This window comes from Macaca fascicularis, chromosome 5, assembly GCF_037993035.2.
Source record: "Macaca fascicularis isolate 582-1 chromosome 5, T2T-MFA8v1.1".
In the NCBI taxonomy this organism is placed as follows: Eukaryota; Metazoa; Chordata; class Mammalia; order Primates; family Cercopithecidae; genus Macaca; species Macaca fascicularis.
Window position 1 is genome coordinate 97,731,868 of NC_088379.1, and position 72,089 is coordinate 97,803,956.

The window sequence follows — 72,089 nt, forward strand, 5'->3', positions numbered from 1 at the left end:
CAGAGCACTTCTGTGAGACACTGCATGTGACAACCTTCCCCAAGGCACATAGTCATTAGACTATCCTAAGTCAATATGAAAGAAAAAATCTTAAAGAAAAAATAGAGAAAAAGGCAAAATTACCTATAAAGGGAATTCCATAAGACTAACAGCAGAATTCTCAGCAGATACCATACAAGCCAAAAAAGACTGGGGACTTACTTTTAGCCTTAATTATGAAACAAAATGCCAAACAAGAATTTAATATCCTTTTAAACTGAGCTTCAGACATAAAGTGTTCCTCAGACAAGTAAATGTTAAGGGAATTTGTCACCACCAGGTTAAACCTACACAAAAATGTCAGAATTCTAAACAATGAAACAAAATGATGATACTTGCTACCACAAAAGCACACATAAGTACAAAGTCCACAGACCCTATAAAGCAAATATACTACTGAGATTACAAAGCAACTAGCTATCAACAATATGAGAGAAAGGAAACTTCACATATCAATATTAACCTTTGCCATAAATGGTGTAAATGCTCCACTTAAAAGCCAGTATGGCAAATTGGCTAAAATAAATGATCTTCTGCTTTCTTCAAGAGACCCATCTCACATGTAATGGCAATCATAGGCTCAAACTACAGAGATGGAGAAAGATCTATCATGCAAATTGAAAACAAACAAAAGCCAGGGTTGTTATTTTTATATTACATAAAACTTACTTAAAACTAACAATAGTGAAAACGTACAAAAAAACGGCATTATGAAATTCAACAAGTAGACATAACCATCATTCATATATATATATATATATATATATATATATATATATATATATGCGCACCCAATATCAAAGCATCCTAATTTATAAACCAATTACCATTAGTCCTAAGAAAAGAGATAGAAAGTCACATAATAATCATGGGGATTTTAACACCACAGTGATAATGTTAGAGAGACCATTGATGTAGAAAACTGACCCAGAAATTGTAGACTGAAGTGGAACACCTGACCAAATGAATTTAATGGACAGCTACAGCATACTCCACCCAATAACTATAGAATATACTTTATTCTCATCCACATATGAAACATTCTCTAGGACTGACTACATGCTTGGCCATAAAGCAAGTCTCAATAAATTCAGAAAAATCAAAATTATACCAACCATCTTCTTTGAATACAGTGGGGTAAAATTAGAACTCAATACCAAGAGGAATTCTCAAAACCACAGAAATACATGGAACCTAAACAACTTGTTCCTGAATGACTTTTGAATAAACAAAGACATTAAGGCAGAAATTTTTAAAAAAAGTTATTTGAAACAAATGAAAATAGAGAAACCACATGCCCAAATCTCCGAGATTCAGCAAGAGTAATGGTTAAGGGGAAAGTTTAGAGCACCATATGCCTACATCAAGAAAATAGAAAGATTTCAAATTAACAACCTAAAGTCACACTGAAGGGAGATATGAAAACAAGAACAAAGTAGACCCAAAGCTAGTAAAAGAAAATAAATAACTAAAATTAAAGCAGAACTAAATAAAATTGACACCAAAGAAAGAACTTATACAATGGATCAACAAAATAAGAAGTTGGCTATTGAAAGGGTAAACAGGACTGATAGACTACTAGTTAGATTAACAAAGAAAATAAAGAGAAGACCCAAATAAACACCATCAAAAATGACAAAGGTGATGTAACAACTGATCTCAGAGAAATACAAAAATCCTCAGAGATTACTATATAGATCTCTAAGTGAACACACAAAAAAACCCTGTTGGATATGGATAAATTCTTGGAAACACACAACCTCTCTTCATTGAACAAAAAAGAAGCTGAAACCCTGAACAGACCAATAGTAAATTATAAAATTAAATTGCAATAAAAAAGTTACCAACCAAAAACACTCCTGGACCAGTTAGATTTACAGCTGAATTCTACCAGATGTACAAAGAAGAACTGGTATCAATCTTACTGAAATTATTAACCCAAAATTGAGGAGATGTGTTTCTTCCTAATTCATTCTATAAAACTTGAATCATCTTGTACCAAAATTTGGCAAAAACACAAGAAAAAAAGAAAACCACAGGCCGTTATCCCTGGTAAACATAGACACCAAAATCCTCAACAAAAGGATTAGCAAAATGAATACAGTAGCACATCAAAGAGATATTTTACCATGACCAAGTGGGCTTTAGTCCTGGGATGCAAGGATGGTTCAATATCAGCATATCAATAAGCATGATCCACCACACAAACAGAATTAAAAGCAAAAACCATGTGATAATCTCAATCGAAGCAAAAAGGCATTAAATACAATCCAATATCTCTTCATGATAAAAACCTTCAACAAACTAGGCATCAAGGGAGCATACTTCAAAATAATAACAGCCATTTATGACAAACTCACAGCAAACATCATATTGAACGGAAAAAAATTGAAAACATTTTCTCAAAGAACTGGACAAAAACAAGGACATCTACTCTCACCACTTCTATTCAATATAGCATGTTAGTTACTTGCCAGAGCAATCAGACAAGAGAAAGAAATAAAAGGCATCCAAATAGGAAAGAGGACATTAAATTATCTCTATTTGCTTACAGTATGATTCTATACCTAGAAAACTCTAAACCTCCCTCCAAAAGACTCCTAGATCTGATAAACTACTCTAGTGAAGTTTCAGGATACAAAATCAGCATACAGAAATAACTAGCATTTGTATACATCAATACAGTTCAAGCTGAGAACCAAATAAAGGGTGCAATCCTACTTACAATAGCCAGAAAAAAAAAAAAATACCTAGGAATACATCTAACCAAGGAGGTGAAAGAGCTCTACAAGGAGAATTACAAAACACTGCTGAAATAAATTGATAGATGACACAAACAAATGGAAAAACATTCCATGCTCATGGACTGGAAGAAGCGATATTGTTAAAATGCCCACACTGCCCAAAGCAAACTGCAGATTCAATACAATTCCCATAAAATTACCAACATAATTTTTCACAGAATTAGTCAAATTTATTGTAAAATCCATATGGAACCAAAAAGGTGTCCAATAGTCAAGGCAAAGCAAAGGGAGCAAAGGAACAGGCTTCACATTACTTCATTTCAAACTATACTTCTAGTTTCTAATAACCAAAACCGCATGGTACTATACAAAAATAAGCACATAGATCAATAGAATAGGATAGAGAACTCAGAAATAAAACCACACACCTACAACCAACAGATCTTTGACAGAGTCAACAAAAAGAAACAATGAGGAAAGGACACCTTTTTAATAAATTGTACTGGGAAAATTGGCCAGTCATATACAGAAGAACAAAACTGGATCCCCACCTGTCACTATATAAAAAAATTAACTCAAGATGTAGTAAAGATTTAAATGTAAGACTTCAATCTATAAAAATCTTAGAAGAAAACCCAGGAAAAATTATTCTGGACATTTGCCTAGGCAAATAATTCACTACTAAGACCACAAAGGCAAATGCAACAAAAACAAAAATTGACAAATGGTACTTAATTACACTAAAAAGCTCTCTATAAAACAAAAGAAACAATCAACAGAGTAAACAGAAAACCTACTAAAAAGGAAGAAAATAATTTGCAAACTAGGCATCTGACAATGGATTCGTATCCAGAATCTGTAAGCAACTTAAACAAATAAAAATCAAATAACCCCATTAAAAAGTGGTCAAATAACATTAACACTGCTTTTTCAAAAGAAGACACACAAGCAGCCAAAATATTTATGAAAAAATCCTCAACATCACTAATCTTCAGAGAAATGATATTAAACCACAATGAGATACCATCTCACATCAGTCAGAATGGCTATTAATAAATAGTCAAAAAATAACAGAGATTGGCAAGAATGCAGAGAAGAGGGAATGCTTGCACACTGGTGGTGGGAATATAAATTAGTTCAGCCTCTGTGGAAAGTAGATTGGAGAATCCTCAAACAATCAAAAATAGAACTACCTGTTACTGATATCTAAGTAATGGAAGAGATGTTATTCTACCAAAAGACACCTGAACTCATCTTTACTGCAGAACTACACACAACAGCAAAGTCATGGAATCCACCTATGTACCCAACCATGGTGGACTGGATAAATAAAATTGGTACATACACAACATGGAATACTACACAGTCATAAGAAAGAATGAGATCATGTCCTTTGCAGGAACATGGAGGCAACTGGAGGTCATTATCACAATTGAATTAATGAAGAAACAGAAAATCAAATACTGCATGTTCTCCCTTACAAGTGAGAGCTACAAAATGGGTACTCACAGACACAAAGACAGAAACAATACACACTGTGGTCTCCAAAAGTGGGAAAAGAGAGAGGGAGGGGACCGAGGGTTGAAAAACTACCTATTAACTACTATATTCACTATTTGGGTGATGAGTTCAATAGCAACCCAAATCCTAGTACTATGCAATATATCCACGTAACAAAACTGCACATGTCCCCTCTTGAAACTAAAATTTAAAAATTAGAATAAATTATCTGATTTTCACATTGATGTCATCTACAATAGGCACATTAAATGGGTTTACCTTATGTTATTTTAAAATTCTTCACATAACATGTTGATCAATACACTGGTATTTACAACCATGGTTCCCTTCGTTACATGTCAGTCATCAACATATCAGTTTGGGTTATCTTTCAGCAAATATGATGTAATATTTTTGCTGATTAATAAAACAATAATTCTGAAGTCTCCTGCACTGTCTTCTAATTGCCACTAGGAAAATATATGCAATCTCTTTTTCTTTACATATTCTTTATTTCTATATCAATTTTCAGATTCTTCTTGTCTAGGTCATGTTCAGCTTTTCACTTCCTAAGATGCATGCAGTCCATTGTCTTGTGCCTACTTCATGATTACATCTTACTGTTCATTATCAGATATGTTTCAATCAGATAAGCAGAGTTACTGTTAATAATATGAGTAGAGTGTGCTTTTATAGGATTTTGAACTTGCTCAATTGTGAGGGCAAGTTAAGCAGCCTATTTAAAGCTGTTGATTCTGCTTTCGGTGCTGGATTTCGTCATCAGGTCGAATGGCAAGAAAAAAATTGGATGTGAAGTATGGAGAGCAAGGACAAACTAGCAGATCTAATGATGTGGTGGAACCTCTGGGACAAATTAAAATCATCATCTGTTTCTCAACGCTTCCAGCCACCAAATTCACATGAGAAAAACATTAGCAACTTTCCCATGAAACCACACAGCTACGAGGCACAGGTATTAGAGAAAATGAAAGAGGAAAATTTGTATATGCTACATACACAAGCTGCAGGCACAGCTGTTGGCCCACACCAACAAAGTGACCCAGCAGACCGGAGACAATGTGGATGAATTGCAGCAGCACTGTATCCAACATTCACTAGCTAAGCCTACCGATGGCTGTTGCTTCACTTCCGCCTTCCAAATATTGCAGAGAATTCTCCTGTGGAAAATCATAACCTGGAGTCTCATACGGAACAGACTTCTAGGGAACATAGTTCCACTTTAGTTTTGTTGACATAGTAAAAATTCATTACATTATTCCAATGTATGTACATATTTCTGGTTCTCATACTTATAATCTACTGAGTTAAAAAAAAACACATCCATTTTAATCTTAAGAGCTATGCAATATATAAAGATAACTGAACAGGCTAAATAAAAATAGGGAGGCTATAATTTATTATATTTTCTTAATTGCTTTAGGAAAATATAGTACATATAGAATGGCTTCAACATTATAATTAGTATTAGTAAGAATAAAATCTGCAGAGTCATCAATTACTCTGCATTGAATGTTAAATAAGATTGTTAAAAAATTATAGAGTATACTGCTTTCTATATAATTATGATGAAACTCATTGTTTTCAGTAAGGACATATAATAAATCATTCTCAATTATATAGCATTTCAAAGTTTATGTGCTGAGCTTCATGTGTTAGATTAATATGCTTTAGGTCCTTATGTTTTATGTTAATTTAACTCAGGGTTATTACATACTTGTTCAAGGTCAACCATCTGGTATATGGCTGTAAAGAAACTTAAATTCAGATTTATATATCGTTTGACTCTAACTACAGTGCTCTTTCAGCTGTAACACACACACACTAACACAAACACTCTTATGTTTAAATATATATCTATATGCCTTGTGATTCAAGGTTACAAATTAAGTCTATGCATTGATCTACTTTATGCACAGATACTAATAAGATAATAATGAAAGATTTTTAAAGGTATAAACCCATGACAATGAAGATCATGGGAAACAGATAATCATAAAATGAAATATTTCAAATATTTTCTGGAAGGTGAATATAAATGGAAGTGACTAAAGAAGGAAATTAAATTTTCACAAATGAGAATGTGTGCAGGAAGGTTTTAACCAAAGAGGGAATTCCCCCCCTTGGAAGAATTCTAGCCAAGTTCAAGGATGCAGGACAGGAGGGATGCAAGCATAAGATATAGGACTAAAAATTAGGGATTCAGTTGCAACAGTATTTAAGAATCCCTTGTTTACATGCTCTATATCCAGACATGCAGCCAACATTCAATGTCAACTGTAGCAGAAAAGTCAGTCTCTAGGCATTAATCTTGGACAAACACAAAAACAAAATTATTTTCAAAATAAATTCAATATACTATTTTAGGAGAAACAGAGCAACTCATGTAAGTGAAGCTTTCTTAATTGTGTTCTTTAAAGAAACACCAGCATAATGGCTTGTTAGCTGTTCAGCTGCCCTAGACCAATGTTGCAGGTAAGCAAGCTTTTGCCTTGCATTGAGTGAAATACTGTTCTTCTCAATGATTCGTTTTAGATAGAAATAGAAACAATGAATCAACACATATCTGATATATCTTCTGAAAACAGGAATTATAAGGATAAACAAATTTTAAAAACCAAGAAAAAAAGAAAATCCTAAGATGATCTGATAATTTAAATATCTTAAAATTTCACTTTGAAAAGATCAAGAAAAATGTATATCTATAAAAAATTAATATGAGAAAGAAAAAGAAAGCATTTAAAAAAACATTGGAAATTTATGCAATATTTTCATGAAATATACATAAAAATGTGCTTAAATCAATTCACATAGCTGTATGATTTTAACAAAGTGAATATATCCTTGTAATGAGATAAAGATCAAAACATAGTATAATATCAACACCACAGATGCTTTTGTCATCATAATTTCCAGCCTCTTTCCCTCTTGTCAGCAAATAACATTACTACACTGTTCAGTTTCGCTTATCAAAAAAAAAAAAGTTACATGTATTTATACAGTAGGAAGTCTTTTGTGATTGGTTTCTTTTGCTCAACACTTTGTTTTTGTGATTATGTTGCTCAGTGATAATTTTGTTCACTTTCACTCTGAGTAATAGGTATATTTATTAATTCTACTCATGTCTGCATTGCTTCCAGTTTGGGACTATTATGAATAGTGTTGTTATAAACATCATTGAACTTGTCTTTCAGTGTACATGGGTCCACATTTCTGTTACATTTATACCTGGGAGGAGATTTGCTGCTTCAAACAGTATGCAGATGCTAAACAGTATATAGATGCTAAACATTAGCAGATACTGCCAAATTATTTTCCAAAATGATTCCAATCATTTATACTCCCACCATTAGTTGCTCCACACCCTTGACAATGCTTGGTGTCAGTCTTTTTCATTTTTGCAATATGAATGGGTGTTGAGTAGTATTACACTGGGATTTAAATTTGCACCTTCTTAGTGATTAATTAAATTTAGCATAAGTTGATATGTTTATTGTACATTTAAATGTTGTATATTGTAACATATCTAAGTCAGTATTTTTGTCATATTTCTTTGGAGCTTTCTCTTTTTATAGTAACTCATAGGAGTCTTATCAGTAAGTATACAGGATATGAGTTCTATGTCAGATAGAAGTATTGTAAATATCTTCTCCCAATGTGTGGCTTGAATTTCTATTCTTTCAATGTTGTCTTTGCAGGAACAGAAGCACTTGGTGTTTCATGTTGATAAATCTCAACTCCTATTTGTATTTTTTGTGTGCTTGTAAATAAATCATTATGTAATCTAATGCCATTAAGATATTTTTCTTGGTTTTCTAATAAAAACTGTAAGAATTAAAGAAACAGGAGAGAAACATGAAGGTTGGCTTTACAGTTAACAGGGACAGGTTTATTTTAAACAAACCTGAGAGGGGTTGCTGGCCGAGTTAGGTTAGAGCCATACTTTTTTACAGGCTAAGGGTTTTTAAGCATTTAGTGTGGGAGAGTTTATTAGAGGATTAGACTGCTTTTGTGTCTCTTTGTTGTGTTTATCTGAGAGGGAGAGTTGGGTGTTTGTTCCCATACATCTTTCTGCAGCTGCAGGCATATCCCCCGGAGTTTGCTTTTAGCTTCCCTACCTTAGTGCACCTGACGAGAAAGGAGTGTTCTTATTAAGGCCCACTGTTTTACTGGGCCCCATTGTATGAGGGTGAAGTTCGGCAATAACCCAAGAGACTTTCCCCCTACTTTTCTCTGTGCCTGAGCTGTCTTATCTGTGTTTCACTGTCTGCTCTTTCTGTCTGCTTATAGTTAGAAGTGATTTCCTTGAAATGCATGAAACTAGAAAGGGAGCCGGAACTTAGGTGTTTGTCCAAGATGACAGTGCTCCTGCTCTCTCATTAAACATTAGAGTTTACTTGTTATATTTGATTTGCAATATTTTTGTAACTGTTTTTGCATGTGGTATTAAGTAAGGTCAATACTGTTTTTCACATAAATAGCTAATATTTTCAGCAATAATTATTGGCAAAACTGTTATTTTTCCATCACACTTCAGTGTTACCTTTGTCATAAGTCAAGAGACAGATATGTATGGGGGTCTTTTTTTGACTCTCAGTTATTATTGGTCTTTTCTATGTTGGTACATAGACTATATTCATTACTGTGTCTTTATACTAGGTTTTAATCTCTAACACTATGAATGCACTGGGTTTGCTATTCTACAAGATTGAATTGACTATTCAGATTTTACAAGTTTAAAATATAACTTCCATAATAATTTTTTAAATCAGTAGAAGCCTTGGAAGATAAAATCAAAGGAATATGGTAGAATGGATAACTTAAAAATAAAACCTAAAAAATGAAAAGAAATATATCAAATAAGCTGGCACAAATTCCCTAAAATATAAATTTATGGAAAAATAAGAGATGGGGAAGGCAGTTGGCAATCATAGAATAATTTTTTAGAAAAATTAATGGTATCTTAATGGAAATTCCAGGGAGCTCTACTTCCAAATCAAACTCTATTCCCATCTTTAGTACTTGAATTAAGACCAGCTCAACCACCACTCATCTTGCTATTCTAAATATCGGAGATTAAAAACATTTTTTAAAGCTAAAGGAATAGCTCATTCTCCAATGGATTAAGTGAGGACATACATGGCAAAAAAAAAAAAAAAAAAAAGTGTTTGATTTAGGATAAAGATATATCTTTATTCAAAAACTTAAGTATCTCAACACTTTAAAAATCAGGGTTTTAAGGTTTTGCAGTATTTTAACACATACGATTTCACTTGACTTAAAAACTGTGCTTCTTATCATGTACTAAATTGCTTTCCTGAAATATAGATGTAATATGAAGAAACAAGTTGCTAAACTATGTATTCAAAATGTGCAGAAAATTAAATGAGTTTTATGAGTGAATACTTTGCCAAAATTCTTAATGTACAATTTTATATAATTTAAAGTAAGTCAGCTTCACAGTAGCACGGAAGCAAAGGTAATATTTTTGAAATCTTTATTGTTTTTGTGGTTTGTATGTTTATTATATTTCTCTTAATAATAAGCCTCATGTGACACAGACAATGCTTTAATAAAATCTGTTTGAAAGTTCACGTTATCTTCCACATACTTATGTTAGCAAATTAATGAATCTATGAAAACTTTTAAGGTTCGTTGCAGTGCCTCTTGATGTCGTGGGGCTTCACATTTGAAGTATGCCCTGGTCAAGGGGTCTGGAGTATTTGATTTGGGGTGTGATTACAATATAGTTTTTAAATTAATGTATACTAGTTTCATGGCGTAACTCTCTCTTCCAATGTTAGTTAACACTTTAAACTCATTAAGAAATAATGATACATAAGTAACTATTGTCAGCCCTAATATTAATTCTCTGTTCTCAAGTAATTGAACCTAATAGTAGTGGCACAGGAAGAATTACTGATTTAATTTAGGTGATTTCTTAGTGAACATTTTATGCTAAGTACAATATAAACTACCTTGAATTGACCTAAGATGAATACAATTAAATATGATATTAAAATAAATCATTTATTTGGAAAATGTTGATATTATAATTGTTCAAATTATAGGGGTGGTGCTAATGTGCTTTTTCGCAATTACTACCACTACACTCTATATTGAGACTGCTTTAAGTATGAAACCTTTGCGGTCAGCATTTGTACTTCATCCTATTGCAGAACTTTCTCCTTAGTTCAGCTAAAACTGGGTTCTTGTCACATGACCAAAAAAGATTAGGTTCGTGGACACATAGAAGGGTGGGGAACAAAATTTATTGGATGAAAAGAAAAAAGGAAAATAAAAAACTCAGCAAAGTGAGATGAAGTCCTGTTAACAGGCCCTCCACCTCACAGGTTGAATCCCAGGTCATCACACAGGAACTGAAGAGGCCAGGCTCCTCCCGGTTGCAAATGGCATGAAATGCCTAAGGCTCCACTCTATCCTCCCAGGCTATAGGTGGGCATTAGTCAGAGAGAAACAGTCGGGAAAGGGTGGGCTTCATCCGGGAGCAGCAGTTTGATTTTTCAGCCTTCATGCTTTTTTTAGGCTAGAAGGCAGGGTTTTGCCATGGACCCTTGGCTGTCTCCTCTCTGTATCAGTCCTACTTGCTCTAGACTGCAGAGATTATGAAGGAGTATGGAGAACAGAAGTCTAAAAAGGAGAAATTCTAACAGATTTATCCAAATTTTAAAAGATTCTTATGTTTTGGATAAAATATAACTATACTGTGCATTTGATATTGATTAAGAGAGCAAGGAGTCAGAGGAGGTACAGATGAAAAGAAAACAGTATTATTTGTTGATAACTTATTATATATGTAATTATGCCAAAGTTATGTAGATTGCCTATCTCATTTAATGGTCATGAAAACCCTGGAAGATAGATATTATTATTCCTGCTTCATAGTTAGAGAAACTGGCAGCCACATTGTTAAGTAACTTGTCCCAGGGCACACAGATAGCAATTGGGCTGTGTGCGCAAACATCTGTTGTTTTTGCCAGTCTTGCATCTTTTCCTTTTATTTTTTTGGTAACTATTAACTAGTTTTCTTCTAGTGACCATGGCATCCTGGCTTCAATTCAGAGGATCTCAGTGAACTTCAGGGAGACCTGACACCTATCCCTGATAGTTTTGGAGGTGTATATATGAATTGGATTTGGCCAATTTCAAACCCTGGCCAAAGTAATTGGTTCAGATACAGGGCCATGACCTAAGACAAAAGAATTCATCTTCAGTTTGATATATCAAAAAATATGTTCTTTCTAACTCTAGTGAACTTGAAAATTAACTGGGACCTGTTAGCTCTTATCTAATGTAGCTTGTCAGAGAATTGTACCTAAATGGATGAAAGTCAGTTATCATAAGGAGAGAAACAATATTTAAATGTAGCACTTGATTTCCTAGGTTGATGTGTCTAAAGTTTGACCACTAATGAAGTTCCCTGTCATTTTGTTTTTTATATTTCTGCTTAAGCCAATTTGGGTTAGATTTTCTGTAAATGACAAGCGAAAGAGTCCTCATAAGTAGACAAAGTTAGGATTCAAACCCAACTCTGTGTACTATTTGTGTGTACTTGCTACAATTGTCCATGTTAAATAACTTTAATTCCCACACACTAAGTAGATCTCATTATTATAAGCTGAATTAAAAGCAGGTGAACATTTTCAGTAAAAAAGTTATAATGTTCTAATTCAGCAAATATCCAAAAAATGTGCAGAGAGACCTTTCACAGTAAATAGAAAGCATGGTTCATATTTTAGAGCTTTGAGTTTACCATTTACTTAAAAGGACAGAAAATTTCCTAGGTTCATGGATCAGTGTAAAGAGATCTCTAGCTCTCCTGAAATTATATGCCAAAAATTATGTGTGTGTGTGTGTGTGTGTGTGTGTGTGTGTGTGTGCATTTCCTGGGCTGAAACTAGTAGCTATTGTTTAAGCAATTCTTAAAAGTGTTCATGCTCCTCAACAAATTTCAAGACTATTAAATCAAAGCCTAGCTCATAATGTTGATAATCAAGGAAGAGCTACTGACTACCTGAACCGCTGATGTTTGCCTAGTTCCAGAGAAAGAATGGAATAGCTTTTATACTTACTACTGCTTACTGAGACATTACCGAAATCCACATTAGCAAAAGTCCAACAAAAGAAAACAAAAAGTTACAGAAATATTTTAATAGATAGCAATAATTTTAAATACTATATCTAGATATTATACATGGAAATAAAAACTTTTATTGTATAAAATATATGTTTATCCGTGTTATTCATGGGGCTGAGGGTACAGACACCTTCCTCTATTGAACTGCCAAAGCCTCAGCCACGTGCAGTTACACAGAAGCAATATCAGACTCTAACTCTGCCAGGTTTCCAGCCATGGTGTTTGTTCCCTGGCCTTACTGGGGCCCATGAGTGTAAATTCTACAGCTTGCCAATAGCACATGCTTAGTCGGGGAATGGGGAAATCATTTTAATTTTCATTCCTGAGTCTTAACCATTTAATCCCATCATTTTTCATTACATTTGCTATAGAAAACAAAATCACATCTACCTCTCTCCCAACCTCTCATTCTTCCGTCTCCATTATTGCTACTATTGAAAGACGTATCACAATCTTTTTCCTGGAGAAACTGAGCACAAAATTCGGCATTATTAACTAGTTTTATTTGGCATCATTGACTGGTCTAGCTTCCTGATTCATTTAATTAAAGACCACAATAGGCACATGGAAATCCTAGCAATGAACATGCATTGAATAAATATTTACGAGGTGAAAGCGTTTGAAATCCTAGCAATGAACATGCATTGAATAAATATTTACGAAGTGAAAGGGTTATAATAATGGAATGCCATGAAAGTGTTTCATTTTCATTCACTATATATTACTTCATTTAGTTTTTACAAATATTTATGTATTCATTCATTCATTAAAGAAAATTTATATTGAGTGTTTACTATGTGTTAAACAGTGCTCTAGGCATGAGACATAAAACATTAAAGTTAAACAGACTTCTAGCCCTCATGCTGCTTATATTCTAGGAAACACAAAAGGAAATTAGACATATAAAACACATACAATGCGAATTCTGGTAACAAACAGGTAAAATAAAATTAGAAGAAAAACGTGTGGATGAAATTCTAACTAAAAAGAAAGGCTAAAGCCAAAGATCTGAGGCAGGAAGAATCTCAGCCTATTCAGGAATTATCTACTATTCTAGTAGTTATGCATATTTTTCACCAAGGAAGAAAGTGAGACTCATATAAATTTTATGACCTTACTCAAAACCACACATTTTGTTGGTAAGACACATAGAACCAGAGCTAAGATTGGTGACTAGTAACTTACAGCTCATGCAATGAAGATGGTTCTTTCTAATAAAAAGGTTACCCAGTGAGGCTCTGTGAAGGAAACTTTGGCCTTGACATAGTGGATAAATACAGTTTAGGGACATACACTGTCTCTCCAATATCTCCTTAAGACAAAAGGTTTAATTTTGTGCATTTTGTATACATATGCATTAGTGTAATGTCTACTAAAAGATAATTAATATAAATCAAGATAGCATTTAATTCTGAGATTTGGAGTTTGGCATCCTGTGTTCAGGGATATATCACTTAATAACAAAATACTCTTGGTAAATCACATTGTTATCCTAAGTCTTTATTTCCTTACTTTTAAAAAAATACAAATCTTATACTTGTAATAAATAATAGTGTGCATATGAAAAGTTTTTATTAAATATCATATTCAGTATATATATCATAACTATTAAACTATTATATTTTCACAGATGATGTTTCCTGAAAGCATAGGAAAAACACCCATATTGTCAATGCAATAGTATAATCCCAACTGGGCATGGTGAGTGTAGTCCCTAAGTAGCCAATATTTTAAAGCACTTGAGGATAATGCAGGCTGTGCCTTTGAGAATATTAAGGAATTCTCCTGTTAAATATATGTGGTAACATCAGGGTAAAGAATGTCAGAGAAGACAATAAAAGCCAAAAGTAGAAAATTCACAAGTTCCTACATACATACAACATACCAAGACTAGATGAGAAGAAACCCAAAACCTGGACAGACCAATAACATGTAATGAGCTTGAAGCCATAATAAAAAATCTCCCAGTAAAGAGAAGCCCAGTGTCCGGAGCTGCACGCCCCGGCCATAGCGAATGATAATTAAAGATTAAACGCCTGAGCTATATTCATTCCCACTCCACACCTTCTCCCTGGATCTACCTTCTTCCCTGTATTAATACCGCCATTAAAAGATGGAGCTCTTCCTGCTTCTTCTTCATTCATTTTTCCCGCGCCCGCGAAAAGACTACCTGACAGCGCAGGCGCAACATGACGTCTGACCGGAGAAAGCGAAACCTATCTGGCCACGCCTTCCGCAATGAGGTCATTTCCGCCTTAGCCCAACCCCTTCCCCTCCAAATGTATATAAGGCATTGCATTACCACCATTAAACGAGACTTGATCAGAGCACTGTCTTGTCTCCATTTCTCGTGTCTCTTGTTCCCCAAATTCCCACCCCCTCCTCCAGGGCCTACACTGACTATCCCGCGGGCCGGGATAGCCCAGGACCTGATGACTTCAGTATTGAATTCTATCAAACATTTAAGGAAGAACTAATACCAATTCTACTCAAACTCTTCTGAAAAATAGAGGAGCACATACTTCTAAACTCATTGTACGAGGCCAGTATCTAATACCAAAACCAAAGACACATTTAGAAAGAAAACTACAGGCCATATCTATGATGAATATTGTTGCAAAAACCCTCAACAAAATACTAGCAAACTGAATTCAACAATACATTAGAAAGATCATTCACCATGACCCTGGGAGTTTTATCCCTGGGATACAAGGATAATTCAACATATGCAAATCAATGAATGTGATACATCATATCAACAGAATAAAGGACAAAAATCATATGATCATTTCAATTGCTGCCAAAAAAGCATTCAATAAAATTTAACGTCCCTTCATGATAAGAAAGGCACTCAAAAAACTGGATATAGAAGAAACACAACTCAAGATAATAAAAGCCATATGTGACAGATCCACAACTAGCATCATACTGAATAGGGAAAAACTCAAATCCTTTCCTCTAAGATCTGGAATGGGACAAGGATATCCACTTTCACCACTGCTATTCAACACAATACTGGAAGTCCTAGCCACAGGATTCACACCAGAGAAAGAAATAAAGGGCAATCAAACTGGATTGGAAGAAGTCAAATTATCCTTGTTTGCAGCTGATATAATCTTATATTTAGAAAAGCCCAAAGACTCCACAAAAAAACTGTTAGAGCTGATAAATAAATTCAGCTCAGTTGCAGGATACAAAATCAACATACAAAAATCAGTAGCAATTCTATATGCCCATAGTAAACAATATGAAAAAGACATTTAAAGGGCAATCCTATTTAGAATAGCCACACATAAAATTAAATACCTAGGAATTCACTTAGCCATAAAAGAGAAAGAGTTCTACAATGAAAACCTATAAAATACTGATGAAAAAAAATTGAAGAGGACACACAAAAAATGGAAAGATATTTCATACTGATAGATTGGAAAAAACAATATTGTTAAAATGTCCATACTACCTGTAGCAGTCTACAGATTCAATGCAATTCCTATTAATATACCAATGACATTCTTCACAGAAATACAAAGAAACAGTCCTTAAACCTACATGGAACTACAAAAACCCAAAACAGCCAAAGCCATCCTAAGCAAAAGGAACAAAACTGGAGAAACCACAATACCTGACTTTAAATTATTATACAGAATTATCGTAACAAAAACAGCATGGTACTGGCATAAAAACAGGCACATTAACTAATGGAACAGAATAGAGAACACAGAAACAAATACACACACCTACAGTTAAATCATTTTTGACAAATGTGCCAAGAACATACACAGAGGAGAAGATGGTCTTTTTAATAAATGGTGCTAGGAAAACTGGGTATCCATATGCTGAAAAATAAATCTAGACCCCTAACTCACTATATATACAAAAATCAAATCAAAATGTATTAAAGACTTAAATCTAGGACTTCAAGCTATGAAACTATGACAAGAAAAATATTAGGAAAAATCTCTAGGACATTGGTTGTGGCAAAACTTCCTTGAGCAATATGCACAAGCATAGGCAACCAAAACAAAATGGACAAATGGGATTGCATCAAGTTAAAAAGCTTCTGCACAGCAAAGGATATGATCACAAAGTGAAGAGACAACACACAGAATGGGAAAAAATATTTGCAAACTACTCCTCTGACAAAGCATTAATATCCAGGATATATATGGAGTTTGGACAACTGTATAGGAAAAAAACTAAAAACGGGAAAACTTGCCAGGCACGGTGGCTCACACCTGTAATCCCGCACTTTGGGAGGCTGGGGTGGCTGGATCACGAGGTCAGGAGTTCGAGACCAGCCTGGCCAACATGGTGAAACCTCATTTGTGCTAAAAATACAAAAATAAGCCTGGCATGGTGGCACACGCCTGTAATCCCAGCTACTTGGGAGGCTGAGGCAGGATAATTGCTTGAATCAGGGAGACAGAGGTTGTGGTGAGCCGAGATCACACCATTGCACTGCAGCCTTGGTGGCAAGGTGAGACTCTGTCTCAAAAAAAAAAAAAAAAAAAAAAAGAGGCACAATTTTAAATAGACATTTCTCTAAAGAGGACATACAGGCAAATAGACATTTGAAACATCACTGATCATCAGAGAAATGCAAGTCAAAACTACAGTGAGATATCATCTCATCCCAGCTAAAGTGACTTTTATCTAAAATACAGGCAATAACAATTGCCAGCAAGGATGTGGAGAAAAGGAAACCCTCGTACACTGTTAGTGGAATTGTAAATTAGTACAACCAGTATGAAGCACAGTTTGGAGGTTTCTCAAAAAAGCCAACCATAGAGATAAGGTATGAGCCAGAAAAATCATTATATTTAAGAGATATCCATACACTCATGTTTGTTGGAGCACTGTTAATAGACAAGATGTGGAAGCAACCTAAGGGTCCCTCAACAGATGAATGGATAAAGAAAATGTGGTACATATACACAATGTAGTACTATTTAGCCATAAAAACAGATTCTGTCATTTGCAACAACATAGTTGGAACTAGAGATCATTATGCTAAGTGAAATAAGCCAGGCACAGAAAGACAAACATTGCGTGTTCTCAGTTATTCCTGGTATTTGAAAATCAGAACATTTGAATTCCTGGCCATGGAGAGTAGAATGACGGTTACCAAAGACTGGGAAGAGTGGTTGCGGGGCTGGGGCAAAGGAGGTGCAGACAGTTAATGGGTGCAAAAATAATAGAAAGATTGAATAATACTTTATTTTTTTTATTTTTTATTTTTTTTTTAGAAAGATAACAGCTCTTTCTTACCAGGGAAGCAGGCGTGCACACACGTGGACCGCGCTCCTCGGAGCTGACCAGGCCCTTGTCTTCTCCCGTTTGTCAGAGGTGAGTCCTGGTACCCGACATAGGAACTTGGTGGCCACTGGGGAGGCTCTGATAGTTTGGCCTCTGCTGCTTCCTGGCTCAGGGCTTGCTCCTCTCAAATAACCTGCCCGACACCACGTGCCTTGAGATCCCCTGAGGAGGGGGAGCGCTGACCCAGCCTCCTCATGGCACGCTGCCCTCCCGCGCTCGGGACTTCACCTGCTTCCTGGCTTGCCGTGGTCAGTGTCAGTATTTACTCCACTGATTGGCACATTCAGTTCTGAAGGAATGCAAAGTGCGTGGGTGCTCTAGCGACACTGTTCGCACTGTTTGTAAAACGAGATAGCGTTTTAGACTAAATTCGTGTCCAAACTAACACGCAAGAGCAGGCCCCAGCTGCAGCTCCTGGATCCATCAGGTCAGGGAGCAGCTCTACCGGAAGAGCCGGTAAGTCCTAGGCAGGCGCCCGTCCTTGCTCGACAGGGCGGTCTGGATGTGCTCATAAGTAGGCAGGTTGGTCAAGTCGCCCAGGCGGCCACTGCCGGCTTCCGTTGGAGCATCTTAGAAGCAGTTCTCTTCACGGTTTCCGGCTTTACGTTGCGGATGAGTGTGCACAGCTTCTGTGGCAGCTTTCTGGAGCGAGTGACCAGCATCTGCCTCCCCACATCCTCGAAGACCACAGGCCTGGACTCCAGGTTCGTCATAAGCATGGACGTCAGCTGCGCCTGGGCTCACTCCAGCTCCATCGCGTCCAGGGTTCCGCCCATTAAAATAAATCCCTTCGTGCTGATTTTTACGATTTCTCGAACATGTCTCGGGTGGGCGCTGGCATGGATGCACAGGAGGCCAGTGTCCTCTTAGCTGAGGTGGTAGGAGGTTGCGTTAAACATCCAGTGGTGCCTACTGAGCACGTTGAGTGGAGCCTGGAGAATATGCACTTGCCGAGGCCGCCAGCCGAGAAGGAGCCGCCTCCGCCCATCATCATGTTCAGCACAGCGAAGGGATGAAGTCCTCCTCCAGGAAGGAGGCGCTCTCAAGTCCGACGCTGGTGTGTGAGCTCGGGGATGGGGGTTGGGCCCAGGCTGACGTCTCTTTCTAGCGTGGCAATCCCCACAGCGTACTGGGCCACGGATCTGTCAACATCCACGGCCTCTGCGCTCCTCCAGGCCGCCTGGACCCAGCCTCAGACTCCCGAGTAGCTGGGACTACAGGCACGCTCCACTGCGTCTGGCTAATTTTTGTATTTTGAGTAGAGATGGGGTTTCACCATGTTGACCAGGCTGAGCTGGAACTCCTGACCTCAGATGATCTGCCCACATCAGCCTCCCAAAGTGCTGGAATTACAGGCATGAGCCACCATGCCCGGCCTGAAATATATTTTAAGTGAATATAGAATTTTATAGTTTGCCAGTTCTTTCAGCACTGTAAGGATGTCATTGTGTTTTCTGGCTTCCATGGCTTATGATGAAAAGTTGGCCATTACCTTTATTATTATTCCTTGAAGGTAATGAGTCTATAGTTGATTTTATAATTTTTCTTTGTCATCAGTTCTTCGTAAGTTTACTTTTGGAAAATGCATAGAATATGAAAAGATCATCGTGAATAAATTCTAGCTCAACTTCTTCTTGTGTGAGGTCTGGCATTATTCTAATTTCTCTTATCTCCAAGGTAAAACCAAAACTGAATCTCAAACTGAAAGTTTTGGGTGTTTACAAGTGCCCCTACTATTTTGGCAGTTCCTGAATTCCAATTTTTGTCTTTCCAGCCAAATGAGTCTTTTGCTCTCTTTACTTAACATTTTATCCTCTAATTAACTGTGTTTTGCTTATATTCACAATAACTTGCCCTGGGCATATGCAGTTTAAGAATCAGTAAATGACTCGAAATTGCTGGAAGACTATTAGGCTGCATTCTCTATACAGTATTTTTCTTTTCTCCAAGATTTTGACTCCTCAAATCATGGTTGCTTTGGCAGCCTTGAGCTCCAATTTTTGTCTACAAAACCCACAGAGACTGCCACGGGCTCTAAAATGTTGTTTTCTGTTTGACATTTATGTCCAGTGTAGTGAATGAGCAAATGCACCCAGAGGAAATGTAAATCTCACCTCAATGTGTTTCTTCTCTACAGAAACTGTGCCCATCAAGACCTGGCTGCCTTGATTGCTTTATAATATCTGCAGACTGGTTTTTGTTTGTTTGTTTGTTTAGATGGAGTCTCTCGCACTGTTACCCAGGCAGGAATGCAATGGCACCATCTCGGATCACTGCAACAGCTGCCTCCTGGGTTCAAGAGATTCTCTTGCCTCAGCCTCCCAAGTAGCTGGGATTACAGGCGCCCGCTACCACACCCGGCTAATTTTGTATTTTTAGTAGAGATAGGGTTTCTCCATGTTGGTCAGGCTGATCTTGAACTCCTGACCTCAGGTGATCTGCCTGCCTCGGCCTCCCAAAGTGCTGGGATTACAGGCATGAGCCACCATGCCTGGCTTGCAAACAGGCTTTTAAAACTTTTAGTCTTATTTTTACAGCTCGTGTTAGTAAGATTGTTAGTCTGATACATTCAGTCATAGAGGCAGAAATATCCATAACAAAATTTAAAGGCCAAACAACATTTGGGTATCTGTGTGTGTGCGTGCGCACACACACACATACACACTCCCTACATGAGTTAATTATGAAACATATCATGGAATAGACTTTGAGGCAAATTTACTCATATTTAGGTGGATACTTGGGACTTTTATGGAACTTAATTGCTAAATGTAAAGTATAGAACTGAGAATGTCATGTCAAAGTCATCTATTACAGGAGTTGTATGCGCTACTTTTAAAAAATATTTGTTATTCCTCCTTGTGAATTTGCTTCATTCTTCCACTTTTTAATGCAAGCCATCTGTCTTTGTTTGTGTGGCTGTAAAGTAATGTATGATACTGATTTATATATATATATATATAAAGCTTCATTTGGCTTATTTTTCTTCCAGCTGGAAAGTTCAAGACTGGGCACTGGTGAGGGCCTCAGCTCCTTCCACTCATGGTGGCAGAAGTCAAAGGGAAGCCAGCATATGCAGGTATCACATGGTGAGAGAGGAACAAGAGGGAGAGGAGAGAGGTGCCAGGCTCTTTTTAAGAACCAACTTTCAGGAGAACTAATAGAGCAAGAACTCACTCACTACAAAAGGATAACAAGAACTATTTGAGCAAGAACTTGCTCTTTACCGAGAGGATGGCACCAAGACATTCATGAGGGATATGTCCCTATGACCCAAACTCCTTGCATTAGGACATACCTTCAACATTGGGGCTCAAATTTCAACATGAGGTTTGGTAGGACAAACATCCAAACTATAGCAACATCTAATTTCTGATTACTTATACATTTACTTCGCCAAAAGTTGGAGGCAGATTTCAAGTCCATTGACCTCATGTCTACAATACCTATCTCCAGCTGATTGAATTGAGGTCTGTACTCATTTTTAAATAATGTTAATTTGTAATGCTGAGAAGATGTACCAAGCAAGCTTCCTTACACTCCTAATTTAATTATCATCCATATTCTCTTCATTGCTCTCTTGTTTCAATGGATGGATTGTGTCTGCTCCTGCCTGATCGCCAGTGCCTCCATCCTCTCAAATACTTAACTATGGTACTTCAACAGTTTTCTTTTGTCTCTACTTCCTCAATTTTCCATCTCAATTGAATCATTTAAATGGGATATTTGACCTTATTTATGTGGTTAATAATTAATAATAACCTTGTTTTTCTCATCTCGAAGAATAAGTAATATATAAATTTAAGAAACTTCAAACATCTTTTTACTTCTCCATCTAGATACTGCATCCATTTATCTTGAAGTCTTTACGGCAATACTGCTGAAAGTATTGTCTATACCTACATTCTCTCATTTTCTCTAGAATCTACCTCATTTAGAATTTGCCCTGTCCAATTCACTGAAACTGCCCATGTCAAGGTCACCAATGATAGTCTCTAATTATTAATAAATGTGGTGATCATTTAATTTGATCTATCAGCTGCACTTAATCATTCCTATTTGGAACCCTTTTTCACTTGCTCCCAAGACATTTCATTCACTAGTATCTCTCCTATGATAATCCTGACCTTTTTTTTCTTAGTCTTTTGCTGCTTTTTTCTCAAATCCACAGTGAAATAGTGGTGTACACTGGAGCTAATCATTGGAATATTTTTATATTCACACTCACCATATGTGAACCCCAATCTTATATCTTCAGATTTGTATTCTGAAGATGTCTACCTTCTACCTCTCCCTAATTCCCAGACTCACTTATCCAAGTGCCTACTGACATTTCTACTGAAACATCTAATAAGCATCTCAGATTTAACAGATCCAAAAACCTACTTTTTACTTTTCCTTCAAAATGTTCTCTGTAGTTTTCCATAATTCCCTGTGTGAGTTAATAATTCTATTCTTGCATTTTCTCAGGCCAAAAGTTTGGTGTTATTTATATTTCACTCTTTGCCACCATATCCAATCAAAAATAAAATCTTACTACCTCTATTTTGAAATATATTCAAAATTTGACTAGTTATTGCTACTCATGCTATCAATAATCTGGTCCAAACCACTACCATGTATCTAAAGTATTGCAATAGTCTCTTAAGTGGTATCCCTATTATACTCTTGCAGTTCTCCAGTACATTCTCAGCAGAAAAACTGGGGTGAGTTTATTAAAATGTATGTCATATCATGTCTTAATTGTATTTGTCAACTTGGCTGGATTAAGGGATACCTAGACAGCTAGCAAAACATTATTTCTGGACCGGGCACGGTGGCTCAAGCCTGTAATCCCAGCACTTTGGGAGGCCGAGACGGGCGGATCATGAGGTCAGGAGATCGAGACCATCCTGGTTAACACGGTGAAACCCCGTCTCTACTAAAAAAATATGAAAAACTAGCCGGGCGAGGTGGCGGGTGCCTGTAGTCCCAGCTACTCAGGAGGCTGAGGCAGGAGAATGGCGTAAACCCAGGAGGCAGAGCTTACAGTGAGCTGAGATCCGGCCACTGCACTCCAGCCTGGGCGACAGAGTGAGACTCCGTCTCAAAAAAAAAAAAGAAAAAAAAAAATTTTTTTCTAGATGTTTCTGTGATGGAGTTTCTAGAAGAGATTAGCATTTGAATCGGTATACTGAGCAAGAAAGATAGATCCTAAACAATGTGTGTGGGCAAAATCCACTCTGTTGAGTGCCTGAATGGAACAATAAAAACTAAGAAAGGGTGAACTCTGTCTCTGTTTTTTGAGCTATGAAATCCATCTTCTCCTGCCCTTGGGCTTCAAGACTCAGGACTTACATCAGCATCCCCCACCTCTACCTCTCTTTAACCTCAGACTGGGAGACATGCCAGCTCCCCGGTTTCCTGTTATATAGGCCTTTGGACTTGAACTGAATTATACTACCAACTTTCTTATTTTATCAGCTTACAGGCAGCATATTATGGGACTTCTCTGCCTTCATAATCATGAAAGCCAATTCTCTTAATAAGTCTCCTCTTTGATTGATTGATAGATAGATAGATAGATAGATAGATAGATAGATAGATAGATAGATGTCAATACATACATACATAGATGAAAGTAAGAAAGAAAAAGAAAGAAGGAAGGAAGGAAGGAAGGAAGGAAGGAAGGAAGGAAGGAAGGAAGGAAGGAAGGTTGGTTGGTTCTATTGGAGACTTCTGACTATTACACATAGAATTAGATTAAAGCCCAAGTCTTTATTACGTTTTGTATCGTCTTGCTCCAAAAATATCTCTTCAACCTCATCAGCAAATATTCTTCCACTTATTCGGTGCATTATAGTAGCACTGCATTCCTTGTTGTCTCTTGATTACATAACAAATATATTAACCTTAGGACCTAGACATTTCTGCTCCTTCTGCCTAGAAATGCTCTTATCCAAATATCTGCATGCTGGCTTCCTTATTATCTTAATATATTTATTGACATCTTGTCAGTGAGACTCTCTGAATGCTCTATAAAACTTCAGCACCCTTGACAACCCATATTGCTCTTTCTGTTGATTTATTATTTCTATGACTATTAACTACAAAAACTTATATTCTCACGGTTGTTGGAATTCTGCCATCAGGGTTCTAGAGTGGTTACATGGTTCTGTTCTGGTGTAGGTTTCTTCCTGGCTTACAGACAGTCCGTTTTTTGCTGTAGGCTCACACAGCCGTGTCTTGGTTGACGCCTGTAGAAAGTGAGAAAGAGCTTTCCCTCTTCCTCTTTTTATAAGGCTGTAAGTCCTATAGGAGTGGGATCTGATCCTGATGACCTCCTTAAACCTTGATTATCTCTTAAAAGTTCTTTTTTAAAATAGATTAATATTGGAAACTTGGGCTTCAACATATGAATTCAGTATACACTTCAGTTCATAATGATCATATATAGTGTATGTAAAAGTAAATCTATTTATCTTGATGATTTTTGCTTTCTTTCTGTAATGTAAGCTACATGAAGTCTTAGATGTTTGTCTGTTTAATTCACTGCTGCATTCTCATTACTAAAAATCGGTCTGGAGCATAGAGTTCAAACATATGTATGCAAATGTGAACTGATACCAAATTACCAGAGCACAGTTTGGCAATATACATTGAAATCATTAAAAAAACTATATTATCTATTGGTAATTTCAGTGTTAGGTACTGATACTAAGGAAATAAGCATTTGCTTAGATTCAGCATTCTTTTCTGAGAAACAAGATTGAAAATAACCTAGTAAACCACATATAATGGATTAGTTCAATGTATTTTAACATTATATGGTAGGATATTATGTGTCAATTAAAAAGATTATGCTGAAGTATATTTAACATCATGGAATAATTATATATTATTATATGTGTAATGAAATATATATTTCAAACATTATTCCATGATACTAAATACTTCAGTATAATCTTTTTGAATTATGAGTGTTTGGGAAAGTATCTTATAAAAGTTTTAAAATACCTGCTTTGTTATTTTTATATTAAGATAATAGAGAAATACTTAAATCTGTAGACAGTGATTTCTCAGGTTTGCTATTAATTGCAAAATATAATTAGGGAAGGATTATTTATATTTTCCAAATTGTTCACAAAAATATGTTGATTCTATAATCATAATGTGTATTAACTAATTTGATATAAGAATCATGCTATAAATTATTAGAAAGAAATAATGAAAAATTCTTAACCTTTGCATTTGGAATGACTTCTATAAAAATGAAAGCAATATGTTTTATAGGTAAAAGTTAAAAAATCACTTTTTTGAAAAAGAAAAATCTAAGAACATTGTCACAGAAAGCAAATCTTGGTCTCAGATCAACTATTACGTTGGTCTGTTTTTTTTTTTTTTTTAGTGAATGCCCTTCCTTTGAGAGAAGATTCTAAAATATTGCTGCACAGAAAAATATTATACAAAACGTAGACAAAAAGGAACTTTAAAAAGATTGTACTGTGAGATGCTTGAAGTTTATACAAACATTCAAATGTACAGTTTTTATAGTCTGGAAATTTAGACTGAAACAGACTGCCAACATTCTAGGTCATCCTGACCCAAACTCTTCCTAGAATCGATTTATACAGATATTCCATTCTATTTCTTATCTATGCTTGAACCGAATGCCAAATCACCTGAAAAAAAAATGCTGTGACAACATAAAAGAAGACGTCAGTAAATGAAATAGATTCACATGCTTGGAGAAAAGACTTAGTACTGTAAAGATGCCAGTTCTTTCAAAATTAATACATAAATTCAATACAAATCCATCCTAAATCTCTTTTCGATTTGTTTGTTTTTTGTGGTTGTGGTTGTTTTATAACTTGACATACTGATTCTAAATTTCATCTCAGAGATTAAATGTATGAAATAGCCAAGGAAATAATGAGAAAAAAAAGAAGTATGGAGAGAGGTTTTCATCATAAATCTTTATTAATGGAAAGTGTGGTGCTGATGGAGGAATAGTCAAATAGATCAATGGAAAGCATGGAGAATATGTGTATATGATAATTTATTATGTAATAAAGGTGACATTTCAAATCAATGAGGAAATATTTGATTATTCATGAAATGACTTCTTGTTTGGAAACAGAAAAAGTGTATTTCCTACATAATGTTAAATACAAAAACAAATTTCTGCAAGATTATATATGGAAATAAACTGTACATTATGAAGCCAAGTATAATAGAATATTTTTCTAATTTTAAGGTAAGAAAACATATTTAAACATTTCATAAAATCTAAGTAAAATTAAATATACAAGTAAGACCAGATAATAGTTTGTTAAAGTTTATGTAGTGAGGTATTTCATGAACAAACTAAATAGACTAAGAATTTATTATGTGAACTGTTTTAAAGGAACTTTTAGCTGTTAATTAATACATCAGCACTAATTGCAATTATACAACAGTTTTGCAGAGATATTTGCTACAATATATAAAGAGCCTTGAAAATTGTGACAACCTTTATATTAGATGCTGTGGTGGGCCAGACCATCAGGAAAGAACTTATTACTCCACTTTTTCTTGGGAATGTCGGCAGCAGAAAGCCCTCTTTGGGAACAGCTATGCTGTATAAATCCTTCTTACCTGAAGTCTTGCTCCCTTCCCTTAAGCACCTCAAAACCAGTAACTAGTAAATGCATTGATAAAAAGATTTAGCCCTTCTACCCCAACTCACGATAAATCTGAAGGAGTATTTCAGCTTACAGTTTCACATGAAGTTCTCTGAGATCACTTTGATCATGCATCAGAGCCCAAATTCTCCCTCTACCCAATTCAGTGCTCTTCCCTGCCACCTTCCTTGATAGTAATCCATCCATCCCCGTAGGGAGACCCCCTGAAACTATTGCTATGGAATAAAAGATGAAATGCTCCTGATTGTTGTAAATACAAAACTACATGCAGGATTGTGTAAAGACAATGCCCGGTTGGACTGCCAGAATGAGCCAACAGCACATGATGTGCTTCCCCCTGCAGAGAGCCTATGAATGGACGTGCAGTCAGGGAGGTTTCACATCACCAAGATTCCTATCCCAGAAAAGTAGGTGTTCATAGCTCTGGGAATGGAATGTGACCCTCGTGGAAAGCCTATAAATGGATGGGGGGGTGGGGGGGCGCCTGTCCATATGGATAAGATAGAGCTATAAACGCCCTTATCTTGCTGCGGCTCTTCTGGGCCTCTTTAGGGTTAAGGCATACTCCCTTCTGAGAATTTCTGGTCTAACCAGTTGTCTAACTTCATGTCCTGTTTCTATGAATTGTTTGGAACCAGCTTTTGCTGCAACTGTTACTGCTGATTAATATCTTGCTAATCATGGGTTATGGAAAGACTGTCTTCCTGTTTTAAGGTTCTGTTAGAAATTAAACTTCAGGTCCTGTTTCTATGAATTGTTTGTAACCAGCTTTTGCCGTAACTGTTACTGCTGTTCCTGTTTTAGGGCTCTGTTAGAAATTACTGATGCACACACTATACTGTAAATTCTTATCTCTGTATACTGTACTTCTGCATACAGATGTTATGTTAAAGAATTACTTCATCCCCATGTGACCATCTTTCACCTCATAATCAAATGACCCTAAATCCCTCACTAAACTACCTCTGCCCTCACTAAACTCAATAATAAATGCTGGCATATCCAGTGCATTGTTGGCACCACAGGACCAGAAGGCGGTGACCCCCCTGGATTCAGCTTTCACTATCTTGTGTGTGTCTATTATTTCTCGACCTGCCAATCTGCCTGGGAGCAAAGAGAGAGCCCCGTTGCATTGCGGACTGCTGGCCAGTTCCCGCAATACATCTCAGAGCTAAATATCTAGGAAATTGAACTACAAGTAGAAAATAAACCCAGACACAGGGAAAAATATACAGGTTCATCGAGAGATTGTTTACAATAAGAAAAAGCTTGAAAACACTTAAATATTCATATATTCATATATGAATATTTGAATATAATATACACACATATATAATATGTATATATACACATATGCATATGACATTGTAATATAATACAACAATTAGATTTACTTGAAAATAATTTGTGATAGCATTGGAAATTTTACTGTTACAATGTTAAATGAAAAAAATAAAATTAACTTTTAGACCAGTAAAACTACTCTGTATCTTGCTCTAATGGAATGTACATGTTATCTATGTCCAAGCCCACAGAGCATACAACATCAAGAAGGAACCCTAATGTAATCTGTGGACTCTGAGTGATGAAGATGTGTCAATGTAGATTCATCAATTATTTAAAAAATTTATCACTCTGGTGGAGAATGTTGATAATAGGGGAGTATATATCTGAGGAGGTATTTGGGATATCTTTGTATCTTCTGCTAAATTGTGCTATGTATCTAAAACTGCTCTAGAAAATAGTCAAAATAAACAAACTAGTTAATTACATTTTTAAAGGTAAGTAACAAAACAATGTATGTAATGTGATTCCTATTATGTAAACACATGCATAGGAATAAAGATAATAAATATACAGTAATTCTTTTTCTCCCTATGCTTCTAAATTTTCTGTTTCCCTAAATGTCACATATAAATTAGAAAAATAGTTTATATTTTTAATAAATCTGTTAAAATGGTGACCCAGAAAGATAATTATTACCTTCAATTTATACAGAGTTTATAACAGTGCAAATCTCAGACTTATTAAAGCAAATCATATCCCATTCACATAGTACTATCAGCAGCAGATTTGAGAGTCAAAGTTAAGTTTTTCAAGTTCAGTAGTCTTCCACTTGATCTTCATACACTGTAGAAGAATCATAACATATTCTAAAGAATCTATTTTATATGTATATATGTATGTGTGTATGTGTATATATATTTGTGTGTATGTGTATATATATTTGTATATATACATATATAAATATATACATATATACATGTATATATTTGTGTGTATATATATGTATATATATTTGTATATATGTGTATATATATACACACACACACATACACTCGGAATGGCTTAATCAACATAAACATGGCCTAAGTTATATACAATATTGTTATTATGATTAAAAAGTTAAAAACATTACATTGAGTTAAAGATTTTTCTTAGATTCAAGATCTTTTAGCAGAAGAACATATATATCTTATATTTAATGTAGAATACCTTTTGCAGAGGACTCCCATATATCAGGATCTGAAAGACACTCACTTAAAAAAGTAAATTCTAACACTGAGAAATTTAACTCTTTACATTTTTATTTTAAAATCATGTTGGACTTAAAGAAGCATTTCAAAGACAGTAAAGAGACTTCCCTTAGTCCCTTCTCCCAGTTCCCCACATATTACATAATCATCTTACATCAATCAAAGCTAAGAAATTAACGTTATTATTAATCAAACTATATGCTTATTCAGATTCCACCAGTTTTTCCACTGACATCTTTTTATCTGTCCAAGGATCTAATCTAGAGTCCTACATTGCATTTCTTTGTCTTATCTTCTTACTCTTTTCTAATATGTTACAGTTCCTAAGTCTTTGTTTTTTTTATGGCCTTGACACTTTTTAAAAACTCTGGTCAATGGTTTTATAGAAAGTGCGTCAATTTGTTTTTTTCTACTGTCTTCTCTAGTTAGATTGAAGTTGTGAATTTGAGCAAAGAACACCACAATGGTGAGGTGCCCCTTAGTGCTTTAGGTAAGGTGTGTGTGACTATAAGTCTTAATACTGATAATATTAACTTTCATCACTTGATTAAAGTGGTGTTTTCCAGGTGTCTCTCTAGTAAAGTTACACTTTTATACTTTGTAAATAATATTTATTTAGGGAGATATTTTGAGACTATGCACATATACTGTTTTAATTAAACACATCCTCTTCTTAATTTGCACAACGATCTCTATGCCTACAGTAATTACGAATATAGTGTTCTAATGATGATATTCTATTTTTCTTTCTTCAAAATTGATTAATTAAAACTCTTCTGTATGAAAGAACTTTCCCTTCTCTTTATTATTTATTTATATCAGTTTGGCATATGAATATTAATTTTATTTTATGAGCAATTATTATATTATGCTACAATTCAACATTATCATTTTTTTTTTGCTGATCAAATTGTTCCAACTTTGGATATTGGGACCCCTTTCAGGTTAATTCTTATGTCTTTCAAAAGGCCCCACTCTTTTTAATTGAAACTTCCTTCTAGGAACACAAAATAACCCAGGTTTAATTTATATTTTTCTTGCATATCCCTAGAATCAACCACTTCTTTAAAGAGTCCCGGTTCCTTGTACGAGAGAATACTATTTAAAAATAAAGATATGTTGAGAGGCATCAAGTTTGTTCACTGCTACTAGGGTATCACTGCCTATAGCTGCTCAGAAGACAAAGCTAGAAAACTTATATATGTATATATACTAACCCATGTTTACACCCACGTGTATCCATCTCTGTGTGTGTGTATCTACATATGTGTATATATTTTATACAGATATCTCTGACTCCACTCCAGGAGCACAGTTGTTTTTTTTTTTTTTTTTCCATTCGCTCTTTGCTTAATTATGACTTCTACCTTAACAATTCTCTTTATCTGTATTTGCCCATTTATTCGGTTCAAGTATAGCTATAAAATAGTTTCAGACTTACTTGCTGACCTGTTTCCTTGTGAGAAGTAGCCTTTCTAATCAGAGTACAGAGTTTGTGTACAGTTATTTTGTTATTAGCTTCACAATATCCAGTCAAAATACTGTTTTCTAAAGTTACTTCGGCAAGCGCTTTTCTTTTCCACTCTCCATATTTAGAGATGTCTTTCATGTGTAACAAGCTTGAATTCATTTGTCACAGTCTACATTCCTTCTCGTTTCCTATATATTCTGGTGAAATTTTTATTTGCATAGAGTAAAATTATCTAATTTTTTGTACAGTTTTATGGGCTTTGGCAAATGCATCGAGTTTTGTCTACTGTCATGATGTCGTACACAAGAATTTCATCACCCCCAAAGTTGCTCTATGCTCCACCCACCCCCAAATCCTGGGAACTAGCAACTCATCCCTTTAATTTTACCTTTTCCAGAATATCATATAAATGGAAACATCATGAAACATGTACCCTTAGGGTTTTGTTTCTCTCACTTATCAAAATGCATTTAAGATTTATTCATGTTGTTGTATAAAACAATACATCATGCTCTTTTAGGTTGCTGAGTCGTATTCTGTTGTATGAGTATACTACCATATATTAATTCACCCATTTAAGAACATCTAGGTTCTTTCAAGTTTTTTGTTGTTATAATAAAGCTGCCTATACAAAAATTGGTGTCTAAGTTTTTGTGTGAAGGTAAGTTTTGAATTCACATGGTCAAAAAACAAACAGTAAAATTGATGGGGTTGAATGGTAAGTGTACATTTAACTTTATAAAACATAACCATGTGCAACTTTGTTATATAAGTAAACTTGTGTCATGGGAGTTTGTTATACAGATTATTTCATCACCCAGGCATTAAGCTTAGTACCTAATAGTTATTTTTCCTGAACCTCTCCCTCTTACCCTCTACCCCCAAGTGGGCCCCAGTGAGTGTGTGTTGTTACTTGAAATAAAAGTTAAATAAAACTGGAAAATATGAGTCACAAGTACAATAATGCTCTCTGAATATTTTGGCCATGATGAAGCAAGAGAACCAAACCATTTAAGAGAATTTTTAAAAAATAATTCACGGAGTTTTCTCAAAGTGGCCATAAGTTCCTAACACCAATGTAGGGAAGTTTCAGTTGCTCTGCATGCTCACTTATTCTTAGTATTGCCAGGTTTTGTTATTGTTTGTTTTGTTTTGCCATTCTGATAGCTTTGTAATGGCATCACACTATAGTTTGAACTTACATTTTTCTAATGATGAATAATATTGTGCATGTTTTAGTATACTCATATGTCATATGTATTCGTCTGTTCTCATGCTGATAATAAAGACATACTCGAGACTTGGTAATTTTTAAAGGAAAGAAGTTTAACTGACTCTAAGTTCCACGTGTCTGAGGAGGTTTCACAATCATGGCAGAAGGCAAAGGGGAAGCAAGACATGTCTTACATGGCAACAGGCAAGAAGAAGTGCTGAGCAAAAGGGGGAAAAGCCCCTTATAAAACCATCAGATCTAGTGAGAACTCACTCACTCTCACAAGAAGAGCATGAGGGTAACTGCCCCCATGATTAAACTCCCTCCCACGGGGTCCCTTCTGTGACATGTGGGGATTATGTGAACTACAATTCAAGATGAGATTTGTGTGGGGACACAGCCAAACCATATCATTATATTTACAATTTCTTTAGTAAAATGTCTTTTCAAATTCTTGACCAATTTTTAACTGTTGTTTATTTTCCTATTGTGAAGCTTTGGGAGTTATTCTGAATAGAAGTCCTTTATCAGATATATAATTTTCAAAAATTTTCTATTGTGACTTGCCTTTTCATTCTCTTAAAAGTATCATTAATAGAACAAATAATTTTAATTTGGTTATCTTTCTTTTTTTTTTTCTGTTATAGGTTGTTCTTTTGCTACACTATACAAAAACCCTTTACCAAAACCGAGACCACACAGATATTCTAGGAATTTTTTGAGAAGTTTTATAGTGTATAAACCATTTTTTAAAAATTCATTCTGAGAACCATTTGAATTCTTTTTAAAGAAACTATAACGCTACTTAAAGGTTTTCCTTCGTTTTGCTTTGTTTTGCATGTAGATTTCCAGCTGTTTCATTGGTGTATGTTAAAAGACTATCCTTTGTCTCTGACTCTTGCTCTCTTCCGGCAGGATTCATGAAGCTGTGGCACATTAACTTGTTAGCCTGCAAACAGGGCTAAAACTCAGACACTCATTATTTTCTGACAACAAAGAGTTCTTATGGCTTGAGATGGACATGCATTTCCTTGTGCTAGGCCTCCAGTAAGTTGGATTTAGTTGATCTAATTAAGACTTGAACTGAGTTTTATGTTTATTGTTGCTATGGTTAGTTTTAGTACACCACAGGCGTTAAAATCTTTAAGGGATTACTTTGTTTAGTGTAGGTGTTGATTTGCCAGAATTTTCCCCCGATTAATTACTCTACTCTGAGGTTTAGGTTTTCCCTTCATACTGTACCTCAGAAATGCTTTGTTTCATGCAAGTAATTCTTTCTTTATTGAACAATTGTTAACCTGATGGTAAAGGTGGGGAATTCAATGTTGTTCTGATAAAATTTAGCTATAAGGTAGATAGGGTGTCCCTGGGTCTCTAGGATATTACTTTAACTACCCAATGAGTTCTCCTTGCCCACTGGCCAGACAGCCGATTTTGTCAAGACAGGGGAATTGCAATAAACAGTTTAATTCACACAGACATCTGGAGTTTTATTATTATTCAAATTAGTCTTCCTGAAAACCAGGGAATGTGGGTTTTTAAGCATAGTTTGGTGGGTAGGGGGTCAGAAAGTGGGGAGTGCTGACTGATAGGATCAGAGATAAAATCATGGTGAGTAGAAGCTGTCCTCTTGCACTGAGTCAGTTCCTGGGTGGAGACCACAAGACTAGATGATCCAGTTTATTGATCTGGGTGTTTCTAGCTGATTCATGGTGTATAGGATCTGCAAAATATCTCAAGCACTGATCTTAGGTTTTATATTAAGGATGTTATCCCCAGGAGCAATTTGGGGAGGTTCAGCATCCTGCAGTCTCCAGCCGCGTGACTCCTAAACCATAATTTCTAATCTTGTGGCTAATTTCTTAGTCCTGCAAAGGCAGCCTAGTTCCCAGGCAGGAAGGCAGTTTGTTTTGGGAAAGGGCTGCTATCGTCTCGGTTTAAAAGTTAAATTATAAACTAAGTTCCACCTCCCACCTCCCCACAAAGTTAGCTTGGCCTATGCCCAGGAATGAACAAGGACAGCTTGGAGATTAGAAGCAAGATTTAGTCAGCTACATCAGACCTTTTTCACTGTCATAATTTTCTCAGTTATAATTTTTGCAAAGGTGGATTCATTACCTCTTTAATGATTCTCTCTCCAGCACAGTTGTGAGCCCAGTCCTTATTTCCCAGGGGTATATGGTTCATGGCCTGTCCCTTTCTCCCAGCTGTAGTGGGTTTTCACCAGTGCCTGAGGACAATTCATTTACTTTGTCTCAGAGATTGTGGCATTTCTTCATTAGGGGAGCTGAGGGAGAATGCCCCCAGAGTTCCTTACTGCTTCTGCATTGGTTTCTGTTCTCCTCTCCTTTGGTTCTCTCTCCCCACACTGCAGAGTTTTTCTGGACTCTCTATATCTTATTTGGCGGGGTATGTGCGCACTAAGAGTTCAGAAATTTGCCAGTCATTTTACTTGAACTCTACAGGAATCCAGGAGCAGACTGCCCAGGTAAGCCAGTGTTCTGGTTTTATGCCATACTCACAGGTGCCTGCCTCTCCTTAGATTTTGGGGCCTGCAGCCTCCATGCTCTGATGTGTTTAAAAAATATACAAGCTTCTGGCAAATCAACATCTACACTAAAACAAACTTCTTGTTTACTTGACTTTTGTTGTTTTCGTTGTAACGTTGAGAATGATAATGTTTCTGGCTCTCTATATACCTGAGCAGAAATTGAGAGTCAATTTAATTCTTTTCTAAAATGTAATTTCAAAAAGCAACTGACTGAAAATTTGTAACCCTTTTGATTTTGAGAGACTCTCAATAATAATTTAGAGTTCTAAATTATGATGATTTTTCTTAATAATTCATTAAGTACAGCTCTGTTGATTTAATGAAACAAGTAAATTCATGAGTCCTTGGAGCATCACAGCCTTGAGAAATTTCCTTAATATTTCTGTGACTCTGTGACTGAATTAGTAAAGCAATAATAAATTTTCCATCTAGTTCCAGCAATATAAAGAAGATTTAAGAACTAAAAGTGTTTTGCTATTTTCAAAAGGTAAATTTTTAAACAAAAATATTTATTCTTACAGATTATTAACTGTACTGCCATGGAAGTTTTATCTAGTATAAGTAATGTCATGACTAACTAAACTAGAACAGAAAAATTGAGGACAACAGATAGATTATTTACAACAAATGACATAAAATAACAGCCCTTAAAAAGTTAAATCATGGTATTTTTACAAAATAAAATTATTTTCTGACCTTTAAAGTACATTTACATTTGAAAAATACAGAAATAATTCTAAAATTAAAGGGGAAAGTTTCTGAATATGGAATATAAACTGTAATCAAAATTAAGCTACAAAAATTTGGGGGAGATTACCTATCCCCTAAAATTGTGTGTGAAATTTCACTGGAAAGACTCCAAAATTTTCTTCATCACCCTGCATATCTGCTTTACAGGCCCCATTCTTATTAGAAGAAATATCACATATTAAGGACAGTTATGAAATGAAGCAGGATGCTCAAAGTTATAAAGAAGCTGACTAAACAACAAACTTGAAAATTGTTTCACAGCAAATGATAAGAGGGCTTAAGGAGTCATTAAAAGAGAGACTTAAGAATAAGTAGGAGGATAATGATGATTACCATTTAATCCTGGATAATAATGCAAAGGTTAGAAGTCATATATAGTAACTTGTAGTATATTATTTTAACGTTTCATTACTGTGATGGAAAGGATCTGACATAGCGATTGATTAGATGCAGGTCACCCCATCAACTCTTCTGTCTAGGTGGGTAAATCTCCTTGGGAAGTTATGGCTGCAGCATGCCTGACTCTGACCCACTGTGTTGAGAAAAACTATCCTGTACCAGATGTGTTTCATTCTGTGTGACCCAGAAATGCTTTGATCTTACAAAACTTTAACTTTGAAGATTAGGCCTGATGTGAAACAAGGAGCCATTATAAGGAATAAATTCCAAAGGCCTAGATACAACTTTAACATACAGATTTAAGAGAAGGAATTATATTTATAGAGAAATATGAAAATTAATTTATTCTCCACAATTGAAGCAATGAACTATTTTTTAATGAATTCAGACCAATGATCTTAATTTATTTTCTGACTGTGAATAATTTCTTTTTTAAAAGGTGTATTTGAATAGCAAAAATTTTTTCAACTCTGAAATAAAGTCTCAATCCTTTTATACAAGGTGTATAAAAAATCTCGTTACAATGTTTTTTCCAAGTTCAACTTTGCCTCATTTTCTTCAACAAAAGTCTACTGCTAAAAATAAATCTGAATACTACTAAACATTCTACTTAGATTTTCTTTTTTATATTATGCTTTATTTTTGTAACACAATATATGAATAAATTAACAATCCAAGAGCATTAATATGCTGAAAATGAAATACAACAGTTTCTGCTCTATTTTCAAACATTTAAAATCAGCAACCAATTATAGTTTAAAATTTTTCTTTTGATGTTTACCAACATATACCACAAAGCATAACCTATCATTTGGCTATAACCCTTGTTTGGTACTTAAATGGGCTGGCATTAATTATTTGTTATTTCTCAATTGTTTATGCTTATTAGAGAAACTCTAAAAAAGGGCCATGCACTTGCTATGACAATTTCCCTAGTCCCGTAAATAGCATACTAATTGACTAATTTGAGATTCTGTCTTTGAGTGTATCTGGTTTACCATGATTCAAACTTCTATTGTTATGAAAAGTTCCTCCAAATGCTTTTAAGATTCTTATTTACAACATAAGTAGTCATTTGCAAAATATCATGATAATCTACATAAAGCTATAAATATAAATAAATAGTTGAAGATATTGTTAAACAATTTTTAATAATAAATGGAAAATGGAATAAACTTTTAGATATGTCCAAAAAGTTGAAAGAGAATTCACATGTTTGACAAAGAAAACATACAATTTAAATATTTCCCTATAGAACTGTTAATAAAGAATTATTAACAAAGAGTTGAGATGTTAGTATTTTTGACATTATTTTTCCCACTTGTAGCTTTCATTTTGGCTTATTTAATGCTGTATTTTTTTCTTGCAGAAATAGCTACCTTAGTCTTTGAACACTGGAATTATCCATCCATTGTGTTTTCTTTTAAATAAGAGCACATTAAGATTCTAGATGGTTAGTTATTTTTTTATTAAAAAGAGATATAAATCAATGAAAATACCGTATTTTTTATGCTAGATACACAATGTGAAAAGTGCCGCCATTTCTTATCAAGTTCAATAGTGGCTTCTGTTTACATATTGTTATATTTTAACTGGATGATAGGCCTTGTACAAACAATATTGTAAAGTCTGTTTTAGTAACATCAGAATTGGTTTATTCTGAGGTGTTTGCTCTAAATATAAAATCTTAGTGGATCTGTAATAATCCTGAATTTGTGTAAGTCTGCATATATCTAAGTTTCATCTTATAAATTAAAGTGAAAACACTAGGGTAATTTATGTATATGTTGACTTAGCATCATACATATGTGTGTTTATATTGATATATGTGTGTGTGTATAATTTTACTCATAAATTAAATATGTGGAACTCTTACAACACACAAGACACTCTCTTTGATAATCCTCTCAGAAACTCTATACATAGGATCATATCTATTAACCTCCATACCAGCACAATTCAGACAGAGAAAAGGAACACTATTAATACTTTTCCTGGGGCAATAGGCAAAATCCAGGATGAATAGTCACCGCACCTAGAGAGTAAACATTTTCCAGACTAACTCATATGAGAATGATTTCTGCAATTACAAATCAGAACACCAAAGTTTAGAGAGACAAAGGAATTTATTCAAGTCACATAACTAATAAGCATATTAGGTAGAATTCAAATTTAAGATATATAATGAGAGAGACTCCTATTGTATCAAATATAAAAATATAGTAGTTTCAGAACAGAAATCATAGCATATTAGCATTGATTAAATGTACATGTGGGGTTGTTTTTGGAATTCTGAGAGATATATGTCCGGAAAGACATACAAGCAAACTGTTAATAGTGGTTACCCAATAAGAATGAGTAGTTGGATATGAGGAAGTTTTCAATTTAGTATGTATAATTTTCTCTATTTTCAATTACCATGAAATCCATCCCCCCATGATCTCCTGACTCAGCCAAAAAGCATGTGTTATTTTACTGAAAGAAAACATGTCAATATTGTTAAACTCTTTAAATAAAAGACACACAAAAGTTAACTTGCACAAACATCCTATACACATAAATGACATCCTGCTTTGAAAGTAATAGTTAGGATTACACTGATTTCGGGTTTATCATAACTTGAGCCAATATTTTGAATTTTAAGTAAAAAGCTTTAAAAAGTTTTAATTGTCTAAAACATTGAAAGTTTAAAAATATATTCATATTTCTGTGAGAATAAAATAGGTTATATTAAATAATTTAAAAATGCAATTAAATAATAGACTACTTTTCAAATCTAATTGTATTTTATCCTATTATTTTCTTGCTTTAAAAGTTTTTGGTTTAGACAAATGAAATAATAAATTATTAAGCTTGTATGTTTGTATAGAAACTCAGAAAAAGGTTCACAATGATAAGAAGATCTTATATTACTGTAACTGAAATAAATCAAACACAGTCCTTTTTAAGTCAATCTTGTTTTTCCTAAATTCCATACCTCAGAGGCTCATCTAAATTATGAGTGACTTTGTTGTGAGTATATTGGAACGTTTGTAGTCTTAGAAGAGAAGATTATTTGCTTAAAAAAATTTACATACAATTTTATATGTCATGTATTAGCCTTTCCATAAAATACAAATCCCAAATAACCAAAGTAGCCACATAATTTTAGTATACTTTTCTATGCAAGGAGAAGAAAGAAACAATCCTTAAGTGGACAATTGCTTGAAAAGAATCACTGGCAACTAACTAGAGAGTTACAGCTACTTGTGGTACTCTATAGGATTAAGGTCAGTTACTCTTTACCTTATACCCAGTAGCTATGCAGTAAGAAGTTTGGTAACCGGAAGCTATCAATTTTGAAGTGAGGAATTATTAGAAATTTTATATGCATTTGTGATTGATTGATAAAAGTTAGGATGTGAGAATTTTTTTTAACAAGTATGGGCCTTATCCTGTCCATTCTTCTCCAAACAAGACTAATGACTTGGGAGGCTGAACTTCTGTTTTATCCATCTGTAAAAGTGAGATAAAATAGCGTAAACATCAAAGGGTTGTTGTAAGTGTAGAATACACAAAGGATGTAAATAACATGTATTATATGTAAATAAAAGGAGATATGTGATATAATTAACTTTTTTACTAGTATTATTTAAAAATAAAAACAGAATAGTCTTAAGGAATGAATACACATTAGTACGTTTTACTTATAAAAATATCTGAATTTCAGTTACTTTAAAAAGTGACAGCTATTAATGACCTTTCATATGTATAGCATAATGAAACAAGTTCCATCATTATTTTGGAAAAACAGGATATCTGATTAAAAATAATATTTTGTTGAGAGATAGTTCCAAGATGGCCGAATAGAAACAGCTCTGGTCTGCAGCTCCCAGAGTGATCCACACAGAAGACGGGTGACATCTACATTTCCAACTGAGGTACCTGGTTCATCTCATTGGGAATGGTTGAACAGTGGGTGAAGCCCATGGAGGGTAAGCCAAAGCAGGGTGGGGCATCGCCTCACCCAGGAAGTGCAAGGGGTCCAGATTTCCCTTTCCTAGTCAAGGGAAACCTTGACAGAGGGTACCTGGAAAATTGGGACACTCCTGCCCTAATACTGTACTTTTCCAACGGTCTTAGCAAATGGCAAACCAGGAGACTATGTTCCCTGCCTGGCTTGGCAGGTCTCATGCCCACGGAGCCTGCTCACTACTAGCACAACAGTCCGAGTTCGAACTGCCAGGTGGTAGCCAGAATGGGGGAGGGGCTTCCACCTGTGCTGAGGCTTGAGTAGGTAAACAAAGCAGCCAGGAAGCTTGAACTGGGTGGAGCCCACCACAGCTCAAAGAGGCCTGCCTGCTTCTGTAGACTCTACCTCAGGGGGAAGGGCATAGCTGAACAAAAGGCAGCAGAAACATCTGCAGACTCCTAGTCTCTGATAAAACAGACTTTAAACCAACAAAGATCAAAAGAGACAAAGAAGGCCATTATATAATGGTAAAGGGAAAAATTCAATAAGAAGAGCTAACTAGCCTAAATATATACACACTCAATACAGGAGCACCCAGATTCATAAAGCAAGTCCTTAGAGACCTACAAAGAGACTTAGATTCCCATACAATAATAATGGGAGACTTTAACACCCTACTGTCAACATTAGACGGATCAACAAGACAGAAGGTTAAAAAGGATATCCAGAACTTGAACTCAGCTCTGCACCAAGTGGACCTAATAGATACCCACACAACTCTCCACCCCAAATCAACAGAATATACATTCTTATCACCACCACATCACACTTATTCCAAAATTGACCACATAGTTGGAAGTAAAGCACTCCTCAGCAAATGTAAAAGAATAGAAATCACAACAAACTGTCTCTCAGATCACAGTGCAATCAAATTAGAACTTGGGATCAAGAAACCCACTCAAAACTGCACAACTACATGGAAACTGGACAACCTGCTCCTGAATGACTACTGGGTACATAACAAAATGAAGGCAGAAATAAAGATGTTCTTTGAAACCAATGAGAACAAAGACACAACACACCAGAATCTCTGGGACACATTTAAAGCAGCGTGTAGAGGGAAATTTATAGTGCTAAATGCCCACAAGAGAAAGCAGGAAAGATCTAAAATTGACACCCTAACCTCACAATTAAAGGAACGAGAGAAGCAAGAGCAAACAAATTAAAAATCTAGCAAACAGCAAGAAATAGCTAAGAACAGTGCAGAATTGAAGGAGACAGAGATACAAAAAAAAAAAAAAAAAAAAAAACCCTTCAAAAAACCAATGAATCCAGGGGCTGGTTTTTTGAAAAGAGCAACAAAAGAGATGTACCACAACCAAGACTAATAAAGAAGAAAAGAGAGAAGAATCGAATAGACGCAATAAAAAGTGATAAAGGGGATATCACCACCGATTCCACAGAAATATAAACTACAATCAGAGAATACTATAAACACCTCTACTCAAATAAACTAGAAAATCTAGAAGAAATAGATAAATTCCTGGGCACATACACCTTCCCAAGACTAAATCAGGAAGAAGTTGAATCCCTGAATAGACCAATAACAGACTCTGAAATTGAGGCAATAATAGCCTACCAACCAAAAAAAGTCCAGGACCAGATGGATTCACAGCTGAATTCTACCAGAAGTACAAATAGGAGCTGGTACCATTCCTTCTGAAACTATTCCAATCAATAGAAAAAGAGGGAATCCTCCCTAACTCAATTTATGAGGCCAGCACCGTCCTGATAACAAAGCCTGGCAGAGACACAACAAAAAAAGAGAATTTTAGACCAGTACCCCTGATGAACATTGATGCGAAAATTCTCAATAAAATACTGGCAAACCGAATCCAGCAGCACATCAGAAAGCTTATCCACTATGATCAAGTTGGCTTCATCCCTGGGATGCAAGGCTGGTTCAACATACGCAAATCAATAAATGTAATCCAGCATATAAACAGAACCAAAGACAAAAACCACATAATTATCTCAATAGATACAGAAAAGGCCTTTGACAAAATTCAACAGCCCTTCATGCTAAAAACTCTCAATAAATTTGGTATTGATGGAAAGTATCTCAAAATAATAAGAGCTATTTATGACAAACCCACAGCCAATATCATACTGAATGGGCAAAAACTGGAAGCATTCCCTTTGAAAACTGGCAGAAGAGAGGGATGCCCTCTCTCCCCAGTCCTATTCAACATAGTGTTGGAAGTTCTGACCAGGGCAATCAGGCAAGAGAAAGAAATAAATAGTATTCAACTAGGAAAAGAGGAAGTCAAACTGTCCCTGTTTGCAGATGACATAATTGTATATTTAGAAAACCCCATTCTCTCAGCCCCAAATCTCCTAAAGCTGATAAGCAATTTCAGCGAAGTCTAAGGATACAAAATCAATGTGAAAAAATCACAGGCATTCCTATACGCCAATAACAGACAAAGAGAGAGCCAAATCATGAGTGAACTCCCATTCACAATTGTTTCAAAGAAAATGAAATACCTAGGAATTCAACTTACAAGGGTTGTGAAGGATCTCTTCAAGGAGAACTACAAACCACTGCTCAAGGAAATAAAAGAGGACACAAACAAATGGAAGAACATTCTATGCTCATGGATAGGAATAATCAATATCATGAAAATGGCCACACTGCCCAATTTATAGATTCAATGCCATCCCCATCAGGCTACCAATGACTTTCTTCACAGATTCAGAAAAAATTACTTTAAAGTTCATATGGAACCAAAAAAAGGCTGCATTGCCAAGACAATCCTAAGCAAAAACAACAAAGCTGGAGGCATCATGCTACCTGACTTCAAATATTACTACAAGTCTACAGTAACCAAAACAGCATGGTACCAAAACAGAGATATAGACCAATGGAACAGAACAGAGGCCTCAGAAACAATACCACACATCTACAACCATCTGATCTTTGACAAAGCTGATAAAAACAAGAAATGAGGAAAGGATTCCCTATTTAATAAATGGTGCTGGGAAAACTGGCTAGCCATAGGTAGAAAGCTGAAACTGGATCCTTTCCTTACATTTTATACAAAAATTAATTCAAAATGGATTCAAGACTTAAATGTTAGACCTAAAACCATAAAAACCCTAGGAGAAACCTAGACAATACCATTCAGGACATAGGCATCCGCAAGGACTTCATGACGAAAACACCAAAAGCAATGGCCACAAAAGCCAAAATTGACAAATGAGGTCTAACTAAACTAAAGAGCTTCTGCACAGCAAAAGAAACTATCATCAGAGTGAACAGGCAACCTACAGAATGGGAGAAAATTTTTACAACCTACCCATCTGACAAAGGGCTAATATCCAGAATCAACAAATTTACAAGAAAAAGTCAAACAAACCCATCAAAAAGTGGGCAAAGATATGAACAGACATTTCTCAAAAGAAGATATTTATGCAGACAACAGACACATGAAAAAATGCTCATCATCATTGATCATCAGAGAAATGCAAATCAAAACCACAATGAGATACCATCTCACACCAGTTAGAATGCTGATCATTAAAAAGTCAGGAAAACAACAGGTGCTGGAGAGGATGTGGAGAAATAGGAACACTTTTACACTGTTGATGGGACTGTAAACTAGTTCAACCATTGTGGAACACAGTGTGGTGATTCCTCAAGGATCTAAAAATAGTAATATCATTTGACCCAGCGATCCCATCACTGGGTATATACCCGAAGGATTATAAATGATGCTACTATAAAGACACATGCGGCCAGGGGCAGTGGCTCATGCCTCTAATCCCAGCAGTTTGGGAGGCTGAGGCGGGCAGATCACGAGGTCAGGAGATCAAGATCATCCTGGCTAACACGGTGAAACCCCGTCTCTACTAAAAAATACAAAAAATGAGCCGGGCATGGTGGTGGGCACCTTTGTCCCAGCTACTCGGGAGGCAGAGGCAGAAGAACGGCATGAACCCACGAGGTGGAGCTTGCAGTGAGCCAGGATAGCGCCCCTGCACTCCAGTCTGGGCGAAAGAGCGAGACTCCATCTTAGAAAAAAAAAAAAAAAAAAAGACACATGCACAGATATGTTTATTGTGGCACTATTCACAATAAGAAAGACTTGGAACCAACCCAGATGTCCATCAATGATAGACTGGATTAAGGAAATGTGGCAGATATACACCATGAATACTATGCAGCCATAAAAAGGATGAGTTATTGTCTTTTGTAGGGACATGGATGAAACTGGAAACCATCATTCTAAGCGAACTATCACAAGAACAGAAAACCAAACACCTCCTGTTCTCACTTATAGGTGGGAATTGAACAATGAGAACACTTGGACACAGTGCAGGGAGCATCACACACCGGGACCTGTCGTGGGGTGGGGGACTGGGTGAGGGATAGCATTAGGAGAAATACCTAATGTAAATGATGAGTTAATGGGTGCAGCACGCCAACATGGCACATGTATACATATGTAACCAACCTGCATGTGGTGCATATATACCCTAAATCTTAAAGTATAATAATAAAATAAAATAAAATAATATTTTGTAAGCATTTGTCCTTAGTATTCTACTGTAAGCATGAAAATGCATGTTATTTGAATAAGGTGATTTTTTCTGGCCCCCTTCACTATAGAATCTAGTACTTAATATTGTGTCAACTAGATATTGAACTTTAATTATTACTGATTATTGATGATGATGGTGATTAAAGAATGACTAAAAAGTGACGTTCAAGTGATAAAATTGGAGAGAAAGAAACAAAGAAGGTATTTGGGTAAAAAGTAAAAAAGGAAAGTAAGATAATTGTTTTGTATGTGATTTACTGCACCTGATTACGTGAAGGTTGAAAGTGGTTCTACTATCTGGCATTTAATCTTTTTTAAAAGAGCCTACACTGACTTGGAAATGGGTGAACTAATACACAGAAAAACTGAAGGGAGGATACTGGTGTCAAAGAACTCACTTTCCTTCTATCTGTAATTGCAGCATTATCTGCCATGCTTCCAGAAACAGGAGCAAGTGAGAGAAAGGGAAAGATAGATGGCTTCTTGGTCTCCCTGCTGTGCCTAGATGATTGTACATTTTACAGGAAAAAAAAATTAATAATCTGATTTTTTTAAATCCTCGCCCACAGTTTATCCTAAGCTAAATATTTTTGAAAGTTACACTTTTAGGTTAACTTTCATTTCTTTTGATTACACTACCCTCTGCCCCAGTTTTTAGTTGAGATTTCAAAGGTCATACTCCAAAAAAAGCACTTTATTGTGATATTCTGAGTAAAAATTAAAGTGAAAATTGTGACTAGTCTTATAGGAACCCCTAAGGGAGTAAGGCTGTGTCTTCTTTTAAACACATTATGATTGAGGGAACTTCAAAGGTTGTAGAATAAAAATTAATTTTGAAATCACATGAAATTCTTATCTCTACCTTAAATTATCTGAAGAGTTTTCTACTTCTACTCAAAAGTCCTATAATTATTGGAAAATTAAAGCTAGAATGCAATTTAAGGTAATTTGGAAACAAATACTTTAATATAACTGAGGGGAAAAAAGATGGTGCTAAAGTGGTTTTTGTGATTTGCTCATTAACCTTCACACAGTATATGGAAGCATGTTGTTATAGTGAGCAGGTGGGCAGGTAAAGAAATGATACCAGTTGAGTAATATATTTGCCAGTTGTCATTTCTGCTGCTGCCAATAATTACTTGAATTTTTTTTTTTTTAAAAAAAGAAGCCTATTTAACATTTTGAGTTTGGGGATTACAATCATGTACTTAAAGTTAAAACTCATTTTAGTCAAATAACAGGGAAGAAGCATTATGATTAAATTATGCTTAACCCTGACTTTCATAAACTCATCAATATTGTTTGTTCAATTTGAGTTAAATTGTACATGTAAACTCATATTTCTACACAAATGTAGAATCAAAGCAGTTGTCACCTCCCCTAGTTTCATTAACACTCTCAGTTAAATGGAAATCAAATTGTTTACAACTATCATCTCCATCTCTCACTGTTCTGTCTCTTATTTTTGGTCATCATTGGCAATTAAGATTTCTGTTACTGTCAGCATCAACTTTTTCCTACAGATAAATTCAGCATTCTTCTTAGACACTTAGTTTTGTGCTAAGAGCAGTTGATCCCTTTGGGTTTTTCTGCTATCCCACTTCTAAAATAAAAACAAAAACTAAAACAAAAAACAATGTCTCATTTTGTTGTTAATAATTTGGTATGAATATTTAAAAAGGCTTGGGGACTAGGCCAACTCCCACCTCCTCTTCACCTTGAGAAGTGCCTCTGCTACAGAACCATAGATACTAGCCAGCGAGGTTTGTGACTTTTCTATGAGGACATCACCGTGTCCCTCAGTCCAGCTTACCTAACAGGGGCTGTCAGTCAACTGCTTGGAAACATCTATTGTGTCTGCTGTATTCTTATTGCTGGTTTGATGGGATTTAAGGTGATAGCCCAATCCTTAACAGGAGCAGTCAGTGCTGTAGCACTCGGTGTATGGCAAACCTTCCCGTCATCAAAATAAGTCTCCATGGGAGCTCATCAGTCAGCTTTCTGTTATTCTCCACTGCCTGTGAACTGGTGGACCCTTGAGACATCCTGTATACCTGGATCCCCTGTCTTCTATAGGCAGGTTGTAGGGAGCCAGGAGTATATTTCACATTTTCCCCGTTCTATTGGACCGAGGTTTGAACTTCCTCTGCCTATTTTTTTCTTTCAAGACAACTACTACTCCTTAGTCTTGCTGCCTTTTGGGGTCTGAAACTCAAAAGCAGTCCTTCTCAATGTGTAATATCCCTGTTTTATTCCTTGACACTTCTTTCCAGTATCTGAAGAGCTTCCCCTTCCCATGTTATGGGAACTCATCCTATTTTATATATTTTGTCTTTCTAGATAGTATTTGTTCTTCCAATATCTAATGTAATAATGAGATAGTGTTGAATGAAATGGGAAAAGTTACCAAAAAAGAAAAAACATATCGGGGAGGCAATGAAGATGGAATGGGGGGATCAATTGTATTATCCCATTAATACAAATGTAAAATTTTATATATCATTCTAAAGAAGATAGAAAAATACAGAGACCAACATGCCAAGAAACTTATTTTCAACCCCAGACATTCTTTTTCTGGGAAGGCCTTTACATCTGTCTAATAGGAACCCTCCCTATATCAAATATGCCTTCTTCCCTAAAAGCACTTACCCCTTACCGGTAAGTGCTATTGTTACCTTCAGGTAATAATAGCTGAAATGCTGCTTAGAAAGAAATCGGATTACTAAAACGGGGGAAAAATCTTGTGATGGAGTAGAAAAATGCATTCTTATCACATTTTGGAAGTATATGAATTCTACTGAAGAATGAAAGAAGATAAAAATATTGATTAAGGACCATAAATGTGGAAAAGTAGTGCTGCAGATGAAATAATATAGAGATTTTGATAAAGAAACTAAAGTCTCAGAACAGAAGTATAAGCATATTGTTAAGCAAACTTTCTTAACTTGAAAGCAATCAGAGCTTACAACCAAAAATAAGGCATAGTATTTATCAATAAGACAACATTATTTTCAAGATATAACTAATGTTGAAAATAATGTTGAATGAAATGCAGGTTCTCTAAGCACACTAGCAAAAAAAAAAAAAAAAAAAAAAAAAAAAAAAAAATGACAGGTTACCCACATCATATGGATGAATGTGTTCCATCCAAAATTCAGATGTTGAAACTTGATGGTCAACGTGACAGTGTTAGGAGATGGGGCCTTTAAGAGATGATTAAGTTGCTCCCTCATGAATGGGATTAAGACCCTTATAAAAAGAAGCTTTATGCAGTGTTCAGATCTCTTGCCCTTTGACTTTCTGACATATGACGACACAGCATTTCTCTCCTCTGGAGGATGCAGCCCTCATAACTGAACCTGCCAGTACAGTGATCTTGGACTTCCCAGCTTCCAGAACTCTAAGAAATAAGTTTCTGTTCTTTATAAATTACCCAGTCCCAGGTATTTTGTTACAGAAGCATGACCAGACTAGACACTACAAAAGTGAACAATTCATGATAAGTTCAGATTTTTCCACAATGCTAAATGTCAGAATTATTGGGGGGAAAAAAAAAATAACTTGACTCTTTTTCTTGTGCCACAGACTGAGGTAAGAACCTCATGAGAATGAACTCACATAACCCCCATTACAACTCTATGCATAGTTAAAACTGTGTACCCTTTAACCTACAACTCCCCATTTAAGGTTTCAGTTATGTAGGATGAATACTTTCCGAAGATCTTGTATACTGCATGGTGATTATCGTCAATGATACAGTATTGTACACTTGTAATTTGCAAGAGAGTAGATCTTAAACGTCTTACCACACACACACACACACACACACAAAATGTAACTGTGAAGTGATGGATATATTAATTTGCTTTATTGTGGAAATCATTTCACAGTGTATAGGTATATCAAAATATCACATTGTATACCTTAAATATGTATAATTTTATATGTCAATTATGTCTCAATAAAGCTGGGGGAAAAAGAACCCTATGCAGTATTTACTGTTAAAATCACGTTTCACAACAGGGAGAACCAGAAATTCAGGAAGCTCTGTGATTGGCCCTTAATCATAGAGTGTGTACCCAGCAAATTAGGATTGAAGGTTATATCATTCAATTATTGAATGAGATCTACACATATATATAATTTAAAAATAGATTAACAAATATTCACTAAGCCTTGTATGCCACAAAGAATACATTAGATTTTCCAGTATGACATTTAAGAGAATTGAAATTTGCAGAAAAAAATCACCAAAGAGCAAAAACTTTTACAAATTTGGTTTTATTTCCACAATGCTCAAGACACAATATAGAAAATAGTAACCAAAACTTTCCAATCATTTGGAAAATGTGCTTTAACAGTCCACTTAAGTTATGACAATTGTTCCAACAAATTTTACTATATGTGGCGGATAAAGTTTGAATTCTTTTTCAGGAGGCTTCTCAGCCTCTAAGAAAATATGCTTTAGGAGACTTGAAGTACTTGGTCACTAGACAAGTCCAGTCCTCTGCAAATCTTTCTTAGACTCAAGCTGAGGCCTTCGCTATACTTTCTTCCTCCCAAATATTTACAACTTCCTGCCAAGTTACAGGTCCTTGCTAGAATTTCTCACCACTCCCACAACTCCCTCTCTATGGAAAACCAGTCGGCTAAGCTTTCAGGGCACTCACGTAAAATCTCCCAGATCTGCTTCGTGGGAATGATTCCAATATCATCAACATTTTTGATCTGTCTTTGTCAGACCTTTCCACTCATCTCAAGACTATTAAGGCAGCCTCATTTTCAGTCAACAATCTTTTTTTTAAAAAAATAAAACCTGAAAAACTTTATTAGCCCAACAGTTATTCCTGGAGGAAGAGGAGGAAAAGGATGCAAGAAAGGAATTGTTGCTAGTCCTATATAGAATGGCCAGCATTTTATTTTCCCAAAATTACTAAATTAGGAAAAAAAAATTTGCTATAATTGATATGTATTATGAACACTTTTTTATCAAAGAAATATAATGCTAAAAATAAGTTAAATGAATTTAGTCTTAGAAAATCTTTTTTCTTATTTTGCTAAAAATTATCAAAATCTTATATAAATCGGTATCCTTGGATCACAGTTTGGGAAATACTAATTTCTTTTGTAGATGTAATGAGAAGAGGGCTGAAATTTCAAAAATAAGAGACACTGCAAAAACCATGTATATGTATATATATTTCCATATATATGGAAATTATGAAATATCAATATCAAAGACATATGTGAAATAAAGGTTCAAGGTTATCTAGTAAAATGTACACTTGGATATAATTTATTAATGATAGCTAAATGGCTCATTGAATGTAATAGAAAATAGCAATCCTCGTATTCTATTTAAAATAAGCTATGACATTAGAAACTTAAAGTTCATGAGGCTGGTAATACCAATAGAGGCGTGCTGAGCTACATAGATTGTGAAGTAGAAAAGTTGAAGAACAGTAAAGAATGTGTTTCTCCAGCATTGTTCTAATTAGAGTCAGATGTGTCTAATGGACACATAATAAAGCAGGAATAAGTCTTTATTTTCTGTTTTGGGATGAATATGAACATTCAAGTTGTTTGCTCTGATTCCACAAACTTGATTCTCATTTCAAGACAAATAGAAAAAATTAAGATATTATAGAAAATAAAAAAGTGCTTTCCTGAATTCAGGTTAGTAAATTTTGTTGTGAAATTTGTTTAGCATAATATACACTAATAAACCCTAAGACAATTTATAAAGTAAAATATTTTAATTATGCAAGATCAGAGGCACCTCAGCCATATCATATCTTAATGCACAAAATCACATCTTATTTCTAGGGGTTTTAACCCAAAGTTTATAAAATAAATTCCTTATTTTATCTCAGAAATCACGTGATCTCACTTAGCGAATGAAATCAAGGGCTTTTTGCTCTTAGTCTTAAGACAGACACAAGAAAATAAACATATTCTTCAATTTCAGTTTCAATCATTCATTTGCCTAAAATTTATATCACGTTATTTTTAACTTTAATATGTGAAACTCCTTCATCCAGGATACAGAACTTAGTACGTAAGTATAAATAAACAAATTAGCTTTTTCGATTAAACTTACAGACAGGTAAGAATGTAAATGCTTTTCCCATTTGTCAAATACTAATTCAAATGCAAAATGTAAAAGATTTTATTTTAGCCAAATAACAGGCAATCTTACTGTAATACAAATTAGATTATAAATCTAAATACCAGTTGACACTCAACTTCTGATATTTACGATAATCATGGTTAAGTCATTCCAGAACATAAACGTTAAGTGCATGCACTAAAAAGCTGTGGAATTACATATATATAGAAATTGTACAAAACTCAGTGAAATGCTACTAACCACTGTTATTTCAATAAAATAAGGAAAGATTAAGGCTTTGATGCTTTTTAAAAAGTGACATCTTATGAAGAAAGTCTGCTTTTAAGTATTCTTTCAAAAACCAATTTCTTACATCTCCAAAGTAGTATAATTTTCCATAATCACTTTATTTCTACATGGAAAAGTAGACTTTTATGTAGACAAAGTTGACATAAATACTCAAACAGATTTCTTTTAAATTAAAATGTCATTCACATGAGATTCTAAATTTTTGTATACATGAGAATAGTTTCTGCCAAAATATTAGTTTTTATGGAAATAAGCTAACACCTCCTTGTGATTGGCACTAGATATGTTGACAAAGCTGAGCCAATATTTTCCAATTGGGAAATGGAAAAGGTTAACTTATTAGATAACCAGAAAGGCATATTAGAACTTTCTCTAGGCAATTTAGTCAATAGCCACAATTTATGATGCAAACCTAAGTGTCTTTAGTTTTGCCTTGTTAATTCCACATTTACAGAATACACTTTGATGATTTCCTCCCACTAGACTATTTAAAGACATGGAACAGCAAACAAAAACGTTTGTGTTCTTATCCCCAAATCCATTAAAAACCTAAGCCTGATTAAATGCGAACATATTCTATTCTTTGGGTTTTAAAAATCCTCTACTGAATTCTAATCCTCATTCCATCCCATTCTCCATGGCAGTCCAGGAAGCCCAAAGTTCTTGATGAATTTTGTAACAAGGAAAAGGCACAATTCTTCCTGTGATGTACAGAAATATTTCAGGAATAATTTTACATGAAAATAAAGGAAAAACAAAAACATGGAGAGCTCTACAAATTACAAAGCATGTCTTTATATTTTTTCTTATCATATGTGGTTTCCTGAAATCACTATGTATCTCAAGCTTCCAGTTTAAACTAATCATTAGTTCATATAATCTGATTGTCAATAAAGTGATAAAATTTACAATGACGTAAATAATTTCATATAAAATTATAAAAATATTGCAATGCTGGTTCTTCTTTTGAATCCCATTATCTTTTCTCCTTGTTTCTTTATAAGATTGTTGCCTATACATAGTTTTTCTGAAACTGCATGTATATAGGTGCATCTGAACTACAATTTAAAATCTATTTTTTATTTGATAATATATAATGTTTCTAGTGTTATACTGTATCTTGTTTTTCTCATATTTATCTTCACTTATTTTGTTTTCTAATTTTACCTAATTGGTTTCTTATCCTGTCCCTTTTTAAATTATAATAAGCTACCTTTAAAATTATGAATGACTCATCTAAAACTGAAAGGCTATATCATAATCGAAGTGAGGACATGGTAGAAGATATATTTAATAGTTTCATGATACCACAATAGCAGAGATTAAATATTTTTTTCAGTGAAGATTTTAAATTTCCAACAAATTGTTTTTCATACTTTTTATTTTTATTATATTTATTTATTGTTTTGAGACGGAGTCTCACTCTGTTGCCAGGCTGGAGTGCAGTGGCGCAATCTTGGCTCACTGCAACCTTTGCCTCCCAGGTTCAAGAGATTCTCCTGCCTCAGTCTCCCGAGTAGCTGGGATTACAGGAGGGTGTCACCATGCCTGGCTAATTTTTTTATTTTTAGTAGAGACAGTTTTCACCATGTTGGCCAGGTTGGTCTCAAATTCCTGACTTCAGGTGATCCACCCACCTCAGCCTCCCAAACTGTTGGGATTACAAGTGTGAACCATCACTTCCGACAATTTTTTATATCTTTGAAAATCCATTTAAACAAATGAAATATACAGTATTTTTACTCTACATATAAATAAATGGAAATTTGATTATGTACCTTTTTCAGTATTTTTTTAAGTGGACATTTTAAAATCACTGTTTTTTTTGTTTTACTTAATGACCAAATTCAAATAATTATTTTGCTCTGAACTTTAATTAATTCTAATAAATATCCATTATGTTGATATATAACTCTGTTTTCATTTTTTGTCATGTCAAATTTTTGTCTGTTCTGACCCAAATAGTCAAAATGCTCAATTGACAACAAACCTATTTTGACCAATTCTAACTAATGGCTTATTTACCTCACCGAGTTTATTAATTTTATTGTGGTTGAGATACTTCATATGTTGAGTATAGATTTCCCTTCATGTTCAACATTCAATCCCACTGTAGTTACGCAGGGATTCAAGGAGACTTTTGTGAGTGATGGACAGAATTCCTTACGTATGGCAAGCTATCCTGACTAGGTTCTAACAGTAATGTCATTGTTATCCCTGGCTTTCTTAACTTCCATCCCTCTTTGAGTCAATCTAACTGCATGCCTTTTGGTTTTGAATGCAATTGCTTCAAACTATGTGAGTAAGACTGCTTTGACTGACAAAGTTTCCCATTTATTGCCCATATGGCCTCAAACTATCAAAGAAAAATTCAAATACCCATAGTCATGTGGATATTCTAAAAATTTTCCTGAGGTAGAATCCCAAATTAATGAAATAGAAGCTAAATTTACAGCAGAACTTGTAGCATAATTATAAATGTAATTCAGGTACTAAAATCCTTGTCTTTGGTCAATAGAATGTTTGTATATATCACTACTAAGTAATGAAGAATTTTGTCTGAGGAATTGAAGTTATTATTTCTCTGATCAAGTTATCTCCTAAGTTGCTCTCTTCACTCCCTATCCTCAACTGTTGAATAGGAAGGAGGAGGAAAAACACCAAGGCAGTCTTGTACTCTGGATGGTAGCTTGCTATGTTTCCTGTTTTATTCTTTCCTTATTAATGAATAGGTATTTGAGATTCAGACATCTTACACTAAAAATTGATTATAAGACTGAGTGTTCTCCTGATACTCGAAATCTTTGGAACATCTGTCTCCTTCACAATCTTGAATTACATTATAAAACATGTTCTATTTACTTAGCTTTGGAGGCAATATGTTCATCAACCTCTTCTTAATACATGGGTTTTCCCTTATTTGCAGCAAAATGAGAGAAAACTGACCTTTTGTCAATGTTGCAGCTCACCATGTTCCCTAAGTCTGTGTGTGAGTGCACACACATGCCAGCACAAGGGTACACTACCAGAAAATGTTGTTTTTCTGTGCATTCACTATAAACACATTAACGAACTTCAGACTATTTTTGTTTTTAATCCAAAATACTAATCAGTTTTATAATGCTAGATATCTGTAAATCACTTATAAACATAGCACTTACCATTCAGTGTCAGCTGTTATCATTACTAGCATAATCATAGTTTTTTAATTTATTTTTTCTTGACACATATTGTTGAGCACTGATTAAATGACAAACACTAAACTAGGTACTAAATGAACAAAACAGATATGAGAATTATCTTTATGGAATTCAGTACTATATTGTTAATTCTTACTCAGCTATGAAATTTTCACTTTAGTCCACATCTGAAAAATAGGGATAATAATAGCTCAAGATATTTGTAAGAATGAAATGAGGTATACAAAATAAGTATGTCTCGTAGTAGTGCACACAAAATAAATACTCATTAATTTGTAGTTATATTACTATTAACAGTTTCTATTCTTAAAATGTTGTTCTATGTGGTAGAAGACTTAATATTACACTAGGTGCTTGTCTTAAATTTAAGAATATCATACATCTATTAATTCAATTGAGTAATTATGTTATTATAACAAAGGTCTTATAAAAGGTAATATTTATCATTGTTACTGTTTTTATTAGATTTGTTTCTTATACAGAGTGTGGAAGTTATTGCTATTCCTCATATCTCAGTTGCCAGGCAAAAAATTTGTAGTTTTCTTTCACTTCTCTTTCTCCATGTACTCATATATTCAGTGAGTTACAGGTCATCCATTTTGAGCAGTTGTAACACTGCTTCTTTAAGTCCTTTACCTTCCATTATTCATTGACGTAAGCCCAAGTTGGTTTCTCACTCCTAGACTATCCAACAGTCTTATTACTGCTCTTCAGCCTGGAATTTCATGCTCCATACAGTTTTATGGCAAACTACTTTCCTAGACTATTACTCATACAACTTCATCTTTGGAACCCTCAACTCTGGCCAAATTATCATACACATGATCTTTGGCAGATTTTCTAAACATTTTAACAGTCATTCTTTGTAATATTTGTCTAGGCTCCTGAAATAACATCCCTTCAATATCTACCAATCAAACTGCCCTTTTGTCTTGACACTTCAATTTCTCCTTGACTACAAATCTTCAGGCAACAGTCTTAACTAATGTTGCTAATAAACATCTGACCCTTTCTTTTGCTGGTTAATCATGTACAGGCACATTATACTTCACATTTATTAGAATTCAATTTTTATGAATCAATCATATTACTATTTAGCATTTTTTTGTGTTTGTCTTTTTTTTTTCTCTGAGACAGAGTCTTGTTCTGTTGCCCAGGCTGGAGTGCAGTGGCATGATCTCAGCTCACTGCAACCTCTGCCTCCAAAGTTCAAGTGATTCTCCTGCCTCAGCCTCCTGAGCAGCTGGGATTATAGGAGCATGTCACCACACCCAGCAAACACTTGTGTTTTTAGTAGAGACGGGGTTTCACCATGTTGGTCAGGCTACTCTCAAACTCCTGACTTTGTCATCTGTCCTTCTCGGACTCCCAAAGTGCTGGGATTACAGGTGTGAGCCACTGTGCCTGGCCTGTGTTTGTCCTAAATTCACATGTATACTGAAAATTTCTTGAGAAAGGCTCATTTTTGAATCCCCAGGAAGAAAGAGTTCAGACATTATTATTATTGGTTCATATAATTTTTATCTCTATGTATTAATATATTTAATTTAAAGTTCACGTTACTACTATGTTTTAGAAGTACTAATACTGGTAAAATTGCATAAGCAGTGTGTGATATGTAAGCCACTTACACTTCTATAGCATTTTGTTGTTACCATTTAATTCCAAAGTGTTTCCTCCTCCTATTCAATGGTTGAAAGATATGAATTATATCCGAATGCCAGAGTAAAGTTGACAATGTAACCATAATAAAATAGAACTTTTGATTCAAACATGATAAGACAGTTATGTCAAAATGGAGCCCAAAAGTAGGAGTTTAGAGGAAATATTTTCATAAAAGCTTTCCTTGGGGGAGATCAGTGACATATCTTTTCAAAGATGCTGCTTTGGATGACAATCCATACCTGTGTTTGTGTATATAGGTGAAAAACTAAAACATGATCAGCACTTTTTCTACATGATGAATGTAGAAACCCAGCTGTCAAGTAACTGCTGCCCATGGCCTTGTGCATCAATCTATTACTTGCCAGGATGTATTGTGCAGAAACAACACCATGTATTTAAAGCCTGTACTCTATATCCAGCCCAAATTTTTATATTAAAATAATCCAAAAACTGTCCTCTAACTAATATTTTATTCTTTTTTTGACAGCTCAGCAGTGGATACCAATGAGCAATTTGTATTCTTTTCTGGTCAATTTATTAAGTAATTATTGGTAATAAAATGTATAGTATTTTTATCTTATGGCTTATTTGATCTCTTCTTAAAGTTCACATGTAAATTGCCCCATAAATTTAATGTTCAATTTCATATTATTTGACATTAAATCTACTTACGATAAACGTAGCCACCCAACCTAATTAGGCAAAATGCATATTATAAAGTAAAAAAAAAAGCTTTAGAGTTTAACTAGGTCTGTGACATTCTCTGTATATTCATATGGAGACATTTATTTTACCAAAACAATATATAATAAGACATGCTTTGATTTGTATCATAATACATTCTAATACACAATCATACAAGATAGAAATAATATGTAAAATATATAACACATATAATATTTATGTAATATATGTGTGTATATGCATAAATCTGTAATCAAATCATTACCAAAATGACTTTTACATTTTGAAAACTGGTGAAGACTAAAGATTATACAGTCGATGCTGTTTCTGCCATGAATATGATGCACAAATAAATGATATGCATGCTGGGGTTCATATTGTACCATGAAAAGGATTTAGAGTAATAAAATATACACAAAGCAAGGCTAAAATTTCAATTTAAAAATGTTGATGATTTATAAGAGAAATCTAACACTAATCTCAGAAGTATAGCAAAATGTAAATTGTATAAACAACACTTTCACATTTATAAAGGACATTTCATTGAATTAATAGCACACATTAGCTACCATTATCTAAAACTTCAGAAAGTGGATTAAAAAATATAATTCCCTAGAAAACCCTAGGCCTCTCTGAATCTAAGATATTATAGTTGTAATGGTTTCCGTTTATTTTATTATTCATTGTTAATTTATTCCATTATTACAAAAACCCCAAAACCACACAGGTATGAAGTAACTTTTTGGGACAGGATGTGTGGTAGATGTTGGTAATCATTAAAGCAGTATATTTACACACATGGTCCCTTGTGAAACTTATCTTCTAGTAAAAATATCATACAGGGAAATTTTCATTTGGAACTTTCTATCAAAAAGACACATGCACTTTTATGCTCATCACAGCACCATTCACAATAGCAAACACATGGAATCAACCCAAGATGCCCAACAACGATGGACTGGAAAGAGAAAATGTGGCATGTATACACCACGGAATACTGCGTAGCCATGAAAAATAATAAAGTCATGTTCTTTGCAACAACATAGATGCAGCCGGAGGCCATTATCTAAAGTGAATTAACGCAAGAACAGAAAATCAAATACTTCTTGTTCTCACTTATAAGTTGGAGCTAAATATTGAATACACATGGACATAAAAATGGGAACAAAACAATAGACACTAGGACTGCTTGAGGGGAGAAGGTGGGAGGGGAGAAGGTAAATTCCATGGGTTGGAATTTACCTATGGAATACTATGCTCACTACGTTGGTGACAGAATCATTTGTAAACCAAGCCTCAGCAACGTGCAGTTTACCCATGTAACAAACCTGCACATGGAGCCCTGAATCAAAAATGAAAGTAGAAAGAAAAAAAGAGAATGAAGTGAAAATTATGGGATGAAAGGGGATGAAAATGCTATTACAAGTAGAAATTTAAAATTTGCTATTTTGGTTGCTGCCTAGTTCACACATGAATATCATCTCTACACAAATTCTGCTGAAAAAATAGTCCTTTCTTGTGCATTTGTGTAAGAAAATCTTTAGACTAAACTTGTTTTTTTTTAAATTTATTTATTATTATTATACTTTAAGTTGTAGGGTACATGTGCATAACGTGCAGGTTTGTTACATATGTATACTTGTGCCATGTTGGTGTGCTGCACCCATCAACTCGTCATTTACATCAGGTATAACTCCCAGTGCAATCCCTCCCCCCGCCTCCCTCCCCATGATAGGCCCCGGTGTGTGATGTTCCCCTTTCTGAGTCCAAGTGATCTCATTGTTCAGTTCCCACCTATGAGTGAGAACATGCGGTGTTTGGTTTTCTGTTCTTGTGATAGTTTGCTAAGAATGATGGTTTCCAGCTGCATCCATGTCTCTACAAAGGACACAAACTCATCCTTTTTTATGGCTGCATAGTATTCCATGGTGTATATGTGCCACATTTTCTTAATCCAATCTCTCACTGATGGACATTTGGGTTGATCCAAGTCTTTGCTATTGTGAATAGTGCTGCAATAAACATACGAGTGCATGTGTCTTTATGGCAGCATAATTTATAATCCTTTGGGTATATACCCAGTAATGGGATGGCTGGGTCATATGGTACATCTAGTTCTAGATCCTTGAGGAATCGCCATACTGTTTTCCATAATGGTTGAACTAGTTTACAATCCCACCAACAGTGTAAAAGTGTTCCTATTTCTCCACATCCTCTCCAGCACCTGTTGTTTCCTGACTTTTTAATGATCGCCATTCTAACTGGTGTGAGATGGTATCTCATTGTGGTTTTGATTTGCATTTCTCTGATGGCCAGTGATGATGAGCATTTTTTCATGTGTCTGTTGGCTGTATGAATGTCTTCTTTTGAGAAATGTCTGTTCATATCCTTTGCCCACTTTTTGATGGGGTGGTTTGTTTTTTTCTTGTAAATTTGTTTGAGTTCTTTGTAGGTTCTGGATATTAGCCCTTTGTCAGATGAGTAGATTGCAAAAATTTTCTCCCATTCTGTAGGTTGCCTGTTCACTCTGATGGTAGTTTCTTTTGCTGTGCAGAAGCTCTTTAGTTTAATGAGATCCCATTTGTCAATTTTGGCTTTTGCTGCCGTTGCTTTTGGTGTTTTAGACATGAAGTCTTTGCCCATGCCTATGTCCTGAATGGTACTACCTAGGTTTTCCTCTAGGATTTTTACGGTATTAGGTCTAACATTTAAGTCTCTAATCCATCTTGAATTAATTTTCGTATAAGGAGTAAGGAAAGGACCCAGTTTCAGCTTTCTACTTATGGCTAGCCAATTTTCCCAGCACCATTTATTAAAAAGGGAATCCTTTCCCCATTTCTTGTTTCTCTCAGGTTTGTCAAAGATCAGATGGCTGTAGATGTGTGGTATTATTTCTGAGGACTCTGTTCTGTTGCATTGGTCTATATCTCTGTTTTGGTACCAGTACCATGCTGTTTTGGTTACTGTAGCCTTGTAGTATAGTTTGAAGTCAGGTAGCGTGATGCTTCCAGCTTTGTTCTTTTGACTTAGGATTGTCTTGGAGATGCGGGCTCTTTTTTGGTTCCATATGAACTTTAAAGCAGTTTTTTCCAATTCTGTGAAGAAACTCATTGGTAGCTTGATGGGGATGGCATTGAATCTATAAATAACCTTGGGCAATATGGCCATTTTCACGATATTGATTCTTCCTATCCATGAGCATGGTATGTTCTTCCATTTGTTTGTGTCCTCTTTTATTTCACTGAGCAGTGGTTTGTAGTTCTCCTTGAAGAGGTCCTTTACATCCCTTGTAAGTTGGATTCCTAGCTATTTTATTCTCTTTGAAGCAATTGTGAATGGAAATTCATTCCTGATTTGGCTCTCTGTTTGTCTGTTACTGGTGTATAAGAATGCTTGTGATTTTTGCACATTAATTTTGTATCCTGAGACTTTGCTGAAGTTGCTTATCAGCTTAAGGAGATTTTGGGCTGAGACAATGGGGTTTTCTAAATATACAATCATGTCATCTGCAAACAGGGACAGTTTGACTTCTTCTTTTCCTAACTGAATACCCTTGATTTCTTTCTCTTGCCTGATTGCCCTAGCCAGAACTTCCAACACTATGTTGAATAGGAGTGGTGAGAGAGGGCATCCCTGTCTTGTGCCAGTTTTCAAAGGGAATTTTTCCAGTTTTTGCCCATTCAGTATGATATTGGCTGTGGGTTTGTCATGAATAGCTCTTATTATTTTGAGGTACGTTCCATCAATACCGAATTTATTGAGCGTTTTTAGCATGAAGGGCTGTTGAATTTTGTCAAAAGCCTTTTCTGCATCTATTGAGATAATCATGTGGTTCTTGTCTTTGGTTCTGTTTATATGCTGGATTATGTTTATTGATTTGCAAATGTTGAACCAGCCTTGCATCCCAGGGATGAAGCCCACTTGATCATGGTGGATAAGCTTTTTGATGTGTTGCTGAATCCGGTTTGCCAGTATTTTATTGAGGATTTTTGCATCGATGTTCATCAGGGATATTGGTCTAAAATTCTCTTTTTTTGTTGTGTCTCTGCCAGGCTTTGGCATCAGGATGATGTTGGCCTCATAAAATGAGTTAGGGAGGATTCCCTCTTTTTCTATTGATTGGAATAGTTTCAGAAGGAATGGTACCAACTCCTCCTTGTACCTCTGGTAGAATTCAGCTGTGAATCCATCTGGTCCTGGACTTTTTTTGGTTGGTAGGCTATTAATTATTGCCTCAATTTCAGAGCCTACTATTGGTCTATTCAGGGATTCAACTTCTTCCTGGTTTAGTCTTGGAAGAGTGTAAGCATCCAGGAAATTATCCATTTCTTCTAGATTTTCCAGTTTATTTGCATAGAGGTGTTTATAGTATTCTCTGATGGTAGTTTGTATTTCTGTGGGGTCAGTGGTGATATCCCCTTTATCATTTTTAATTGCGTCGATTTGATTCTTCTCTCTTTTCTTCTTTATTAGTCTTGCTAGTGGTCTGTCAATTTTGTTGATCTTTTCAAAAAACCAACTCCTGGATTCATTGATTTTTTGGAGAGTTTTTTGTGTCTCTATCTCCTTCAGTTCTGCTCTGATCTTAGTTATTCCTTGCCTTCTGCTAGCTTTCGAATGTGTTTGCTCTTGCTTCTCTAGTTCTTTTAATTGTGATGTTAGAGTGTCAATTTTAGATCTTTCCTGCTTTCTCTTGTGGGCATTTAGTGCTATAAATTTCCCTCTACACACTGCTTTAAATGTGTCCCATAGATTCTGGTATGCTGTGTCTTTGTTCTTATTGGTTTCAAAGAACATCTTTATTTCTCCCTTCATTTCGTTATGTACCCAGTAGTCATTCAGGAGCAGGTTGTTCAGTTTCCATGTAGTTGAGCGGTTTTGATTGAGTTTCTTAGTCCTGAGTTCTAGTTTGATTGCACTGTGGTCTGAGAGACAGTTTGTTATAATTTCTGTTCTTGTACATTTGCTGAGGAGTGCTTTACTTCCAATTACGTGGTCGATTTTGGAGTAAGTACGATGTGGTGCTGAGAAGAATGTATATTCTGTTGATTTGGGGTGGAGAGTTCTATAGATGTCTATTAGGTCTGCTTGCTGCAGAGATGAGTTCAATTCCTGGATATCCTTGTTAACTTTCTGTCTCGTTGATCTGTCTAATGTTGACAGTGGAGTGTTGAAGTCTCCCATTATTATTGTATGGGAGTCTAAGTCTCTTTGTAAATCTCTAAGGACTTGCTTGATGAATCTGGGTGCTCCTGTATTGGGTGCATATATATTTAGGATAGTTAGCTCTTCCTGTTGAATTGATCCCTTTACCATTATGTAATGGCCTTCTTTGTCTCTTTTGATCTTTGATGGTTTAAAGTCTGTTTTATCAGAGACTAGTATTGCAACCCCCGCTTTTTTTTGTTCTCCATTTGCTTGGTAAATCTTCCTCCATCCCTTTATTTTGAGCCTATGTATGTCTCTGCATGTGAGATGGGTCTCCTGAATACAGCAGACTGATGGGTCTTGACTCTTTATCCAGTTTGCCAGTCTATGTCTTTTAATTGGAGCATTTAGTCCATTTACATTTAAGGTTAAGATTGTTATGTGTGAACTTGATCCTGCCATTATGATATTAACTGGTTATTTTGCTCGTTAGTTGATGCAGTTTCTTCCTAGCCTTGATGGTCTTTACATTTTGGCATGTTTTTGCAATGGCTGGTACCGGTTGTTCCTTTCCATGTTTAGTGCTTCCTTCAGGGTCTCTTGTAAGGCAGGCCTAGTGGTGACAAAATCTCTAAGCATTTGCTTATCTGTAAAGGATTTTATTTCTCCTTCACTTATGAAACTTAGTTTGGCTGGATATGAAATTCTGGGTTTAAAATTCTTTTCTTAAGAATGTTGAATATTGGCCCCCACTCTCTTCTGGCTTGGAGAGTTTCTGCTGAGAGATCTGCTGTTAGTCTGATGGGCTTCCCTTTGTGGGTAACCCGACCTTTCTCTCTGGCTGCCCTTAAGATTTTTTCCTTCATTTCAACTTTGGTGAATCTGGCAATTATGCATCTTGGAGTTGCTCTTCTCGAGGAGTATCTTTGTGGCGTTCTCTGTATTTCCTGGATTTGAATGTTGGCCTGCCCTACTAGGTTGGGGAAGTTCTCCTGGATGATATCCTGAAGAGTGTTTTCCAACTTGGTTCCATTTTCCCCCTCACTTTCAGGCACCCCAATCAGACGTAGATTTGGTCTTTTTACATAATCCCATACTTCTTGCAGGCTTTGTTCATTTCTTTTTCTTCTTTTTTCTTTTGGTTTCTCTTCTCGCTTCATTTCATTCATTTGATCCTCAATCGCAGATACTCTTTCTTCCAGTTGATCGAGTCGGTTACTGAAGCTTGTGCATTTGTCACGTATTTCTCGTGTCATGGTTTTCATCTCTTTCATTTCGTTTATGACCTTCTCTGCATTAATTACTCTAGCCATCAATTCTTCCACTTTTTTTTCATGATTTTTAGTTTCTTTGCGCTGGGTACGTAATTCCTCCTTTAGCTCTGAGAAATTTGATGGACTGAAGCCTTCTTCTCTCATCTCGTCAAAGTCATTCTCCATCCAGCTTTGATCCGTTGCTGGCGATGAGCTGCGCTCCTTTGCCGGGGGAGATGCGCTCTTATTTTTGGAATTTCCAGCTTTTCTGCCCTGCTTTTTCCCCATCTTTGTGGTTTTATCTGCCTCTGGTCTTTGATGATGGTGATGTACTGATGGGGTTTTGGTGTAGGTGTCCTTCCTGTTTGATAGTTTTCCTTCTAACAGTCAGGACCCTCAGCTGTAGGTCTGTTAGAGATTGCTTGAGGTCCACTCCAGACCCTTTTTGCCTGGGTATCAGCAGCAGAGGCTGCAGAAGATAGAATATTTCTGAACAGCGAGTGTACCTGTCTGATTCTTGCTTTGGAAGCTTCCTCTCAGGGGTGTACTCCACCCTGTGAGGTGTGGGGTGTCAGACTGCCCCTAGTGGGGGATGTCTCCCAGTTAGGCTACTCAGGGGTCAGGGACCCACTTGAGCAGGGAGTCTGTCCCTTCTCAGATCTCAACCTCCGTGTTGGGAGATCCACTGCTCTCTTCAAAGCTGTCAGACAGAGTCGTTTGCGTCTGCAGAGGTTTCCGCTGTGTTTGTTATTGCCCTGTCCCCAGAGGTGGAGTCTACAGAGACAGGCAGGTTTCCTTGAGCTGCTGTGAGCTCCACCCAGTTCGAGCTTCCCAGCAGCTTTGTTTACCTACTTAAGCCTCAGCAATGGCGGGCGCCCCTCCCCCAGCCTGGCTGCTGCCTTGCCGCGAGATCGCAGACTGCTGTGCTAGCAATGAGGAAGGCTCCGTGCGTGTGGGACCCTCCCGGCCAGGTGTGGGATATGATCTCCTGGTGTGCCTGTTTGCTTAAAGCACAGTATTGGGGTGGGAGTTACCCGATTTTCCAGGTGTTGTGTGTCTCAGTTCCCCTGGCTAGGAAAAGGGATTCCCTTCCCCCTTGGCTTCCCAGGTGAGGCGATGCCTCGCCCTGCTTCAGCTCTCGCTGGTCGGGCTGCAGCAGCTGACCAGCATCGATCGTCCGGCACTCCCCAGTGAGATGAACCCAGTACCTCAGTTGAAAATGCAGAAATCACCGGTCTTCTGTGTCGCTCGCGCTGGGAGTTGGAGACTGGAGCTGTTCCTATTCGGCCATCTTGCTCTAACCGACTAAACTTGTTTTGAGTTATTTCATGTGTCAAAGTGCTAACATATCAGCAGCTGCATCTATCACTGTAACCCAGTGGTAATAAACAGGATGCTTTAAATCTCTTTCTAGGGGTAATCTACATAGTACACATTAAGTTAACCCACTAACATCTTAACAGGTTGCACTATTCCAAATCAATATAATAAAAAGAGAAAAGCAAGAAAGAGGCCTAGTGCCTTGTTTATGCCAATTCTCAGTAATTAGTAAGCATTTATTTGAATTTAAGACACATTTTTAAATATATTAAACATTCCTCATATGCATTTAAATTTTATGTGAAATGCTAAGCCGGATTAGGACATTGTCATTCAGAAGAACAAAAGAAAAGACAAAGAATAATGAAGAGAAGATGAAGAAATGAAATAAAAATTGACAGTTGTCATTCAATTTATAAAATTTATCGATGAATCACATTTTTGTTCCTACATTCATGTAGTGAGGAATAGCAGCTAATTTCAATGAAACAGACTTTTCTTTGAATGTATCAAAAAGTAATTAAAGCAAAGCATAAGAACTTCTAGGGTAGAAGCTTGTATAGTTACAAATTCGGTTTTATTTGTAACATTTGTAATGCTATGTAGAGAGTCAAACAGAAAATCTGAATTATCCTCATTGCATAGATGTATTAAATAAAAACAAATACTGAGATATATTCTCTACATAGGGAAATTTTAAGGAAAAGGACTTAAAAATATCTTCTTCTTAATAACATATAATTTCTATTTGATTCAGTTTATCAAAGATATTTTAGGCATCCTACAGAGAACTGAGATAGGCATAATAACAAGACATTCCATTAATCATGTGTTTATTTCTTCAAAATTGTGTTTGAGATTTTTCCACATTTATGTATAGAGTGGTTCAATTCCAATCTTACATGCATGAAGCATAAGACTCCCAAACATAGCTGTATGGCATAAAATTAATTTGTAGAATTTTCCCATAATATACTAAATAGTGCAAAAAACAAAAACCTAAAAAAAAAAATTTAGCAAACACAATCTAATATGGAACAAGGTGTAGGATAAAAAGGTATTGTAAGAAATGAGAAGTTAAGTACAAGGAAAACAGAAAACAAAATAAAGCAAACCAAAATTCGAAAATGCCAACAAGAAGTTTGTATGACCACATTATGTGTGGTTGCTTTGTACCAATGGATGACAATATTATGGTAAAAGAAACTGCTTGTAGGAAGGAAAGAGTCCCTCTAAAGGGGCAGATGAGTCAAAAATGCGATGTTTAAGAAGATAGTAAACCATCTATAAAATGTAATTCTAACAGTTCAAAACTAACCTTTGTTTTTTATGTACTCAAATGAAAGTGCATTTCTTTAGGAAACGAAATTTTATCTTATCTAGAAGTGCAGGTGGCATATAATATTTGCTTTTCTATTTCAGCTTTTCTCACACACATGGAAGTGAACACATAGAAGAACAGTATTTAAATGTGGTAGCATGGTTTTCTGTATCTCCTTCTTCAAATATCTTGGAGGAAATGTTAATTTTTACTTTAAATGTTTTGCTATTGCAGGAATTTGAAGCCAACAAGACATTTATTTTTTGTTTTTTCAATTGCATGAGTGAGTTTTTAAAGTGTCTGGCCTACATGACTCAAATTTAATCCAATTTTTTTTTTATATTAAAGTAAAAAAAGAAAGCCATTGTGTTATATTGTTTACCTTTCGGTCTTAAAATTATGGGAAAATATATAGATGATCAATTGTTCTAAATAAGTTAAAGACAAAAAATATTTGAGAAATTTGAAAGTTATCAGAGGGAAAATCTATAAAAAATAGTAATCAGTAATGGCAAAGTTCTTTTTTTAACTATAGTTTTCAAAAAGCTAAAATGATCATGAATCCCATACAAATATAAAAAGAACATGTGTCAAAAGTTTTATTTAATGTACTAACTAATAAAATAGTAACTTGTAAAAAAACCAAAGAGCATTTGAAAGGCTAGGTATTTGTAGGCAATGTTAGAAAAACAAACATGACTCAAGTTCAACAGTGACACTGATGTTTGCAATCTTTGAGGTTTTATTCCTATTACACAGAAATTACTAGCATTTTCATGTTAAAAAGTCTACAAGTTAGCTTACTTTCCTTGTTCAATGGATATAATGGATGTTTCCGTCATGCAAGATGAATAAATTCTAGTGATCTAGACAACATAGGGCCTATATTTAATTGTACTCTACTGTGCACTTATAATTATATTAAGGGCTAATCTCATGTAATCTTAAGATATTTGAAAAAGAAAAAAAGAAAACAAAATGCAATTTAAGCTAAGCATTAATTAAAAGAACATCCAGTAATTTTGTTTGTCTGCTTCTAAGTTTAGGGCAATTTTTTGATGCTATAAAGTGTAATAAAAAACTCTTTAAAGGTTGGTGATAAGGAAGCCCAAACAGGTACGTTTTGTAAAAGCTGATCAGAAGATTCTGATACCTGTTTAGAGTTTAGAGCCACAACAAAGTTGAAAATTGTTGTTTTACAATTTTCAAATGGGAAAAAATGTTTAAAGTGTTAGTCTTTTCTTATTATTTACAAGGCTATTTAAATGTTCAATTGAGAAGTCTTAAAAGAAATCATATTTTTCAAGGTTATTTTTTTAATTCCCCGTAATTCCTCGAAATAGCAAGAATAACTGCCTCTACTGCTCCTCATAATATTGTTTTATTTTCTTCCCGTGATAAGATATTTATGTGAGAGGTAATGGAACATTTTTGTGGTATATTTATACAGTCTATTAAAAATTTAAAGTTTGAATCAGGTTGTACTACTTTCTGTGATGACCGAGGAGAGATTTCCTCAATGTGAAATTATAAAACCTTATTAGGTGAGAGATAAAAATGAGCAATTTTAGTTGGTATAGTGTTTGTTGGTCCAGCATCCATTGACTCCCTTTTGTTGTAGCACATGCTGATTTTCTTTAGAGAAACCACCCTTCCACACTTCTGAGTACACGTGTTTTGTGTGGAGCTATTCCCAACCACACTTTGGCTCCAGAGGTAGCCCTAAGGCCTGTACCAGACAATCTCAGTCACTACAATTGGTTCAGGAGTAGCCACTTGACATATATCAACCCACTGAGAGTCGTTGCAGTAATTGTGAAGGAGGCAAATGCTGGTGTTGTTCACTGTATAATAACATAGTTGCTCTGGCCATCTTTGCCATCACAGGCTGCCTAAGAAAGAAACCCATACACAGGAAGTCAGACCCGACAGGAAAAAGTGTCACCTCACTGATGAAGGCATTTCAGCACTCAGATTTATCTATTCTTGGACCCAAATCTATTCTTGGACTTTGAAATCAATGAACCAATACATTCACTCAGTTTTTTATTTTTTCTTCTTAAGCAGACACTTGGATTTGTTTTCTGTCACTTAAATAAGTAGTCATGTGCTTCCAAAACTGCCATGGAAACAATTGAACATGTAAGACCAAAACCCAAGCCAAATTCCAGAGCAAGATATTTAGACTTAAGGGCTTAGAGATGATAAGTGTTGAAGATTTGAGAAAATAAGATAGGATATTGATGAGTACTGGATGCCTGTGGCATACTTACTCAAAAGATCTTTGCAATCTTTGAGGTTTTTTTCTATTACACAGAAATTACTTGCATTTTCATGTTAAAAAGTCTACAAGTTAACTTCTTTTCCTTGTCAATGGATGTAATGTTTCAGTTGTGCAAGACGAATAAATTCTAGTGATCTATACAACATAGGGCCTATGTTTAATGGTAATCTACCGTGCACTTACAATTGTATTAAGGGCTAATCTCATGTAGTCTAAAGGTCTCAGAACTACTAAAATCTCAGTAGACCTAAAGTTCCCCCAATTTGCAGGAGATCTTTGTAGCTGGTCACTGTATCTAGTGCTTCTTTTGTGAAATACAAACTACTAATTTTGTTATAATGAAATCCATCTATTTTTCTTCTTGTGGTTTGTGCTGCTTGCATCTGGTTTAAGCATATTTTTCTTATGACATAGTCATAAATATACAACTTATACAACTATAGGCCTTCTATTACTTTCCTTATGTATCTCTTTCTTGGCTATTTTCTACTTTGACATAGGTTTCACAAAACACTTTTTAAGCATTAAACACCTTTTAAGCATCAGTGCCAACATTTTAAATGAATAATTATTAAAAGGATACATTTAAGCTTTCATTGATGTGGTCCACTAAATACAATTTTTAGACCTGAAATTCTACTCTTTTTTTGTGGGAGTAATAAATTTTAAGAAAATTTTAAAGCAATTTGTTTGTTGTCTGCCCAGTCATGAGACTTGTTTCTGTTAAGAAAGAAGGATGATAATGACTACAGAAAAATAATTCAAGCAAATACTCAATTAAGGCGCCAATGCAGATTCAAAAACTGTTTGATCCTGGTCTCAGTCACTTATTTCAGTTAGAGTACCTTTAAGTGATGCTTGCTATGAATGTCTTCTTATTGCTATGAGATCACGAATCTATAGGTACCTCTGCTTTATCCGAGGAAAATATTCCATAGCTCTAAATTGACCTCTATTACTTTGCTACTTATTTCAAACTTTAGTTCCTAAATTCACTGTTTAGTAATCTTTATACTGTTTTAGTAGAGACTATCAAGCCATATCTTATCAAAATTAAATGTGATTAACACAAGTACATTCTCCTAAGTGAAATTTTACTTTTTATTTTGCTTTACTTAGTAGAAAGATTTTTATGGGGTTCTGATGGATTTTGCCATTGAGAGAGATTTTCTGCCAAACAGATGGTTCCCACTTAACAATTAGATTTGCCTCCAGAATGCAAATGAATGGCTAAGGGAAGAGGAAACGGAAAGTGCTGAGGGAAAAAAGGGAGTTTGTTCTGGTGGCTGATCACATTACCATGTGTGTTCACTACTTATAACTCCTCTCCCTCTAATCACCATTTCCCAGCACACTCATTTCAAAGATGACAATTCATCGCACACTATCAGCTGCTGTGTGGAGCACTTTGCACGTATTATCTTATGGAATTTAATAGTCACACCACCCCTCCAGTTTATGTGTCCTCATTTTATAGAAAGGGTATTGGGATACAGGGAAGTTATATCCAAGGATACACAGCAAATTCTGGAGTAGGGATTCAAACCTAGGTCCCTCCGACTCCAAATCTACTCCCTTAACTTCAGTGCTGTACTTTCTCTCCATTTGCCAAACATTCCCCGAGTCTTTTTTCTAGGAAGTATCCCTCTTTTAAAACAACTAATCAAATTTTATTGTGCCTTATCTACCTTGTATGGTATATAGCACAGTTCAATAATTTTCCTGGAACGTCTTTCAAAGGGTCTGCTTGTAGATTTTAAAGAGTAGTAAATCTGTGTTTACTGCCATATTTTTGATGTGAGTAAATTTTTTTGCTATCTCTCAAAAATGCCTTTCTATTTTTTTCCATTTATTTAGGCAATTTGTCTGTGTGTTTATTTTCTTTTTCATTTGCAAGTGGAAATTGTCATACTGGTTAATTTTCAGATTAAAGTGGTTTCAGATTAAAGTGGTTTCAGAAATGTGAATACATTTACCAATTAAACAAGAATGTATATTTTCTGAAAGACTGTTTAATCTCTCAAACAATTATGCTGCAGTACAAAAGTATTTTATTCACATTGTGCTAACAGGAGAAAGCCACTTTTCATATGGTGCTCCTAATATCTAACCTATATTTTGCTTTCTTTAGCTTCCAGTCATTGCTCTTTGTCCTCGTGTCTTCTGAGACTATGAATAATTCCCTTCTTTCATTATGTTGTTACCCAGGAGGTATTATTTATAGGTTGTGAACATGGCTCACTTCACTCTGATCTTTTCTAGAATACATAAGTTAATTTTGTATTTCTGTTTCACATATCTTTCTCCATTCTTTGAACCCTTTCTGTTCTCTTTTGGGTTTTCGCAAATTATCCTAAATACTTCTTAAACTTTGCAGAACAGAAATATACAGAAGATCAAAGGAGCAGTTTCAGCCTGATTCAACTGGGCAATTACCCTTTTTTTTTCCAGTGTTACATCACTAGCTGAGATATGCAGATTGAATTTAACTGTTTCTGGCATTAGCCACCACTGGGTAAATAAGCTTATTCTACAAATGTAGCCAGCCATTATATGGCTGTTTTAATACTTTCAGGTCTAAGTTCCTACTAGAATCTGATTTACTAAATTATTATCCTTGTGGCAATAAGTTCTAAAATTTTCAGTTTGGTTAGAAATTATAAGCTCAAAATAGAATTAGTACTTTTGATCACCCTAATTATATTCCAAGCATAATGCTATTTATTAGGATTTTTTAAACTCCAATGTTTTGTTAAGTTTTGCTTAGTAGAACTTCCTAACAAATTGTATTTTAAACTTGTTCAACTGTATCAATTGCTTTTGGAATTTAGAAATTTGTTCATTTATAGAAAGCCATCATTTACTTGGTAACACTGACTAACAGACAGCATATTCCAAACTATAAGAACCAAGAAGTATACATTAAGAACCAAGATCAGTCTGGAAAAACCTATTTGTATGAAGTTTACAGAGATTCAGGGGAAAGAGTTCAATTGTTGTTCTGTTCTAGGGTAGGTCAAACACCCTGGATCTGAAAATATATGGAGATTTTTAAAAAATCAAATGCATTATGAAAAACAGGCCAAAAGAACAACTGGTATTTTGGAAGGGTGAAAAGAGGGCAGGAGAGGGAAAGTTTGACCGCTAGTGTACAAATCTCTCAGCTTCTAATCACAAGAAGAGATGAGTTTGAAGTGACTTTTCTTTTACTTTTCCACTAATATTGAACTTTATTTAGTAAACTATTCTGCTTCTTAACCCAATTCATATCTGGTACTTCTGTATTTTTTTTTTTTTCATGAAGGTGAGCAATAGGAATAGAAGTGCTGACCTAGAAATGTGGGACAGTGTGCTCATTTCCCTTTTAGCAAAGGTTTGCTGATAATGATAAATGCTACACTTAAGAAATTGGAACGCTGAAATTCTCCATCTAGCCACAACCTTTGACTCTTTCCCCTCTCTTAATCCTTTACTCCCAATAAACCTACTGCTTCACCTCACTGAACCTCAGGTCATTCAACCCCTCTTTGTTCTCTAACTTTATCAGTCCCTCCCGGCAGACCTCCCCTCCTTACTCACACTGGCCCCCATCATCCATCATCTCAAATATACTGTTAGTAGCACCTTCTCATTCATCACCCCCTTGACCATCCGACTCACTTGTCTCACCAGTCTCCAGCCTGAAAATCCATTTTCTCTGCATTTGCTCTTAGGTTGCCAATTGCTATGAGGGAAAATCCCATAACTGAGCTTATCGTCTCCAACACAAGTTTAATTTTTAATCTCTGCTGGCCCCTCAATTCTGTTTGACAATCCTTTTACTTAATACTAATCAACAATCTTTTTCATTTTTCTTAGTGTCTATTCCAAATCTTGCCCACATTCCTCAAGCCCTATGCCCCTACCCTGCCCACTTCTTTTTGGCAGGCTGCCAGCTCACTACTTTACCAGGAAGTTAACAGCTAATCTGTATGAACTCTCCCAACTTTCATCTTTCTGCCTTCATAATTATATCTGTATTTAACCTGCTCATGCTTCTTTCCCTCATGTGTCAGAGAAGAAATATCCTGATACATTTCTGAAGCTAACTAGTCTACTTGGCTTTTGCTTCTAGCTGCTTTTGTCTATACCCCCACTTAGCTTGTTAATAATGTTTTGTCATTTGCAACTATAATTTCTTTCTCTAAATAGGTTCCTTTCTTTCATGAATAAATACAACCAACTTTCAACCATTCCTAGTATTAAAATAAAACCTGTCACTTAGTATTTTCTATTTGCCAACTTTTAATTCAACATAAGTATTGAACATCTCCCAATTGCAGGCACTGTTATAGTCTATGAAGATGTACCAGTAAATGAGACCTCAGCTCCAACCCTCATGTAGTTACCAGATTTCTCAAAAGAGTAGTCTCTACTTACTTCATCACACTTCTTAAACACTGTAATTGGTCACCTACCTACCATTCTATAGAAGAACACTGCTTTTATTTACAAGTCTGAGACAAATGCTTTGCATCCTCGTGATTACAAAACAGTCTCTATAAACTTTATATAATTAATCTAGGAAGAAGGGTGTGAGACAAACGAAAATAAAGCTTGCAGCACATTGCACACTGATCATTAGGTGAGCTTGCTCTCTAACCTGCTTCCTCATTGTTGCTTGGTGCCTATTGTATTAAAATCACATAGACCCTAGATTAGTTTCCCTTAACCACTCTATAGATAACAATGTGAACATTATGAAACATTAAGTTTTCTCTTTGATATATTCTTTCAGGTCGGGCATACCAATGAAACTTCTGATGTCAACTGGTCTGATGAACCTCATCAGAAGCTGACCCACTAAAGAATGTTTCCAGATGATTTCATCTCTCTTACTCC

At 35.3% G+C, this 72,089-nt stretch overlaps 1 pseudogene; it reads right to left on the reverse strand.

The window, feature by feature from the left end:
- Nucleotides 1-17,855: 17,855 nt before the first annotated feature.
- Nucleotides 17,856-30,584, reverse strand: LOC102132798 (mitochondrial-processing peptidase subunit alpha pseudogene; annotated as a pseudogene).
- Between the last annotated feature and the right edge of the window lie 41,505 nt (nucleotides 30,585-72,089).